General features: G+C 56.7%; 1 protein-coding gene and 1 long non-coding RNA gene across 8 annotated transcripts in view; both read left to right on the forward strand.

The window, feature by feature from the left end:
- The first annotated feature begins 6,825 nt into the window (after positions 1-6,825).
- On the forward strand, positions 6,826-40,085 carry CXXC5 (CXXC finger protein 5). Of its 6 annotated transcripts, none has more exons than XM_036014471.1 (4): positions 6,826-7,351; positions 12,585-12,814; positions 36,488-37,565; positions 39,052-40,085. In XM_036014471.1, the coding sequence occupies exons 3-4, from the start codon at positions 36,648-36,650 to the stop codon at positions 39,094-39,096; spliced, it is 963 nt and encodes a 320-aa protein (XP_035870364.1). In that variant the 5' UTR covers positions 6,826-7,351; positions 12,585-12,814; positions 36,488-36,647; the 3' UTR covers positions 39,097-40,085. The 6 variants fall into 6 exon arrangements, with proteins under 6 accessions (XP_035870364.1, XP_035870362.1, XP_028384875.1 ...); XM_036014469.1 differs by lacking the exon at positions 12,585-12,814 and adding an exon at positions 35,875-36,090; XM_036014470.1 differs by lacking the exons at positions 6,826-7,351; positions 12,585-12,814 and adding exons at positions 7,437-7,514; positions 35,875-36,090.
- Positions 40,086-64,152: 24,067 nt separating this feature from the next.
- LOC118497928 overlaps positions 64,153-69,307 on the forward strand; it is a 9,398-nt gene continuing 4,243 nt past the window's right edge. For both annotated transcript variants that reach the window (XR_004900444.1, XR_004900443.1), the window contains exon 1: positions 64,153-64,221. This is a non-coding gene — a long non-coding RNA (uncharacterized LOC118497928). The remainder of the gene's footprint in view (positions 64,222-69,307) is intronic.

Genomic DNA, 69,307 nt, shown 5'->3' on the forward strand with positions numbered 1-69,307 from the left:
AAAAGTTCTGCCTAGCCCTGGCTGGCGTAGCTCAGTGGATTGAGGGCAGGCTTCAAACCAAAGTGTCGCAGGTTCGATTCCCAGTCAGGGTACATGGTACATGCCTGGGTTGCAGGCCATGACCCCCAGCAAATGCACATTGATGTTTATCTATCTATCTATCTATCTATCTATCTATCTCCCTACCTTCCCTCTCTAAAAGTAAATAAAATCTTTAAAAAAGAAGAAGATACCTTTATTTTTAAAAAAAGTTCTACCTAAACCTTCTATCCCACTCTCCCATGCTGGAGAGTCTCTGGGCCCTTGGAGGCAGTGGCAACTCTGGGCAGTGGCCCCTGGGGCCTGGCAGGCAGGGTTCCTCCCCACTTTCCTTCCCCAGCCGTGGATCTACATGGGAAGAGGTGACACTGGAGGCTGGGCCAGCTCAGGGTCCCGATCTCTAACTGGAACAGTGGCCAGCCCTCCTGACAGAGCTCACATATATCTTAAAAAGCGTCTTGTATATCTTAATGATTTTTCAACGGCCCCTGATTGAAGCATGCCCAATTTAGCCGTGCCGTAAGTAACTTTTTATATTTCCTCAGGGAATCATTTCACTTATGAATCTTTCTGAATCTGCAATCTTGATTAAAAGTTGATTTTTTTTGTCTCTGTCTCCTCCCTTCTGAGATGCCTCCCTAGTGAAAAGGGTGGTAGTACCACCATCAATCCTCCCTCATTAGCTTGTCTGGGACAGGAAAATTCTTCCTGGGGTCTGGGAAGCAGCCGCCAAGCCTTCCCCATGGTAGCCCCTGGGGGTATGTGACCTGAGTGGGAGATGGCCTAGAGGAGGGGCTCACAGAGGTAATGGGGGACATTGCCAGTCTCCTGCCCACATCCACTCCCCTATCTGCCCCATATCAGCCCCCGCCCCCCCCACACACATATCCTACTGGGGGGATTATACAGCCCATTTTGCCTTTAAGGTGTCTGTTCACCAGTAGCTTAGGAATTGGAGGAGAGAGAACCCTTCAAGGATTCTCCTTGAGAGCACAAAGCTGGTTCAGATCCTGGCCGTGTCCCTGTACGGCTGCCACAGCCTGGGCCTGAGTAAGTCATCTCTCAGAGCCTCAGTTACCTGATTTGCAAAATGTGAATGTGATTGCTAAACAGATTACCAAGCAGGTAAAAGGTTCACTTAGCTAGTACGATACCTCCAGAAAGGCAGCCTTTATTATTTCCCTAGGAGGCCCCTCCACCAGGAAGCGGGACTGGAGCAGTGCTGATGGTCCTATCCCAGTTCTGACCAGTATCTAGTTCTTAACCCATTCATTATCTAGTCCTGGTGATACTCCCTGAGGCAGAGTGGGTGGGACTGGCATAATTATTTCCCTGAGGAGCGGAGAGGTCCGTCGTGGTTGGGACTTGCCTAGGGGCTGCCCCACAAGCACCCCCCACCCCAGACCTGCAGACCCTCTCCCCAAAGAAGCAAAGGTTAGGGCTGCAGCAGGAAGGCTGGAGGGCAATTAGGGTGAGAAACCTGAACTCAGAAGTGCCTTCCCCATAGATACCCTCCCTGGAACTGCCCCTTACACACACACCTCCTTCCTCATCGTTAGGGGAGAGACTTGCCCAGGTGCTGGGACCTCTGGCTCTGACCTCTAACCTCTGACTTCTGGCCTGGGGGTGGGCTCTGTGAGGGCCAGAGTCATGACTGGGGGGGTGGGGCCCTTGGGGACCGGCAGTGGTGGCGGTGGAGGTGGCAGCTGTGGGAGTTAACGATTTACGAGGGGCCCCTTCCTGAGGCCTCCCTCCTCCCAGGCCTGGCAGGCAACCCGTGACTTCCCAGGCGGCTAGACACAGAACCAGTCCCGCCAGTTCAAAGAGCAGTTCTTCCCGGCCCACCCCCAGGCACTGTCTGAACACCCCTTTCTCAGGAATCTGAAGGGGAAGGCAAAGTAGGGGCTGGTGGGTGGGGTCCTCTGGTCTGAGGAGAGAAGCTGCGTCCTGTTTTCAAAAGTTCCAGTGTGAGGGGCATTTAACACCCTCCCCTGCCTTATCTGGCCCAGTCTGTGAGGGGAGGCTGAGTCACCCCACCCTTCCAACTTCAGCAAGCCTTCCCCCGTACCACCCCACCTTAGCCTGCAGGTCTAGGGCAGGGCACTTTCAGGCCAGGCTGGCTTCTGGACGCCCAAGGCACCCCTCCCTGTGGGCCTGGTCTGGGGCCTCCAGGTTGGGGACAGGGTGTCCTCCCCCTCTCCCAGACCCCATTCTTTTACTCCCAGGCCCCTCCCTCTTCCTGACAGGGAGGGGCAGGGCCCTGGAGCTACAGCTTTGGCCTCTGGAACAGCGCACTCCCACTGCCACAGGAGAGGCCCCTGAACCAGGACTGTCTAGAACAGTTAAGGGTTACTGTCAGGGGCGAAACGCACCCCCGCCAAACTGTCCTCACTCCGCATACAGGCGGAGTTCCCTGTGCCTGGCAGAGAATGGTGCCGTGTCTGGATGTCTGTGGTCTGTGTGTAACTGTGCCTGGGCGAGGGGAACTAGGGAGTGTGAGTGTGTGTGTTGGCCTGGTCTAGGTTCCCTCCCAGCCTCACTCACTCACTTGGTTCTAGAACTGGAGTCCCCCTCAGCCCTCCCCACTTCCCTCGTTTACACAGCTCAGGGCCAGGCTTGGGCCACCAAACCAACTTGTCATAGATGGACAAGCCTTGCTCTCCTAAGAGACAGGCCTGGCTTTTCTGATTTTCCCTTCTAGTTTCACAGCTCTCTTGTCCCTTCAAAGGTCATGGGGGCAGGGGTGGGGAGATCTAAAGACCAATGGCCTGTGTGTGAAGACTGAGACCTCAAAGGCCTGGGCCTGTGTCTCTTCCCCTGCCCATGTTTGCACCCCAGGCCTGCCCCGGGATTTTGGTTGAGGTCACACAGTCAAGTGTGACCCCACTGAAAACTGACCCGAGTCAAGGCTCCAAATGACCCTGCTCCCATCCTCTGTGATACAGTGGGAGGGGTGGGGGGATCATGGCCCAACAGGGGTAGACTTTGGGCCAGGTTCTGGGTTGGCCATCTTTACTGAAGACCATAACTCCTACACTCCTAACTCTCTCCATGCAGCTATTTCCCAGTCATTGGATGTTTAATCAATGACCGACATTAGCTGATAAATGGCAGTCGTGGAAAAGGCAGATCCCTCAGACAAGACATGGATTTAAAAATCCTGGTTTTGCTATTTGTAACCATGAGCAGGTGTCTGAGCCTGATGCTTAAATAAGAATAGGCACACAGAGCAATTAATGTGGTGCCTGACATATAGTAAGTGCTCAGGAAGATGTTGGCCAGCGTTGATATCACTGGTACCCACTTAGCGCCAGGCTTCAGGCCCAGAGAGCAGATAGATTTTCCCTTACCCTCAAAGAATTTTCATGGGTGGTGGTAGTGAGGGGACGGGGAGACAAAAGAACAAATAAAAGCTATTTTTGTGCAGTGTGGTCACTGTGGCCATAGGAGGGAACAGATGAGGGGCCTCGAAGCCTGGCCACAGAGTACAGTTATTTGGTGCATGCACTGCAAAAAGGCCCCCTGGCAAAGGAAGCTAGGGAGACTGAAAGACAGTTCATGACCTGCAGCCAAAAGGGGTACCTGTATCTGCCCAAAGGGGTAATTTATTGTAATTTGCACAAATGCTAATGGTGGTTCTGGAGACATGGGCCAAACTGAGGCTGGGAGCCAGCCATTCCCAGTGGAGGTGGCGTGTTGTCAGTCTTCGGTGAGGAGTGCATGAGGTGAGCTTGATGAAGGCCCTTCTAGGCAAAGGGAACATGTGGAGCCATGGAAACTGGAAGGGGGGGAGTTTGGGAGTGTCTGAGGGATCCACTAGTGTTAGTGGTGTTGGTCAACCGTGCCCATGGATTGCAGGGAGGTATAGGGTTGTTAGGGAAGCCAGGCGGGGGGTGGGGGTGCTGGGCTGAGCCCTCTGGGCCCTTAGGAATCACTACAGGATGCACAACAGGTGGGCCCCAGGGCAGATCTGTACGTGAGAAGCCTCACTAGGACAGCAAATCTCAGGGGTGAAGAGAACAATTTTGGTGCTGGTCTCACTTCAGTTTGCTCATCTGAAAAATGGGGATGATGCTACTGTTGGGGCTGATGTAAGGATTAAATGAGATGATACACCTTAGCTGTTTAGCACAATGCTCTGTCCAGGGTATTGGCTTAATAAATGCCAGCCATGGACATTGTCACCGGGGTACAGGAGAGCTGGATGCAGCGGGCTGGAATGACATACTCCTACCTAGAAAACAGGCCCTTCTTTCCCTCAAAGATCCTGGACACTTAAAGGAACTTGCTTCCTGAATCTAAACTGATTGACTGAATAACAATATGAAGACTTATTCGTCTTTGGAGGCAGGGAGAAAGGAGGAAAATAGTGAACCAGGGTGGCTACACTTATGGAAGGGGACTAGGCTGGGGATGGTCTCCCCCAAGGCCAGACCTCATACCCACTCATCTCATTTATTATGGTAGAGAGTCTTGTGTGGATGGTTTGCTCGTGACATTTACTGTTCATGTTGCATTTTCCATGTGGATAATTCTGCCCCTTCCCCTGCTAGTTCCTACCTGGGTTGGATAGGGGAGGGTCCAGTTCTTAATTTCCAGGAGAAGGGGCAGACTCCTAGATCCATCCTCTGAACTGGGCCAGGCGTACACCAAAACCCCTTCTCTAGGAAAGTCACCACTGGGATCCTGACTCATCTCTAGTACAGCCTGCAGCCCCTTGGCTTTGCTCTTCTCTGTTGGGGGCAGAAGTCTTCCCCCACAAAAGTAGATAATTAATAGTGATTCCGTAAGGTGGAAGCTACTGTTCACCCTCCCCCTGGAATACCAGCATGTGAGCTTCTTTCAGGTGTGCAGGCCTGATTCTGCACTGACCCTCAGCTTCAAGAGCTCTGCAGGACTGAGCTTCATTTCTTGGGTCCTAGCCCTCTGAGGCCTCGCTGCTAACTCTTGGGGAACAGGTGCCTCCTCACAGTCTGTGCTTCAGACTTCCCAGAAAAGGTAGATGGAGGTGGGTTAAGTGTTTGGAGATCCTGGAGTATCTAGAACTGGGACCTTCCCTCCTTTTTCTTTATACAGTCAGTGCCAACAGGGTACCTGGCACTTAGTGTGGAGCGTAGAATGCCTGTCTTTAAGCAGTTCAGGGTGAAAACGGTTCCCAGGGCACGTAGCTTGCTTTCATTCACATGGTATGTTTGCTTAGGTTGACTTTGAGGAAGGGTACTGGAGAGGAGAGGAAAGGCTAAACACCTCCCCTCGGGAGTCATTCCTTGAAAATGGTTAAGGGAGGACACTTCTCCAAATTTGTGGAAAGAAGGGAGGAGGTGTCCACGATGTCTGGGGAGGGGCCAATCCCTATCGCCTGGGTCTGGAGCGGGTAGAGAGGCAACAAACATTCTAGGTGAGCTCTGCCCTTTACACTTCCTTCACTCCCCTACCCCCTGGCTAGGTCACAGTCCCACAGCCAAATTTAGAAGACTTGCCGGGTGGACAGGCGTCTGCTCCCCCAGAAACCCGCATGTCAAGGCCCTCCGCTGTCTCCTTCTCAGAGATAGGCAGACTGCACAGAGGAGAGGAAGCAAGGAGGTGGGAGCTGGTTTCGCTTCTCCCATGGAGGCCAGGCCGGCCTGTGGCTGGAGGCAGCCCAGTGGCCACAGTTAACTCCCTGTTATCTGGGCCCCAATTGATCTAGGGCTGCAACTGTTTAACTCTAGGCAGGCTTCCCCAACTGCTGTCCTCCCCCTCCCCCAGCCAGGGTCTGGGGCCTGTGGTTTCTTCACCTGGCAGAAGGAACCCTAACCCACCCCCACGAATTCCACAGAATTGCAGAAGCTTTCCACTTTGGGATTATCTGCAGTTTTGGGATTATAGGAGCCTGGGGCTTACTCTGTGGGTCCCTGAGATGGCAGAAAAGTACTTCTGCCATATCATTAGCCCAGGCTGGGCAGATGGAGGGGGCACCGAGAACAAGAATATGATGGTCGGCCTAAAATCTGTACCCACTGGGCTTTTGTTATCTCTTTGAACCAGTGTCTGCTGAGTGCTGCTTTAAGTCAGGCACCATTTCAGGCTGGGAGTTCGTGGGAGTTCGTGGGCCTTGGTCCCAGAGCACCACAATTGAGTGCCAGAGCCCCAGGACTCAGAGCTTGGGCTGGCGCCGGTGTAGGACGCAAAATGTCCTTTCTTGGATCAGTCTCTTCATCTGTGAAATGGGGACAGGAATCTCCGCCCCCTTTCTCCGGGAGAACCAGAGCCCACCCAGTCCGGGAAAGCTCTCTGGGTGGCGCGCTGTTTGAGCCGTGTCCAGCTCCAAGAGCCCTCCGCGAGGAGGTTCGGGACCTACAAACACCTGAGCTGCGGGGCGCAGGCGAACCCTCCCTATTGGTCCTGGCAGCTCCGCGGCCGGCGGGAGAGAGGGGGCAGAGGGACGGCAGATTTCAACGTACGGTGGGTGTCCAAGCGTATTCACCCCTCACAAAACGGGGGAGGTCCTTTTATTTTTTGTAAAGTTGTGGAAAAAGAGATGAAGACGGGACGCGCCGGGGCTCTGAGCCTGGGTCGACGTCGTCAGAGCGTGGGGAGCTCCAGGCGCAGTGGCTGCGGCTCCGGCCTCAGAGCCTGCGGCGTCAAAGTGGCCAGAGCTGCGCTGGGAGGAAGGCGGAGGGAGGAGGGAGGGAAGCCGAGCGGGGCGGGGGCGGGGGGGGGGTGAGGAGGGAGCGGCGAGTCCGGTCCGGGTTTTGCTGGCAGCCCCCGGGCAGCGTTCTGAGCTTCTGCCCGGGCGGGCGCGCGGCGGCGGCGGCGGCGGCTGAGGCGGCGGAGCCTGAGCGGGGATGTAGAGGCGGCGGCGGCACTGGCGGCAGCAGAGGCGGCGGCGGCAGCGAGAGCAGGCGCCCGAGCTTAGCGAGAAGAGCGGCCGAACCTTGCCCCCCGAAGCCGGGCCCCGCGTCCCAGCCCTGCCCAGCCCGCGCCCAGCCATGCGCGCCGCCTGCTGAGTCCGGGCGCCTCACCCTGCGCCCTCCGCCCGTCGCGCCGCGCAGCGCTCCGCTCTGGGGTGATTAGTTGCTTTTTGTTGTTTTTTAATTTGGGCCGCGGGGAGGGGGAGGAGGGGCAGGTGCTGCAGGCTCCCCCCCCCTCCCCGCCTCGGGCCAGCCAAGGCAGCTTGACTCCGGCTCGGGACCCGGGCTCGGCGGTCGGCGGAGCTGGAGCGGAGCGCAGAGCGGCGGCGGTGCCTAGAGCGGAGCGCAGCTCCCCGCCCCGCCCCTCCCCCTCGTCCTCGCGGCGGCGGCGGTGGCGGCTTGGACGACTCAGAGAGCCGGTAGGTGTCGGGCCACGGCCCTCCCCCGACCCCCCCGGAGGCCGGCCCCCTCCCCTTCCCCGCCTACCTCCCTCTCCTCCCCCGGGGCCCGGTGCGCGGCCGGGGCCGGAGTTCGCTGCAAGTCGGCGGAAAGTTTGGCGGCGCGGGCTCCCCCGAAGTTCAGGTGCGGAGAGCCAGGGACAGGGAAGGAAGGGTCCGCGTTTGGGAGGGGCGGGGGACGCCCGCAGCCTGAATCCCGGAGGCCGGGAGGCTGAGAGCCCTAGCGCCTGTGATCGTTTGGTGGCCGCCGCTGTACCCAAGCCTCCCCAAGCCGCAGTCGGCGCGGTCGCAGATCACTGAGTTCAGACAAAAAGAGAGGTTTTAGGGTCGGGGACTGCGGGTTGGGCGTCGTGGATTGGGGCTGGGGCTCTCCCTGCGGGGTACTGTCCTCTCCCTAAATACTCGAGCTGGAGGGCGTTGGGGTGGCGGGAGCCCAGGTCCCCACCTCGCCGGGTGGAGCAGGCGCTCCGCCTGCGGGGGCGGCTGATTGGAGATCCCCCGCGCGCACTCCCCCCATCAGACCCCACTCGCAGCCCTGTGTTTTGAGGGCGACGGTAACTGCTCAGAGTGCCCTGGACCACGCGTGGCTGAGTCGACCCCTCCACTTGGAGCGGGCGGCGGCCACATTTTCCCCTCCGGCTCCTCTCCCCGATTGCCTGCAGGGTGCCTGGCGGGCTGATCAAGTTTGACCTTTTTTTCCGTCAAAGTATCACGCCCCCCCCCCCACCGCCGCCGCGCCCCGCGGCCTCTCCTTCCCTCCCTCTTCAGCCTAGGGGGGTCTTGCAGGCTGTCTCCTGAGCCCCGCGTGGCCAAGCAGCTCGCAAAGCCAGGGAGGGAGAATGGGGGTGCTCCTCTCGCTGCGGAGCTCTGGGAGGCCGGTGTCCCAAGCACCCTCCTCGCGTTTCTGGCCCCACATTTACCCGTGAAGTTCGGCCCCGGAGCCCCCTCCCCTTGTGTTCCCTAGAGCGAGGGGCTGAACCGCCGCGGGAAGAATGTGTTAATTTTCTTGCTGGGGGAAGTTGTCCTCTCCCGGAATGAGCTGCTTTCCGGCGGGGAGCGCGGGGTGCGCCTGGCTTTGTTTATTTGTAGGATCGACAGCAAGTGAGTGACCCCAGCTTTTAAATGGGGGGTCGCCTCCGGGACCTGTCAGAAGAGGTGAAGCGCCCAGTGAGAGAGCAAGATTGCATTTTGGTTTTTCCTCTCAGGAATCGGAAGGGGTGCGCGGAGTTGGGTTGGTGCCATGGTCTTCAAGGAGGCACCGCCAGATTTGGGGGGGGCGGTTCGGTAGACACTCATCCGGAAAGACCCACTCTGTCTTGTGTCCTGTGACGGGGGTCTGTAGGGTTGGCAGCCGCGCCCTACTTTGCCCCCGGACCCTGGGTGGTCTGAGAGTCGCGTTTTCAGATGGGGGGGGGCGCTGCAGGGGACTCCGGAGAGCCAGCCTCTTGACCTCCGTCTTTCTCTGCACCGCGCGGGTTCTGTTCGGTTTTGTGGCCGGCCCACCCCCACCCCCACCCCCACCCCGGGCTTTGGCGCAGGAAGCGCTAGGGAGGGGGGCATGTGTGATGGTTCAGCCCTCGCCCCCGCCCGAGCTGCCCCAGGGCGGCCGGCGGAGTCCCTTTCAAGTTTTCCGCTGGGGCCGCCTGGCGGGGGCTGCGTGCGCGGTCGCTGCGGGCTTGTTTGGAGCGCTATTTGAACGCCCGGCGCCACCTCAGCTGCCCCGGCCCGCGGAGGAGGGGGGTGTCCTCCGTGCAATTGAGAGCATTCAAATAAGACGTTTTTAGGGATGTATTGGCCTCAGCTTGCTTTGGTCCCCCTTTCGAAAGACCCCGTACCCTAGGTTTCAGCCGCCGTGGGAAACCCAGAAACTGGGACCCGAACGAAACCTTCCAAACCCCCTTTTGAGAGCGCTGCGGAGAGACTGAGGCCGGCGTTACCTACTACTGCGTAGTGTTGATTTAGCAGTTTCCCTGGATGAGAACAAGAGCTGGGGGGGGGGGCAGTGGCTCGCTCTGCAGCTGTCACCCCCCCTCCCAGAACGGAAATTGTTCTCTCTCCTTGGGGAGGAGGGAGAGGGGGTGATTTTTGCTCTGGGAAGGGGTGGGAACTGCTGAGGGAGGTTGGTCTCTGGAGATCTTTGTGGAAGCCCCCCCAACCCCCCATTCTGGCAGAAGCTGAAGCTCTCCCAGGGAAGCCCCCTAGCCAGCCTTGCACCTCCCTCCCCCTGCCACCTCCTTTTCGAAGGTTCTTCTGCAGAAGACAGACCCTTGGCTGGCTGGCTGGCTGGCTGGCTGTCCGTTGGCGCCTTATTTATGTGTGTGTATTTGGGCCCGGCTGTTTTCTCGGCTCAGCAGGTGACCCTGGCCAGGGCCTCCTATCTCTCCCCCGACAGAGCCTGTTGACTTACCCGTGGGCCAGCGGCCTCGTCTTTATCACGTGAGGCCTGGAATGTCCACCCGGCTGGGCTGGGTTGGGTGGGGGAAGGGAAGGGGAGGGGAGGATTCTGCATCCAGGGCCCAGGCCAGTGCAAACCTATGTTCTCTGGGCTCCCACTGTGACCCCTAGCTCTTGGTGCCTCTACCCAACTTTTTGCTTGCCTCCTACCCATTTGGCAAGTGTGAAACTGAGGCTCATAGGAGTGTGGGTATGGGGTGGTCAGGGTTGCATCTGGATAAAGAACCAAATCTTTAGGAATTAAATATCCCACCTTCTTTAGCACCCACCTTATTATTTTGGGAGGGTGGAATGGAGATGGGGTTCTCCTTGGGGGAGAGGAGTATGGGCTGGGCTGAGGTCAGCTGACTTTCCAGAGCGCAGAGTAGGGTAGAAGAATGGAGGGACACTGATGAGCCAGACCCAGGCCTGCTTCCCTAGAGCCCCCCGTTTGGAGGCCTGATCATGAAGTCAGAACTTCCCAAGCATGGTGCTCTGGAGCATGCCTTAATTGGCCAAGGATGGGGTGGGGTTCACTTTTTATTACTGTTATTATTGCTGGTCTTTATATATAATTCACTTATTCATTGACCCAATGTGTGTTTATTGAGCACCTACTGTGTGTCACAGCCCCACCCTTCTGGGGGTGCAGAAATGAATCACTGACTCTGCCCTTACTCTGGAGGCAGGCCCAGGGTGGAAGCTCCACCCTCTTTCCCCACCTCCTGAGGTCCTGATTGGAGCTTTTCCTTTTTTTTTTTTTTCTGGGTTCTCCTTCTCTTATCCTCATCACCTGGTCTCATTTTAGCCCCCAGCTGTGTGTGTGTGTGTGTGTGTGTGTGTGTGTGTGTGACTTGATTAAGTGTATTAATAGTTAAACTCTCACTCATAGCTGGAACTCACCAGACCACAAAAAAACCTCCCCAGTTACTCACGCGCTACTGCCCAACAAGAATATCCCACTCAAGTTTTTTTTTTTTTTTTTTTGCTTTCTCTTGCTTCCCTCTTTATTCCCCCCAAACTCTGAGCCCACCTCCCAGGCTGCAGACAGTGAGAAAGGACTGGCCCCCATTCCACCTGCCCCCTAAAGCCAAAGCCAGTGTGAGCTGCTAGATGAGGCTGTGTGGATCTAGTCTGTTGGCCTGGGGTGTGGGAATCTGGGCGCCGTGCGTGCCGATGACTCAGGACATCTATATCTGTGAATCTCTCTGTTGAATATGTGTCTGTCTTGGGGTCTGGGCGTCTGAGCATAGAACTCTGTGGGCCTGGGAATTGTGTGTGCCCTGCATTTGTGCCTGTGAATTTGGGAATATGTAAATTCTGAGTTATGTATGCTGGGAATTTTGTAGAGTGTATGTTTGTGTTTTGTGTATATCTGTATGTTTGTATAATGCTTGTAAATCTGGGAGTGTCTCTGATGCTCCCAGAGTGGTGTGTCTGAATAGGGAAAGAGTGAACCTGGGTATATCTGAGCTGTGTGGGCATTGGTCTATGTATGTCTTTGGTGGCTGGTGGCTGGGTTCCTTTCTCTTTCTGTATCTCTGTCCAGACCCTGAGTATGATTGTGTATAGCATCGAACCTCTCTCACCCTGTCCTTTCCCTCCCTTGCCCTCCCTGGCAGTAACTGGGCAGCTTCTCCGTCTGCCTGCCTGCTGGGAGTTTTGGAAGCTGTGGAGGGAGACAGGCTGGGGCCGGGGTGACAGTGCGTATCCACGTTGATGGCAGCCTGTGATTACAGGAATAAAAGGATTTTAAGGTCATGGGTGTATTGTTTTTGAGCCCCCTGCCTTTGGTGGAGCCAGTGGTAACAAAGGGCCGGAGCTTGGTGTCTGCTGGTTGGGAGTCTGTCCCCATGCAAGGGAACATGGATATGGGGGGCTTCCTGGGAATTTGAACACATGTATGTACATGCATGAGCAGAGACTGTGAGAGCATGTGTTTCCTATCTGCCTGTTCCCTGGGGGAGAATTCCCAGGAAAACTTCTTGCTTCTGGGTGTTAAATGGAGCTGGAACCCTGCAGTTCTCTACCCATCTTCCCCAACCCTCCCAGTAGGGTGTCACCTGGACCAGGCCACATCTCGGGGTGTCAGTGCCCCTGGCCCTGCTCCAGCCCCTGTAATTGCATTCTGCCGACTAATCCCCCGCCAGCTCAATTAGATCGCAAATTCTTCTTCATTTCCTGCCTCTGATGCTGGCCTCCCTCTGGGCTTGAAGGGCCTAGAAGGGAGGGAGGGGATCCTGCCCTCCTTCCGCCAGCACTAGGGGCTCTTGGGGTGGTGGTGAGATTAGTTCCTGGCACAAGGACCCTGGGGTGTAGGCTGGAATCTTGGCAGTCAACAGGACAGGGCTCTGCTGGCCCTTTTTGGACTAGCCTCAGTATCCCCATGTTTGGGGAGGGGACTTTCATTTTCTGGTACACAGGCTCTGGGCAGACAAGGCAAATAACTCTGGCCAGGTCCCTAGGCAGTGCCCTCAACCCCCAGCCCCTGCAGGCCCTGCCCATCTGGTGCTCTCAGGGCAGTTGCTGGCCAGCACCCAGCACAGGGATTGTTACCTTGTTTTCGACCTTTTCATGGTGTCCATTATGGGGGCCAGTGAGACCACTGAGCTCCCCTCTGCTGAACCCTCCTAACCTCCTCCCTTGACCTCACCCAGACAAGTGTGTTGGAGCCCTGGCTCTGGAGTCAGACCTAGTCCCAAATCCTGATCGTGTCGCTGTCTCGATGGCTGTATGACCTTTTGTGTTCTGTGATCCTCAGATTCCTTATATCCCTGGAATGGGATGATAGGAGTACCCGGTCCACAAGACCATTTTCAGATGGACACGAGGACGGTTATGCAGTACCCAGCACCAGTGGCTAACTTACAGTCGGCATTCAGTTAAAGTTGGCTTTTATGGTGAAGAGGACTTCCTATCCCCCAGTGAAAAGGAGGAAAAGGACACATGGCTCCCTCTTAGTGTTTCGGTCTCCGTTCTGCTAACTATCAGGTGTGTGACCTTGGGCGCATCGCTCTCTGCCTTCTCTGAGTTTCTCTTCCCCAACTCTAAAATGGGACTGATAATAGGCCTGATTTCACAGAGGTTTGGGAGGGTTGTCTGCATGCAGGTGCTTGGCCCCAGCTGCCCCAGCAGGTTTTCAACGTATTACTTGCTTTCTTCTACCTTCTCTCACATCAAGCCTGGGTGGGTGGGGCAGGTGCAGACACAGGCTGAGGGACGAGGGCACTGACCAAGGTCATGAGGCTGGTAATGGGACCTGGGTGGGGTGGGAGGGCTAAGGGATGACCCGCTGGCTCACTAGCTGGTTTACTCGCTGGCTTGAAGCAGAGCTTTGAGGCATGGCCTTTCCTCCTTGCTGGTCTCTGTGGAAAGTGGTGGCTTGGTTGATTTTTTTTCCATAAAGGAGAAGCTGGAAGTCTACCCCCTCCTCCCCCAGGAGACACTGTGGCAGCGGCTGTGCTGACAGGTCTTTTGGCCTTCTTGCTAGCATGGCTGGCAGCTCTGGAAAGGCCGGCTGCGCACAGACCAGCTAGAGGGAAGAGGGAACCGCCGAGGTCCCCTGCCATCACTAATCCCCATGGCTCCTCCCACCCTCAGCCGGTCCTCTCTGTGGGCAGAAAGACTGAAAGGAGCCACAGCAGGACGAAAGCTGGGGAGACTGGCTCTGCTGGAGGTGGTGGAGAGGGACAGGCGGTGGGGGGGCCAGTGGGGGGGCGTATCTCGCTCACTAGTCCCCTTATTTCTATGACCTCTGTCACTCATTGGCCTAGGCTCTTTAATATTTCATGGCCCTTGGAGTCAGCCCCCTGCCCCAACTCACAGGCCCCCTTTGTCTGCCTGCCGCTGAATTGCTGAATTACTGACCCGAGGCTTCCTCTGCCTTCCCCCAGCTGGCCCTGACACCTTCCCTGTCCCTCCTGACCTGCCTCCCTGACACCTCTCCTTGTCACACCCTCCATCTCTCACACTCATCCTCTCCCCTTCTCTCACATCTCGGACCATTTCTTTGCCCATTTTCTCCATTTTCCTCTTTTGTTGGCCTCCTCCTCCTCAGCAGAACAGAAACCTCAGCAACTGGTCCGCTTGCCTGCCTCACCCCTCCTGGGTCCACCCCTTCCTGCCCCCTCCCCCCAGCCATGCTGGCCGTGAGAGCTGGTTTTATTTATTTTTCTGTTTGTTTGGGAAGAGGGCAGTGGCAGTTTTGGGCCCTGGCTGCTGCGTTCTGCCTAGAGCAGCGGGCAGGCCGGCTGTGCTGGCCTCCCAGGAATGTGGCCGGGACGCCCCGCGCTATATTTACTCCCCTCCAGCTGCCGGCCCCAGCAGGGCAAAGCCAGGCCTGCCTGGTGGCCCCAGGGGGAGCCTCGTACCCACCCTCCCCAGTCTAGCAGACCCCCCATGGCCCTTGGGCCCACTGTTCCTTCCCTTCTCTGTGACCTCCGCTGACCTCCTAGGACTTTCCTGGCCTGCCAGCAAGAACACTCATTGTTGGTGTCAGGATGGCCATAAAGTGGGGGCTCTAGGGCCCAGTTCATGTGGGCCAACACCTGGCGGCGCCCCCCACCCCACCCAGGGGCCTAGCCCAGGCCTGTAATCTGGTGGCCAGAACTATGTAAAGCATCTTTTTGGGCCTTTCCCTATTGGGCCTGGTCCTTGTTCTTGCCACATCCATGATCACTGGCAGGGGTGGGCGGAGTGGGGTGGGGTTTGGGTCACCCCTGACCTGGCGTGAGCAGCTGTGTTCCCTGTACTGCTGCTCCACTCCCAGATAATTTGCCCTCTGCTGGAACTCCTCATGGACATACGTGTGCATACCTACTAAGTGTTCACACATATGTGCAACATGCATGGACACATGCTGGATCGTACCTTCCTTAGAGGCAGGGCCATGCCTCCTGCACTGACTCGGTCATTCATCAGATGCTTCTGGGACTTTGAGCCTGCTCCTTGCCAGCCATGCAGTGGGTTGTGGCAGTGATTCCTTCCCGCTCCCCCAGTGCCTGGCACCAGCTAAGTGTTTGAAGAGCTCTAGCTGCTGCTCTAATCAACTGTTGTCCAATAATAATAATAATAATAATAATAATAATAATAATGTTGTAACAATGGTAATGGCAATGGCTAACTGGCACTGTTTCTAGCCTTCACTTTTTAAAATTTTCACAGCAGCCCATTGAGTTGGGTGCTGTTAGCATCTGCATATACTGAGGCTGGAGAGTTTGTGACTTGCCAGGACATGCCCCTGACAAGTAGAATTAGGACCGGGTAGAGCCCTTCCTTGTCTGTCTGTGAACACCATAAGGACAGCCAGGGTTGGTCTGCATGTGGTTTTTCCTGCACCTTCCACACTGCCTGGCACACAGCAGGGACTCCCTAAATGCTTGCTGACTACAGGCTTTACTCTCCTTCTTGAGATCCCCACATCCCTGTCAAGGATCCTGGCATGTAGTGGGGACAAGGGCTGATGGACCAGTTGGGTGAATGAAAGAATGAATTAATGACCAGATGATTACTTGTGGGAATGAGTGCTCGAAACAGACATTGGGATGGGAGGTGTGCTTGTGATCAGACTGATATGTAGAGATCACTGGCCCTACAGAGAATCATGGGAAGTGGGGTGGGGGGTTGGGCTAAGAGATGCGGACAGAGACCAGTAGGCTACTGGGGCTGAGCCCTTTGGGCAGATCACATCTCCCTGGGCCTCAATTTTCCCATCTATTGAGTGGGCTTGGGAGCCTTTGTCTTTGCTGGCTGCCTGCTGGCCTGAGCTGGGGCTAGCCTGGGCGCCTGAGAGGTGAGGGGAGTGGTGGGAGGAGGAAGTAGTGGGTGGTGAAGACAGGAAGGTGAAGCGTGGAGCTTGGCTTGGAACCTGAGAAGCACGGAGACCAACTCTGACCTGACGCTCGTCCTCCCTCCGAGCTGCAGGGTGGGGGTGCAGGCTCACAAACCTCTAGCTACCCACTCTTGCTACCTAGTCTTGCTGCCCGGACTAGACCAGCCATATCTGCAGGCCCACAGCTCCCTACCCACCTCACGTCCACTTCTGTTGACCCTGTTAGGAGAGACCCAGCCTCTCAGATCCCCCCAAAGCTAGATGGCAAATTGGCTAGCTGGACCCCCTGAATGTCAGATCTTGGTGGCCTAGAATTTTTAGTCACAGGAGTCTAGAATCAGAATGCTTGGAGCAGAGGAATTCTCCAGTCAGCATTCCTATCCTGTTGAGATTCTAGAATCACAGAACCATGGGTTTTACTGCTAGAAGGAAGCGCGAATGGTCATGTTTCAATATTGTTTGATGCTAGGGGACATTAAGGATATGAAGGGAGGGGCTTCCCTGTGGTGCCCTCAGGTAACATGAGTATATACCTGAGGCAGAAACCCAGTTCTGTCACTGGCCTACTGCTCTTTGGAGATCTAGCCAGTGTGGAGAGTGGGTTGTGTGGCAGCAAGGGGATGTGGCTGGCCTGCAGGCACAGGAGGGGTCCTCTTGGTGGTGCCCACCCGCCCGCTGCCCACGCTTCCCATGCTTCCCCAGGCACCAGTGTGAGGAGGAAATGCAGGCTGTTGCTTCCAGCGACAGCCGGCAGGGCCGGGCGGCTTCCCAGCTCCCCTGTGATTCATGGCTGCCTGCAGCTCCCCCCTCCCCTGGGGGCCTCAGCAGCCCCATCTGTGCAATGGGAGAGGAGGCTCTATCCCACTATCTACCGTCACAAAGACAATACAGTTGGGATTCTTTTCAGGACCACCCTCAGGCTGTGGGAGAGTCGTCCCAACTAGCCAGCTGGACATTTGGACCTAAGGCACTCAGAAATCCGTCTTGGAGTCACTCGAATGCTTCCAGTTGCTTGGAAGGGCTGAATTGGCTCCTGGGGCAGAAAGTGTTGGTGTAGGGTTAATGGATAGAGAAGGGTCCTGCAGCCAGAGTCTCTTTCCTTCGGGAAGACAGAGCGGTGAATGGGAGGGCTAGGTCACCAGGCTGTCTCCTGACCTTGTATACCTGTCTGTACAGCTGAGGGTGTTGTTCCGTGAGGTCATTCATTCAGGGTCTGCTCTGTGCGTGGATACGTGCTGTGGGTACTGGGGGTGTCAAGGCAAGTGGTGGGACCGGGAGGGGGGCTCCTTGGCTGCAGACATGGGGTGGGAGTGTGATTTGGCTGAAGGAGTGACTCGGGAAGAAGGAATGAGGTAGGAATGAGGTACGGGAGATAAGGAGCTGGTCAGTTAGGCAATGTCTAGCGGAAAATCCCAGCCGGTCTCAGGAAGTGTTTCCTCCACTGGTCTCCTGGGAGAGAGGCAAGGCAAGCAGGAAGGAGGGTAGCTGGGGGCAAATGAGGCCCCCCAGCCAGTCCAAGTGGAGACATCCTAGGTCTGGCAGCTGGGTGGGTGTGCCCCTTACGCTGTGGGGCTGGAACACATCTTCTTTCCCCAAGCTCTGAGGCTGGGCCTGTGGTGGGGGACTGGGGCTGCCAGGAGGGGCTGGGCCATTGTCCATATTTCAGAGCCTTCCCCAGGGGCTTCTTGGTAGCCCCCACCCTGTCCTGCCCTGTCCTGAGCTGCCATAGCGGGGGTGGCAGATGCTGTTTCATCGCTGAGGCAAGTGGGAGGCCTCCGGAAGGTCCTCCTGGGAGGTTCCGGGGGGCAGCGGGGGCGTTGGCAGCTGCCTCCCAGTGAGCTGGCTCAAGTGGCCTCCCAGGTCCCTTAGTCCCCCAGGCCTGGGGGTGGGTAGCGGTCCCTCCTGCCTTCGCTACCCCCACTGCCCACCAAGCTTTTTGGCTCTGGCCCCCTCGCATCCCTGGCTGTGTCTGCAGAGCCCCCCGGGGAAGGCAGGGGAGGAGGCGCAGCGGGCTCAGAACAGCGGGTGCCCGCGCAGCCAAGTATTTGCGCGAGCTGTCAGAGACAGACAGGCATGTGGGGAATTTGGTGCGTGTGGGGCTGGGGGAAGCAGCCGGGTGGGCAGGCAGGCAGGAGGTGGGAAGCTGGGGAGCTGGGACTGCCTCCCCTGCCTGTAACCCTGCAGAGACCACCATTCTTCCAGCCCAGATCAGAAGGTATATCCAGCCCCTTCTTTCTGACTGTACCAGTACAGTGAGGGGAGTGGGACTGTGACCCTGGCTGAGGTCTGATGACAGAGCTGACACTGGGGAAGGGAGTGCCCCGTTAAGGGCCTGATCTTGGGAGAGGCTGTCTGGTCGAGTATGGAGCCAGCCTGGAATCCGGGTTGTGCCCGACTGTGGCCTCCAGGAAATAGCAGCTGTCATGCTCCCAAGTCCCCCTCAATGCCCCCCCCCCCCCAAGCCTGGCACAACTTGTTTCCTGGCCAGGGTCCGGCTGGGGCAGATTGGAGGAGCCTGGTATTGCCCGGCCTGGGTAAGAACAGGCATGGTGGTGGCGGTCATGTTGATAAGCCCAAAGGTACTTGGGCTGCTGGGTAGGGGCTCCTCCAGTTATTTTGCTGAAGCAGGTTGGAGTCACTTTGAGGAAGAGACCAGAACCCTTATCTCCCTGGACAAAGACCCCAATTTAGTAACCTTTGTGGTCTCTCCAATAGTGCCTGTTAGGCAGGTCAGGGTCTAGAGCTGAGTAATACTTGGCGTTTCATAACTGAGAGCCCAGAGAGGCCAAACACTGGCCCAAGGTCACACAGCGGGCTCCCCAGCCTTCTTCCTACCCTCATGTGGGTGGAGTCAATGGGTAGAGGTGAACACTGGGGATGGGGGCTATATTTAGTCAATCTTGCAGAGCCAGAGGGCCCCTGGGAGCAGCTGTTGGTGGTGGTGGGGGTGCAGACAGAGGCCTGGAGCTGCATTTAGTCTGGACAGAAATATCCTCCCCCCACCCACCCACCCACTGGCTCAGTGGCCAGGCTGCGGGCTTGTCCCCTGAGGGGCAGCTTGCCTGGGCCTGGCGGCTGGCGGGACAGGCAAGATGACCCGATAGGCTTTTCCCAGCTCAGGTTTCGATGAAACAGGAACCGGAGCCGCAGCCTGGGCTGCGGGGGCCAGGGCAGCCGGAGCCTGGGGGCCAGGGCTGCCTCCCCCGCTCCTCCCCCTTCTCCCCATGATGCAGCCTCCCCTTCTCAGAGGCCTGGGGAAGCAGCAGGTTATTTATCAAGCCAGCCTCCCTGCCGCGTCTGGCAGCCATGAGCCCAGCAGAGCAGGGTGAGCTGGGCGGGCGGGCCTCGGGATGAGCTCAGGAGACGTGAGTCACCCCATCCCCAGCAGCCCCACGAGGCCCTGCGGCCTGGCAGGCAGAACAGACTCACGCAGGCCCCATGTGGCACACCCCGGGGCACACGCTTGGGACAGACACAGTCACTCAGCTCACGCAGTTCCACATGACCTGCACACACAACTGACACACATGGCACGGGCTTGATTCCCTACGCTGTGGACACTGCAAAAGCACACTCGCTGTTAACACTCACGGCCCCAGCTTCTGATGCACACACACGTGGGCACATATATCAGCAAATGGACATGCACAGTCACGCATGTGCGTGACGTGCCCCTGGGGGATCCCACACACTGCTCCTGGAGGCGGTTGTGTGTGTGCCCCATCCTGTCAGGCTCGGGCAGCCCTCCTCAGGCCACAGCTCCCATACAGATGGTACCCCAGAGTTGGGTCAGGAGCACAGACACAATGGAGCCTGGGGCACGCACATGAACTGGTTGGGACTCCTGTCACCCAAATGCCCCTGGTTTTGGCTCGCCCAGAGGAGGCCCAGCCCTCAGCCACATACAGGCAGCTGCGTTCTGTATGGTGGGCATGGAAAGGGAGACATTTTCCCCCGGTCTTCCAGACCTGCTGGCCCTCGCAGAGGAGGATGCGCAGATATCAGGCGTGGCACTGTTGAGCCCACCCCGTCTCCAGGATGGCGTGCTCTGGCCATGGCAGAGCTTATTGTGGGAGGGTGGGGAGGGATGTAGAGGAGCTAGGAAGAGGACTGGCTGGAGAAGGAAAGCCATGGACAATTGATTTTTCCAGGAGAGCCAAGTAGTCAGCTGCTTGCCCAGCTTGGCATGGGGTCCTTGGGAGATTGGGGGGTGTCAGAGATTCGGGGAGGAATGAGACCCCCTTATCTAGTGAGTTGTGACCCAGGAGTATGTCTGCCTGTCCTCTCTGCTCGCCCCGACACCCACTTTCCTCTGCTCCCTTGGTTCCCAAGCCCCTCATTATTTCCTCCTAGTTCTTAGTCTGCTGGCCTGCAAATTGGGTGCAGAGCTGGCCTGAGTACAGGGAGGGCCCGGGCCACTGAGTTGGAGGGATGCCTCGAAGCTTCTGCTGCCCATGGCAGCCGGGACCTGCCTGGCCTGGATGAGGCAGAACTGGGGGCATACCCATTTTTCATGTACTGGAAAATACACCGTTTTTCAGATGAGAGAATTGAGTCCGATGGGGATGGCTTCATGGTCATCTAACATCCAGATTATAGATTATTCTGGGCCCATGGGATTGAGACAGCCCAACAGGGGTCAAGGGGCAGGTAGCTTAAGGCCTCAGCCCAGGCTGGCTTCCCCTTTCTGGCCACAGAGGTGTCTCCCATAAAGGCCTGGACAGTGGCCAGGGAGGGAAGAGGGGCCCAAGCATTCTTAGGGAAATAAAATGACCGTGGTCATGGTCCATGACCCTGAACCATGGATTCTGGAGTTGGACAGGCTTGGTCACTGCCTGCTATGTAATCATGAGCCAGCCTGCCAACCTCTCTGACCTCACTTTTGCCACCTGTAAAATGGATCTGAACCTTATCTGTGTGTCTCAAAGCTACAGGACTTGAAGTAGATGGTGGGGTGTGCTTCTCATCAGGTCACACCTGGATCTCCAGCCCTCGCCCCCACCCCCCAAGTGTCTGCTCCAGCGAAGCTGGCATTTTCCTGGGAGTGGTGTCCCCACAACGTGGACTCTTTAATTAGAATGTCTTGGATTTGGCCTTCTCTGAAGCTGGTCTCAGATGGGGATGCTGAGGTGTGGGAGTAAGGAGGCTGACCACAGGAAAGGGGAGGGATGGGAATGGATTGGACCCAGGGCAGAAGGGCCTGGGCTTCTTGAGTGTCTGGACATTCCTGGGGACTTCACAGCAGGACAAAACAGAAAGGGCCGAGGCTCTCTCTGGCTGCTACCCCCCAGCACACAGCCAGGCCATACATTAGTCTCAGATAGGGACTTCCAGGTGGCAAATGGGGCCTTTGGAGGGTGGTGAGGAGCGTGGCACGTGCCAGTGTGGAAGAGCTGCTGGGGCTGTGGGAGACTGAAGAAGTGCCGACACAGAGCAGGCAGGGATGGGGCACCAAGGAGGGAAAGGAAAGGTGGGCAGGAAGTAAGGTGTGTTCTTCCTGTGGCCAGAAAAGGAAGAGTAAGCCTGGACAGCTGAGTGCCGCCCTCTTTGTAGCCTTCAAACCTCTACTGTGTGCTCATCTCCCCATGTTCCTGCAGGTAAGCAGGGGAGGGGGATACTCTCTGTTTATTTGGGGTTGGGGAAACCGAGGCACAAGGGATTGTCAGACTCAAAGGCAAACGGTGGCCAGGCGGGGGCCACAACCTAGGTTCCCTGACACTCCTGGCTTGAGCTGTCCTTGACATTCACTCTTATGCTGGCTGATGATGACAGTAAAAATGATAACTGAACTACTGTTTATTGAATGTGTTTTGTATGCTGGCTCTCTCCAGGACCCTGATGAGAGTGGGGCTGTCACTGTGTGCATTTCACAAATCAGGGTATGGGCTCAGCAAGGTCGAGCAACTTGCCTGAGATCACCTAGGATGGAGCCAACAGAGTGGAAGAGAAGCGTTGCCTTGAAGCCCACGTGGACCGTTTCATGGCCTGCATCTCTGCCTCTGGAGGCTCCCACCCATCCCCCATGCTCACACACTATGAGTGATGTTCCTGGTTGGGCCAACCTCCCACCGCCCACCTGTGCCCAGGCCCATGACTCTCTTAGGGACCTCTGCGGTGGCACTCCCCAGGTTTGAATGAAAAGGCCTTGGGAGGGTGAGCCCTGTTGCCTTGGCTTCTGCAGCGGATGTGGCTCACTGAGAGTGGGGTAGGGGACGCTCCAGGGAGCAGCTTGCTGCCCTGCGGGATCTCCTCGCAGACAAATTCTGGGAAACTCCACTGTGACAGCCGCCTAGGGCCTGGTCAGGGTCACACACTGCCGCATCCCCTAACCTTCCACCTTCCTGGGGGCTCTTTTGCCCTCTGGGGAGCCCTGCAGGGAGTCTCAGAGAGTGTCCTTGAGCTGAAAATACCTTCCTTTCTATACACAGGGACAGTCATAGTGACCCCACCCTCACCCCCAGCAGCGAGCTGGTTAGCCAAAGACAACAGACACAATGTGGCCCTGGGTTGGGGCTCACTAAAGGTCACTGAGTGGAGCTTATGTTGCTGCTGAAAGTGGGGCTGGCCTCAAGTGGAGGAGCAGACTCTGGGTTTGGGGCTTTGTGCCCTGTGGCAAGTCACTTCGCCTTTCTGGTCTCAGTTTCTACATCTGAAATGACTGAGAGTCTGCTCTACGTACCCTGAGGCAGGGGTGAGTCACAGTCAGGCACACCCACATGTCCTTCACCTGGCGTCCCCAGACCTAGGTTTCTGCAGCCCCCTCACGCTAGCACAGGATCCAGGGGGAGCTGGGTAGGCTTTAGAGTTGGGCCAACCTGAGTTTTAGTGCCCACCCCATCCACAACTTGGCCGACTTTAACCAGTCACTGCCCTACACAGTGCTGAACCTCAGTGTCCTCATCTGTGAAATGGGTGGACCATGGGGCCTACCTCTCTAGGATGATGTGGACAGAGCTCCTGGCACCACAATGGTGGTGGCAGTATTGCCGTACCCCCAGCCTTGGTCACAGGGATTCTGGGAAGGAGACATTGCCAGTCTGCTGGCTCAGCTGGCTTGGCCACTGACCTTCAGAGCACCCAGGCTGTCAAGGCCACCTGACTGCCTGCTGGGCGGACAGGCGGGTGGCAGCGGGGAGCGTCAGCCAGCTCCTCGCCTGACGCTGCCCTCCCCTGCTCCCACTCTCCTTTCCCTCTCTGTGCCTGTGTGTGAGCTAATTAATCTCAGCCCCTTTGGGAAATTAGAACGCTGCAGCCTCGGCCTCCTCAGCCTCAGTGCCTGTGCTGCTCCTGGGCCCTGCCAAGACCCACTGTGGTTTAGGGGCATGGGGTCAGGGATGGCAGTGGCAGGACGAGCTGCCCAAGCATGGCTCTCCCCGAGCCCCCCACCTCCTGGCTGGTAGAAGGAGGGCTCTGGCTTCTAAGCCCCCTTCTCTCCCCTACCCCAGACAGCATCCACAAGGACCCAGGCAGTTGCCCTGCTAGGGTGAAACCAACTCCCAGTGCCTCTTTGACCTGGGGCTGGTATGGTCACCTCCTCACCCCACATTCTGTCTCATTGTGGGGTCTTCATTGCCTGTCCAGCTTGAACTGATGGGGACATGTAATTGTAGAATTTTGCTTGGGAAATTAATTCAAAAAAGTTAATTAATTGGCAGTTCTGGAGGTGGCAGACTCCACGCCCAGCTGGTCCTACTGACGTTAGTGCTGACCTGCCTGAGACATGCGGCCTGTGGGGCAGGCCCGAGAGAGGGACCCCAGTGACCTGGCTGGGCAGCCCTAGAACAGGCAGCAGATGTGCGGGAAGGTGGAAGGTTCAGGCCAGTGTTGTGACCCAGAGCAGGCGCCCTGAAAGGGTTTGTCAGCTGGACCTGCTGAGATACGCTTGGCACCCTGGGAACTCAGCCACTTGCTTGTATAGTCAACAAGCCGTATCGGGCTCCTCCTGTGCGCCGACCCCAGTGTCTCAAGTGCCCCAGTCGACATAGACCACTGAATGTTTTGTCCAATTCTTCTGAATCCCTTCTCTCAAGGAAATTTCTCTCGACCTATACCCAAAGGTTTTCCAGAGGGCTCGGGACATTATTGGGCCCATTGTGCAGATGAAACAACTGAGACTCAGAGAGGATATGACTTGGCCAAGTCATTCAGCTTTATCCTCCAGCAGGATAGAGTAGGGGTCGTATAAAGCCTAGTCTCCTTCCCAAGAGCAGAACACACCCATAGGCAGCCCCTCCCAAGTGTGGGTGACAGGAGCCTAGAAATTGATTCTTTCCCAAGCAGAAGGCCAGAGAACATGGCCAACCCTTTCACCCTGGCACCCCTGGAACCTTTGCGTCTCCTTCTCCCCACCCAACCCCACCCTCGGACACTTGTGTGTGCATATAGGGGCTTCCCCCACCACCCCACCCAATTCTTAGGATGACCCAGCTGGGCTGAGACAGGAGGATCCAAGCCCCAGGGCTCTAGGGCCCCTGATGACAGCAGCCCAGCCAAGTTCTAGTTTCTGGAGGAGTGGGGCTCGGTAGTCTTACCCCAGACACAAGAAGGATTAAGGCTAGGGCAAGAGGTAGCTAGGCTGGGGACAGTTAAGGCATACTGACCGCAGGAGGCCAGCAAGGTGAGGAACGTGGGCTTTTAAGAACTTGTGTGGCCTTGGGCAGGTCCCTTAGATTCTCTGAACCGCATTTTCCTCGTCTGGGAAACAGAGACGGTCATGTCTCTGGTCAGAGGGCTGTGGTGGAGTGCAGGGGGGTATAACTGCTTGACATGTCTGACCTTGGCCCCAGGCTGGGTGGGAGAACAGGAAGCCGATGCGACTGGGCTGGCTGCAGGGCCTGAGATGCCAGCGGTGCATGTGGTTGGGACAGGAGCGGGAGGACACAAGAGGAGGTGATATTTGCGAGGCACCCAAGAGCCACAGCTGGGAACCCAGAGTCCTGGGGCCTCTAGGGGGAGTCAGTCCATACAGCATCCGCTCCTGGATTTGTTCGGAGCACTGCCTCACCTCCAGGCTCCAGGCGGGCCCTGCAGTTAATTATGTAGGCCTTACCTTTTATAGTGGTTCAGATGAAAGTGACCGTCATGGGCAGGCTGAGCTGAGCACTTTGTGTTCCATATCACCCTGATGTGGTCATCAGTTCTGGGTTTCTTCAAGGACTGACCCCTAGTCTTGGATTGAAGTGGGCCACACCCACTCCTTGAGCATCCTTATGTGGGCTAGGTTATGGAGTCAGAAGAAGCTTCCTCTGCTCACCTCACCTCCTTCAAAAAGCCCTCCGTGGTGCCACCTCCTTTCACTGCCCTCCTCCCCCAATCCCAACCCATTAGGCCATTGGCTGAATGCTTGGGGTTCTCTGCATTGACTCTTAAACCCTTCTCTGTGAGTGTCTGTCCATTCCCCCACCCCAGCACTGGAAGCTCCCTGAGGGTGGGGGTCCATGGCATCTCTGTATCCCATGCTCAGCACAGAGTTAGTGCTGGACTTGGATTATAGGGCTCCTCTTTTCCTGCTTTACATAAGGCCCTGTGAGGATGTTGCTCAGCCAAGGTCACAGCTTTTTGAGGGGCAGGGCTAACTTGGCCCGGGTGGGTGTGAGGCTGCTGGTGCCCTCTGGGGTCTCCCTACAGACCTCAGAGTCTTCCCAGACTTCTTTGGGCTCTGCAGCTCCTGATCCACCTGGCAGGCAGTGTTCTGGGTGTCCAGCCTTGAGCCCTGTGCCCCTGAGAAGTTAGGGAGTGAGGAGTTCTGGCCTCTCCCAGCCTCAGTTTCTTTATCTGTAAAATTGGGAACCCTGGTACCTCTTCCTACTTGTGCTTGGTGGGGAGGTGATTAAAACAAATAATGGATGCCTGGAACTTAGTAAGAACTGGAGTGTTCCCTGTCGTTATTATTACTAACACTTATTTTTTTACCACCACATTATTATTCATGCTCTCCGGGCCCCAGCAGCTGCAGTGGCTCTGGGCCTGGGCAGAGCTCTGGTCTGCAAGAAGTTGCAGTTTCTAATTAGTGCGTGGCCCAAGGAGAGGGTCTGGGTTCTCTATTTTTGCTAGAGGATCCCACCTGCCCAAGGCTTCCCCAGCCCATCATCCACTGGGCTAGGGTTGCGACCCCTCTCCAGCCTCAGGTAGGGGGCCTGGCTCCAGGCAAAAGCCTCCCCAAATTTCCCCTGCCACTCCCTCCGCCTCGCAGACCTCCAGGGCCATGAATCATTTATGAGGCAAAAATGAAACCAATTAAGGACAAACTTTGAAAGCCTCTAATTGCTGTGCCTGGTGGCACGGAGGAATGAGGGGAGGCAGGCCAGCCCGGTGTGGAATCTCCTTGGCCCGGGCCTTCCCAGGCCTCCTGTCCCACCGCGTCGCAGGGCGCCACGGCTCCCCGCCGCCTCCCGGCCGGCCGCGGATGTGCCTGCGCAGCTCCGGCTCCGGCGGCGGCTGCTGCGTCTGCCGCCCCGGCGCCCGCCCGGGTCCCAGGCCGACTAATTAGGGCCGGCTCCCCTCCCCGCGCCGCCCGCTCCAGGCCCGAGGTGATGGCGGCTGTTCCTGCCGTTCTGGGGCCCGTGACCCAGAGCTGGCCGCGTTTCTCCAGGCGGGAGCCAGCTCTGCTCGCCTGGCTTAACCCAGACAAGCCCAGGACGCCCTGTCCTTGAACTGGGAGGCTGGGGTTCCCTGCGCCCCCACCACGGGGTACAGGCTTGTGTAAGCTCTGGGCAGCGCTGGGGTACATGACTTGGACAATCCCATTCAGTCTTAGGGAGAGAGACGCTCATCGCAGGCAGCGGCTGGGAGAATGACTGATGAGATGGAAGCTGGGGGACACGGGAAGGAGTAGGATGGGGTGGGCCAAGCTCCTGAGGGTTGCCTTTGTGCACAGGATCCAGTTCTTTCTCAGTTTTGCCACAAACACAGTGATCTTATGCAGATTCCTTAGCCTCAGTTTCCCCCCCTTGTAAACTATTAGGACTGACTAGTTTTCTTCTGGATTTGGGAGCTAGGTTTATATTTGCCCTCTGTTCCCCTCTCTTGGGGGCTGCTGAAGGGATTCAGGCCTAGGGCTGGTGTATGGACCCAGCAGGGCCCACCCCACTGCCAGGAGCCCTGGGCACCAATGACCAGCCTGCTCACTGTGCTGAAGGCCAGGCAGGCCCTGGGCACTCAGGCACGTTGTTTGCTGAAACCGAATTTCTGTGCTTGTGTTTTTCCGTAATTATATTAGCAGGTGGGATTTTTCCTCGGGGAAGCAGTGGGAGGGGGAGCACCATGGCAGTGTCCCCCGCCCGCTCTGAGCGTGAGCTCACACGGCTCTGCCCGCCCGCCCGTAATGATTTTTTAATTATGCAGCCAGTGCTCGGAATTGCTAATCCACCTCCAGCCCAGCATCCCCTCCTGCAGCTCACACCCCAACCCCTCGCTGGTGTCCCCAGAGTGGTGGTGCCCCACCCCATGCCCATCGTTGATGCCCGTGCCCGGACCACAGCACAGCGGGAGAGAGGGTAGGCCAGGAAGGGCTGAAGGGCCACTTCTTCAGCTGCAAGTGAAAGAACTTTGTTGGTGGGGAGGCCTGTGGCTCTCTTTGTCGTCCCCAAGCCTGGCCGCAGCATGGCTTGCACCAGCTAGGACAGCCATGGCTGTGGAAGTGGTCAGGGGAGTTATTGGTGCCCGCCCCGAGGTGACGTGGCCACACCCACATCAGGGACATCAGCCCATCTCTCCAGCCTTGTGTGGCCCGAAGAGAGACACACAAAAGTATGATCTTTGTCTCTGTCACACTCACACATTTTGCTTCCCTTTTCCCCACACACTCGGTCTCACAGTTACACAGCACAACATCACCCTCGTCATTTCTCATACATACGGCCACACCTGGGGGCCAGGGCACCCTCCGGAGACCCGTGCTGTCTTCCCTGCCCTGCAGTGGCCCTGCCCCCACTCCCCTGTCTCCATACCCTCCCACCCCCACCTCTGACTAGGAACACTCAGGTCTCCCTGCTCCCACCTGGTGGGGTGGCTTCCTGTGGCTGGGGCCTGCTTGAACCTCCATCAACCTGGCCTGGGGGAGGTAGCAGGGGGTTGGGGGGGGGTGCTGCAGCACTGTGGCGGCGGCTCCTCTCCAGGCGCCCAGCTGTGGCATCTGTCAAGGTCAGATAGCAACTCCGGAACCAGCCGGCTGGGCCCCATGGCCCCTCTCGCCTCATTATTTTTGTGTTCCGGGGCTGCGGCGACACCTCCCTCCCTCCCTCCCTCCCTCCCTCCCTCCTCAGTCTCCCGCCTCTTGCCTGCCTCCCCCACGCCTCTGCAGGGAGGGCCTGCGGTCTGGGGGCTTTTGTTTTCCAGTTTTTTCCACGCTCAGGCCAGGCGGTCTGGTAGACACTGGCCAGGGCTGTTGGGTTTTGAGCACAGACAAGGCAGGTGCCACCCTCATGACTAGGACAGGCTAGTGAAACACTGGGTTGGTTTCTCAGGGGCACAAACTGAACCTGGGCGGAGCCCAGCCCCACCACAGCCCCAGCGCACCTGTGGGCAGCTTCCTGTTTCCACAGGGGCCCCAGCACCTGGCATCAGTTCCTGTGTACATCAGCCCCATCCCAGCTGGGCCTCAGACTCCCGTCCCAGACCCCTCAGAGGCCCTGATACTACTCAGTCTGCACACACGCATATAACACACACACACACACACATTGGTGTACACATTGCGGAGATGTGTTGACACTCACAAGCTGGAAGAACCCACAAATATATAGCCTGCTTGTCCAGCCGTAAACCGTGTATACTATGTGCTGGTACACACTCACTGTGGGGCACACAGACACATCACTGATGTAGGTAGCACACATTTCACTTGTACACAGGGGTCACACAAAGATCTCTGCCTACACTGGTATATAAGCCCCATGTCTACATCAGTGCTCAAACCCATAGAGAGTGACATCTGAGACTGTACCATGCACCTGGGCACACCTACAGCCCCCAGACACACTTATGCATGCAGCATTCACCTGGGAGGTCTGACACACTTCCCAGACTCGGCGTACACTCAGATATCCTTGTCCACAGTGCTGCTCCTCACGATGCACACTCCAGCCTGAGCTCGCATCCCTGGGGCTTAGTGTTCCTGGAGCACAGTCACACCACCTAAGGGGCTTTTGTCCCCTGAAATGCTGAAGTGAGCTCAATGCCTCCACCTTGATGTTCTCTGTGTTTCCAGAGAGCCCCTGGACAGGGAAAAATGGCAGCTGACAGATGGCTGCCCTGCCCACCTGGCCAGCCTCTTTCTGTGCACCACCCTGAGCCCAAGAGCACCGAGATGGAGTGGGGCGGGGTGGGGGTTCCAGGTGGGTCACGATGGACTTGGTGACTGCTGGCAGAGAGGGCAGGCTTGGGGTTGGCCTCCAGGCACTGTCTCTGGGTCCTTCTGCCTGCCCCCAGCTCCAAATTAGGGTGTGTGAGTGTTCGGGAGATGAGATGTGGGCAGACTCCAGGTCCCCCAGGGTCTCCGGGGTAGCCCTGGCCATCTTCTCACTTCCTCCTCCAGCTGTGGCCTGCTGTGACCGCCCCTGAGAGGGGGAGGTAACTGGAGGTTTAGCAGGGGCAGGGCCCCCACCCCCCCAGGAAACTCAAAACCCTGGGCCAGCCGCGGGTGGCGGGTTGGGGCAGGCACAAAGAGGGCCTCTGTGCGGCCCGGCTGGGCTGCCCACAGGATTCTGGGGGAGGAGGCAGGAGCCAGTTTCCGTCCCATTCTGCTTCCTGCGGAGGCCGCCGGAATGCCCGGAGCTCTGGCCCAGCCTGGCCCGTCCGGCCCACCCGCAGCCCCTTCCCCTGTCTTTTCCTGGGCCTTAGGGTACAGCTGCAGACTTTTCTGCACCAGTGCCCTAACATGTTTTGACCAGAGCCTGAGAGTCAGGACCCATGGGAAACTTAGGGGGTTCCCCTAGACTGAGGGCTGAGTAGCCAAAACCCCTCCCTCCGTGTGCCTCAGAGCCTTTGGCCAGTGTTGGAGAGCCAGGCCCTGGAGTTACACAGACCTCGTTTCAAGTCCTGACTCTGCCACCAGTTGACCTCGTGACCTTAGGCAGACCTTGTGACCTTAGGCAGGTGACTTGACTTCCCTAAACCTCAGTTGCTTCATCTGTAAATGGGGGTAATACTAGAATTACAGAGAATTCGGTGAAAAAAAAAGCATGCAAAATGCTTAGCACCTGGCAGAGAGTAAACACTCATTATTAGGGCCCGCCATCATCAGGACATCTGGGAAGATGGAGGCAGGTGGGGGCCGGATGCTCCTCGCCCCAGTAGACCTCATGTCAGCTGGGGCTTGGTCCCCACCCTGTGACCTGCCCCAAACCCTCTCTAGCCTTAGTTTCCCTAGCTGCAAATCACAGCAAGGGCCAATTTAGGCCCTGTGGGGCCCTCCCAGAATTTGGAGAGTGGGAGGGGTTACTCTCTGGAGTCTTTTTTCAGTATCTCTACCTCTTTCTGCATGGGCCCCTCTGAGATAGCGACTCCTGCAGTTTGGGGTGAGGAACAAGAACCATTTTACGATGGGAAACAGGTTCAGCATGGGACGGGGTGGGGTGAGTCTTGGTCAGTCATCAGGAAGGGAATGGATGGTGACACAAACCTAGACCTCAGGACTCCAGTCCCCTAGCCAGTCGTGACACTCACCCCCAAGCCCCAGAAGGACAGACACCCCTGCCCCCCGATTCCTTGTCCCAAGCATCTCTGGCTAGCCTCCCCCATCTCGCCCAGTGGTGAGGCCCACCAGGAGGGAGGGCCTAAGTAAGTGTGTGGGCCCCGATCCCATGTTGGTGCCAGCTCAGGCATCACCACTTTGAGGCACGTTAGCTAAGATCCAGGGGCTTTTGAATGGGGAGGGCATCATTTTCTCTGTATCACAACTGCCTCTCAAATTGCCTGCCCTAAAGGGGGCAATAATAGTACTTCGGAAAGTGCAAATGAGGATTCCGTGAGACAAGGCGCGAACAGCGTTTGGCACACAGTGGGGCCTCCGTGCATGTTAGCTCTTATCCTCGTGCTCCCAGGTTACAGGTCGGGAAACTGGCTCAGTGGCCATATGCCAAGGTCACCCAGCAAGGAAGGGCCCTTCTTGTTCTTTGGCTCTTCCAGAGAAGAAACCAGGCTGTTGAGGAAGGCCTTGCTCTATCAGAGGTGCCCCAGGCTCTGCATCTCACTCTCTAGAGCCCCAGGTCAGGGCACACCGCCCACCTGCCACAGCGTTCCTGCACATCAAATGGGCTGACCCCCTCTTCCAGCTGTTTTGGGAGTTTTCTGAGGGAGAACAGAGCCCCGTGTACTCTTGAGGTTTTCCCAGCGGCAAGTTTCAGTCCCAGGCAAGGGGGTTGTGCCTGCCCTGGGCGGAGTGGTGTAAGAGTGTCACGGGGTATGGAGTCCAGGAAACATGATGCAGGCCCCCTGCAGGCCCCAGGTTCCGTCCTTGGCTGTCAATTTCAGGGTAGTAGTCTTGGGGAGACCCACTAGGTATTGAGGGCACGTCCCACCCCAGGCCACCTTCTGGGTGCTTAGCACTGGTCAGTGTGTGCGTGTATGTGTGTCCGTCTATAGCTGGATATGTGCTCTGCTCTCCGGCGAGGTTTGCGATTCCCCCAGCCTCCAAGGCCAGTGTCCCATGTGCATCTCCTTGGGCCTGAGTGGGGCTTTTGTTCCCTCTGGAAACTCCCCAGGCTGAATCATGGAAATCAGAGATGGAAACACCCCCCCCCACACACACACACACACACATCCAATTGCTCAGCTTGGTTCAACCGCTATAGCCTGTGGTCTGCCCTCCCTGCCACCACTGGCCAGCCTGCCATTAGTCTGTCCATCTCGCCTCCCTTAGAAGCCAAGGAGACCAGCCCACCAAAGTGGGTGGAGGAGTATAAGGGGGTGGGTCACGGGTGTCAGGAGTGGACATGGAGCTGTGGAAGAAGGGTGCAATGAGCCAGGGTGTACAGGTCTGCAAAGTTGGCCTGCCCAGGCTACGGCAGCTCAGGCTCCCCTGCAGTAGTGCCTCAGGGTCCGGAAGGCCCCACCGAATCGCAGCTTCCTCCAGGAAGCCTTCCTGCAGCAGGAGGGACAGCTGGGAGGTTGCTCCAGCCCGAAAAAGAAGTAGGGGGTGGGGGTCGGCCCCTTGCTCACACTCTGCCCTTGGTAGTGGTAATGGTTGCACAACTCTGTAAATTTACTAAAAATGATTGAATTATTCGGCCACTTATAAATGGCTGAATTTTATAGTAGGTGAACTATATCTCAGTAAAGCTGTTTAAAAATTGCTGTCCTTGATCTCAAAGCCCTGCTCTGTTAAGACCCTGGCAGTCTTGCAGGCACACCTCACACCTACTTCTCCATTTCTTAGGGACCCTCTCAGGCTGGTGTCCCCTCTGGGAACCTTTCCTCATCCTTAACTCTCAGGCTGGTGGTCCCTTCCTTCAAGACGGTCCTTCACCCCATGCCCTACTCTGTTCCCTTCCTGCTCTCAATGCACATCGGGTGGCCCAGCTCCTGTGCACCCCTCTAGGAGGGCCTGTGTCCGACACGGTCTCCCAGTAGCCCAGGGCATGGGGCTGCTGTTGGGTGGCTCTGGGACTGTATGCAACCCAACATCTGGAACATCTCTCTTCGGGCCACAGTCTGTATGTCTATGAGCTCATGGCACCATCCCCCCCCCCCCCACAGTGCCCCACCCCCTGCTGTCTGGCTCCAGGGGCTCAAGACAGAGCCTTACTAGGGGGGTGAATCCTGTCTCCTCTGGAGCTGAGGGTGGAGTGGAGGTAAGTGAAGGCTGCCACCTCTGGTGACCTCACTGTCATTATGATGTCACTGGTCTAGCATTCTGGGTTCCTACCTGGATATTTCCAAGTCCCCCAGGTGGGGGTACTCCCCTGGGGTCTGTGACAGCTCGCCCCCTGACCATGTAAAGGTGACAGGCACGGTAACAACTCTAGGGGGTGGGGGCAGTCTCAGGGTGGCTGGGACACCTTGCCCTGGGCTAGTCAGTTGCCAACATGAGCAGAGGTGGTCACCAGGGCAGGGTGGCAGCTAATACTTGAGCTCTGGGTTCAAGTTCTACCTCAAAGAGCACTAGCTATTTGACCTTTTCCTGGCAGCATGAACCTCTCTGAGCCGCCATTTTGTCATCTCTAAAATTGGTTAATGGTTCCTATTTCCCAGGTTCTGGGGAGCAGTTCAGGAAAGAGAGGAGATGAGCAGAGCACAGGCGCACAGCAAATGCTAGCCGGTGTAGCGTCCGTCAGTCGGTTAAGGGAACCTGAGTGTCACTCGGTGGTGGGAGCTGGTTAGAGAAGGGCAGGGTCTGCGTCATCTGTGGCTGACCAGGGCTGGAGCTAGAGGCAGAGCGTGACCCCACCGTCAGGAAAGTGGCCCCAGCTTTGACTCTCCCTCTGTGCCTAGCTCAGCCAGTGAGCCTGAGCCCCCAGGAAGTTGGGCCCCATGACCAGGCCCTGGAGCCTCAGGCCAGAATGGGGCCCAAAGGAGGTGGGTCTCATCTGGTCTCCCCCAAACCTCCCCCTCTGCCTCCCTCACCTGTGGGCATGTCCAGCTGCTTTCTCTTGGTCCCCAGGTCCCGGAGTCTGGGATTCTCCCCCCAGGGCTCCGTCTCCATGTCCCTTGGACTGAGGTTGGTGCCCTGAGTCTCTGTGAACCCGGCTCCCCAGTGTCTGCTTCCCATGATGTTGTGTCCTCTATCCTTGACCCTTGCCCTGTTCTGTCCGCATCCTCTTCTCTGACCCACCCCTCTGGTTCTGCCTCGTGATCCTGTCCCCCACCACCTGTCTCTCTCCTTCTGCCCCCATGTCCCTCTGACCCCCAACTCTCCACGACTGGTTCCCCCCTCACCCCCGCCCCCAGGCTCTGTCCCGCCCGTCAGCCCCTGGTCCCAGCTCCCGGCCGCCCGGCTCCTGCACGGACAAAGGGGTCCTTTGTGGCCTGACCGCGCCTGGCGGGGCGGCGGGGCGCTGGCTCCACATTGCTGATGAAACGGAGCCCTTTGTTGTCCCTCCTCAGGCGCAGTATTTCTTTTTGGGGGCTGGATGCGTTCCTGGCAGGGCCGATGATGGATGCGCCCGCCGCCGCCCGCCTGCCCGCCAGCTTTCCCTCCCGCTCATTCCCGCTCCGCTTCAACGCAGCCCCGGCTCCTCCCCTGCTGCCTTGGCACTGCCAGGCCCTTCCTGGCCTGGGAAGGGTTGCTGTGTGCCCTGCAGTGGAAGGCTGAGGCCTGGGAGATGGTCTTCTTTTTATGTCTTCCTGTTCCATGACTCAGGCAAATGGGTCCTGTGGTCAGGGGTCCACTGGGACCAGGGCATCAGCTTTTCCCAGGGTCTGAGGGAGAAGATGATCCAGGTACAGGGGCAGATTTGGAACATCCTAGGGACAGGGCCTTGGGGACTAAGATGTTGGTTTGAGGACAGTTACCCTGCATGCCAGTCCCCCTCGTGTATACCCCCCACCTTCAGTGTCTGTGGCTGACAGACCGCAGTGTTCTGTCTGCAGCACCTGTTCAGTGACATATCACGTCCTCTGGTCCTGAGCTCAGCATGTCCCAGGACCTGGCGGGCTGGGAGAGGGTCGTTCCTGAGGAAGGACAGAAAAATGGAAGATCAGAGAGATTCAAAGAGAGGGCCTGAGCTGAACAGAACATGAGGTTTGGTCCCCACCATGAGAGACTCGGGATGGAGACAAAAGCAGGGAGGTTCAGCCAGAGCGCCAGCCCTGAACGTAGGCCGGGCTGTGTCGGAGGGAGCTGACTTCTAATTGACCTGCCAGCCCCGCACACAGAGCCAGATCCTGGAGCTGGGAAGAGGGAGGGGGAGTTGAGCAAGAGCAGAGTTAATGCCGCTATCGATTTCTGCCACCAGCCAGCAGGCCGCAGAGGCGGGGGACACGCACAGGGGCTAGGGCGCAGACCGCCCCCCTCCCCAGCTCTCCAACCCGAGGGCGCCTGCCTTCTCCTGTCTGGGGCTGCTAGGAATGTAGCCCGGGGCTGGGTTGTTGAGCTCACGTAGGCAGGGGCTGGGCGAGTTGACCTGGAGTGATGGTCTCTGGGCTTGATGTCAGCGGTCCTAGTCCCGAGAACCTAACCAGGGTCACCGATGCCTGGAGGGAAATTCTGATCTCTGAGGAGAAAAGCCACAGAGCTAACCTGGTCTTGGCCCTTAGGAGGTAGGGTGGAGCACAGCTGTCCTTGGGGATGCATGACCTGCTTCCTCTTACTACAACCCTGACGTCCATGACATCCGAAGCCCAGCCGGAGAGGCCTTCCTTGGTTTGTCCCGGTGGAATCTGCCAGCGTGCCCAGTTCTTCCTCACCATTCATCTGCCTTCACTAGGGCAGGGCAAGGAGTGTCTGGTTTTCTGCTGACGCCTGCCATTTGCCTCATCCTGGAGATAGAGTGTTTCCCTTTCCTTTACTCGCTCCTCCTTGTTCCCACTCCTTAGCGGTCTTGGGGCAGGGGCTCTGCCTGCCTGGGGCCTCGGTTCCTCCCTCTGTAAGTGCAGAGGGTTGGACTAGATGACCTTCCAGGACAGGCTGAGTCCTGTGACTGGGGGATGGTGGGGTTGCCTGGGGACAAAGATGCAGTGTGTGCTGCCCCCAAGCCCAGGGCGGGACAGGCCCAGCCAGATGTGTGCCTCCTCCTTGAGCGGCCAGCTGCTTGGGCTGGGCCCTGTCCTCCTGCCTCTCTCCTGGGGGTTGCTGGGCCAAGGCAAGCAGACAGGGAAGGAGTGCTAGAGAGCCAGGGCTGATGAGGAAACTGCCGCTCCGCTGCATCTGGAAGTTCCTCCGAGAGCTCCTGGCCAAGGAGCCTGGCTGCTCACGTGCCTTAGTTTTGGGGCCTGAGCAGAACAGGCTCTGTCCTGGGAAGGGTCACATCTACCTTCACTTCCAACCTGCACCAGCCAGAGGTTTCCCCTGCCCACACCCAGGTCCATCTGGGAGCCACGCTGGAGCACAGCGGTGAGGCCTGAGTAGAGGCGAGAGTGGCGTCCGAGGTCTGGGAGTGAGAAGGAAGTGTGTGCCAGTGTGTGTACAAGTGTGTCCCCCATTCTTGCAGGCGAAGGCTTGTCCTCTGGCACCATATCCCACTGCCCTCTAGCAGCAGGGTTCATGCTCCTTGAAATAAGATTTCTGAGCTCTGTTTGGCAAACTCTTAAACAAAAGCAAATCTAAAATTTCCTTTACCTGCAGGACTTCCCAGAGCCTTGAGACCATTGATGTGTGATAGGAATAGCCGATGAGGATCCAGGGGCAGCTTTCCATACTTCAAGGTCTACACCTTCTGTCGATCTACCCTCCAGAGGCTTTTCCAACTCCTCTTCTCCATAGTTGGGTCAGGGAAGGAAGATTAGGAAACATCTCCAGCTCTTTCCTCTTAGCCCAGGAAGAACTGCCTGCCTCCATCAGGTCAGTGGGCATAACCTAGCAGCTGCCATGGCTGTGGACAAAAGCAAACCTATCTCAAAGGCAGTTCTGGCTGTGGAGAGCAAGCTGAGCTATGTGGTGTGCCCATGGGCTAGTCATTTCTCCCTCATCTATAAAATAGGGTGTTACTAGCCACTACCTCACAGGGTTATTGTGAGTCTCAACTGAGATAGTACAAATGAAGAATTCCTGATGAGGGGTGGCGGGTAGGGGCTCGCACGTACTAAGCAACTGGTTGGGCTTGTGGTTGTTATAATGGCAGTATGGTTATTGGTGGTGGTGGTGGTGGTGGTGGTGGTGGTGGTGGTGGTGGTAGAGGTAGAGGTAGAGGTGGTGGTGTTCACCATGGCCCTGACCCTGTGTCCTCTTGTCCTGACAGAGTGAAGACACTTCCACGTGGACGCCCGACCATGTGCCTGCCCTGAGCATCAAGACCCACCGGGCATCTCTGTTGTGGGCAGCAGGGCCCAGTGCTTGTCTGAGGACCCTCGGTAGTTGGCAGGCTCCCCCAGCAGCGGGGTCTGGGCCTCGGCCCCACCATGTCGAGCCTTAGCAGTGGCTCCCAGGACACCAGCAGCAGCAGCAGTAGCAACAATGCCAATGGCAGCAGTGGCAGTGGCCCCAAGGCAGGAGTGGCTGACAAGAGTGCAGCGGTGGCCACTGCTGCACCAGCCTCGGTGGCAGATGATGCACCACCCCCCGAACGTCGGAACAAAAGCGGCATCATCAGTGAACCCCTCAACAAGAGCCTGCGTCGCTCCCGCCCTCTGTCCCACTACTCTTCCTTTGGGGGCAGTGGGGGCAGTGGTGGTGGCAGCATGATGGGCGGGGAGTCTGCCGAAAAGGCTGCTGCAGCTGCAGCCGCTGCCTCCCTGTTGGCCAATGGGCACGACCTGGCGGCAGCCATGGCTGTGGACAAAAGCAACCCTACCTCAAAGCACAAAAGTGGTGCTGTGGCCAGCCTGCTGAGCAAGGCTGAGCGGGCCACGGAGCTGGCAGCCGAGGGACAGCTGACGCTGCAGCAGTTCGCACAGTCCACGGAGATGCTGAAACGCGTGGTGCAGGAGCACCTACCGCTGATGAGCGAGGCTGGCGCGGGCCTGCCCGACATGGAGGCTGTGGCAGGTGCTGAAGCCCTCAATGGCCAGTCCGACTTCCCCTACCTGGGCGCCTTCCCCATCAACCCAGGCCTCTTCATCATGACCCCGGCGGGTGTGTTCCTGGCCGAGAGCGCGCTGCACATGGCGGGCCTGGCCGAGTACCCCATGCAGGGTGAGCTGGCCTCAGCTATCAGTTCGGGCAAGAAGAAGCGGAAACGCTGCGGCATGTGCCCGCCCTGCCGGCGGCGCATCAACTGCGAGCAGTGCAGCAGTTGTAGGAACCGAAAGACTGGCCATCAGATTTGCAAATTCAGAAAATGTGAGGAACTCAAAAAGAAGCCTTCCGCTGCTCTGGAGGTAACGGCGCCTTAGAGGGAGGTGTGTGGGCTCTTGTGTCTGTCTGGCAGTCCAAACCCACCCCCAGCCCCACCTTTCCTGCCTGCGTGTGGGTCTGGGGGAAACCCAGCCAATCCCTGGGCTCTGGGGTTCTAGGCCAGCCTTTGAGACACCAGCTCACTGCCCCCAAAATCAGAGCCACATCCTGACATCCTATTAGGCTGTAGTTTGCAAGGCAAGCATAAAACTCCAGGCAGGGGCCTAGCATTCCCAGCCAGGACCCCAGCATTCTGAACACCCTTCTGGAGTTCTGGGTCCGGTATTGAGATTCCCATACACATCCTAAGTCTCCAACTTTCACATATGTCCTAAAGCTTCCTGTCTGTGACCTAAGGTTCTGGGACTCTCCCCCGTCCCGTTTGACAGGGATCTTCCTGTGGGCCCTGCGGCTTTGAGAGGTCACCCTTCGACTTGTCGCTCCAGAGCCCCGCCTTTTTCCCAAGGCCACCTAAGGCGAGAGCAGCTCCAGTGCTCACAGCCCTGCTCTGAGGCCTGGAAAACCCTGGGTCTAGGCACCTAGCTAACAAATTTGGGGTGTCTTGGGGCCCCAAGATAAGTCTGGTCGAACAGCTAATGGCTCCGGATCCTATGGGCCTGGAGTTAGGGGGTGAGCCGGGGATGTGGGCAAGGCCTGTCCACTATGGGATTGGCTTAAAGAAGGCCAACTGGTTCCCATGTTGCTTTCTCCCTGCCTCGTGGCTGGGCCTGTCCCGTGCCCCCAGCTGTGGCAGCCTAGTTGTGGTGCCAGGCCTGGGTACAAAAGCATCTTTTCAGCCTGCTCTCACTGCCCTGTCCCCACCCCTCTATGAGTGGGCTTGATGCAAATGTCCAGAATTGTTGGAAAACAATGGCATCGCAGCCGTGGCTACCCGCCCCCGAGTCCCAAACCTCACACATCTGCTCTCCTGCCCAGAGAACACACCTGTATGCGCACAAAGGCACCCACTCTGGTCTGGTGTAGACGCATACCGCCCAGTGCACGGAGACGTAGCCTCTTAATAAACACAGCAGGTATCCTTCCCTCCCACCACAGCTCCAAACACACCACACACTGTAGCGGAGCTCAAGGCGTACATCCAAAAACGTGTCCAGTGCACATGCTTACATGTTCATTCGACAGAAGCGTGCAGACAGCTCCCAGATGCCCCACAACCGCCTGGCGCTTGTGGCCTTTGGACCAAGGGAAGGGGTATGCCTGTCTGGAAGGAGGGCTCCTGGGCACAGTGGCTCAGGGGGCCTCCGGGAGCTCCAGGCCCTTCAGCGACCCAGTAGGTCAAGGCTCCTTCTCTGGCCTGGCCAGGATGGCGGAACTCCACAGGGTGGCTGGCTGCCTTTACTCCATGCCCATCCCTCCACCATGAGACCGGCCACGGGGAACGTCTTTGCACCAGGCTCAGCCGGACCCTGACTGAACTCTCTCCTTGTTTTTGTCTCCCGCCCCCGCCAGAAGGTAATGCTTCCGACAGGAGCCGCCTTCCGGTGGTTTCAGTGACGGCGGCGGGAACCCAAAGCTGCCCTCTCCGTGCAATGTCACTGCTCGCGTGGTCTCCGGCAAGGGATTCGGGCGAAGACAAACGGCTGCACCCGTCTTTAGAACCAAAAATATTCTCTCACAGATTTCATTCCTGTTTTTATATATATATTTTTTGTTGTCGTTTTAACATCTCCACGTCCCTAGTATAAAAAGAAAAAGAAAAAAAATTTAACTGCTTTTTTGGAAGAACAACAAAAAGAGAGGTAAAGACGAATCTATAAAGTACCGAGACTTCCTGGGCAAAGAATGGACAATCAGTTTCCTTCCTGTGTCGATGTCGATGTTGTCTGTGCAGGAGATGCAGTTTTGTGTAGAGAATGTAAATTTTCTGTAACCTTTTGAAATCTAGTTACTAATAAGCACTACTGTAATTTAGCACAGTTTAACTCCACCCTCATTTAAACTTCCTTTGATTCTTTCTGACCATGAAATAGTGCATAGTTTGCCTGGAGAACCCACTCACGTTTATAAAGAGAATGTTGATGGCGCCGTGTTGAAGCCCCTCTGTATCCATCCACGTGGGCAGAGCTGCCTTGAGGAGCTCACAGAAGGGGAGGGAGCAGACCCCCCTACCCCCAGGCCCAGGCCAGGTGTGCTACACCCACGGTCCCCACAGTGGGATCCCCCCACCCCAACAACGATTCTGCAGAAATGAAAGTTTTGTTTGTTTATCCACTGAGATCTGGGGAGCCCATGTCTCGACAGCTCTGATCCTGGCTACTTCCCTTAGAGAAAACAAGTCCCTTCTTTCCCGCCTGGCCGATGGCGACAGAAGAAAGGGCTTCTTTGGGTGGTCCCCTGCCAGTGGGGGTGGGTGCCCAGGGGGTCCCCCTTGGCCTGGGCCTCCCTGCCCGTGGCCAGCTTCCTGCTGATGAACATGCTGTTTGTATTGTTTTAGGAAACCAGGCTGTTTTGTGAATAAAACGAATGCATGTTTGTGTCACGAAGCACTGCTCGCTTCTTGCTCTCTGGTTTTGGGGGCTGTTACTGGGCAGGGGTTGTCTGGGACCACCTTGGGAAGGAGGAAGAGTCACCCAGGGACATTTAGAGGGGGGATCTCTTGAGAAGTTATAACCCTCTGGATCCACAAGGGGGGCAAGCAGGAGCAGCCTACCCAGATGGCTGTTAATCTGGCAGTGGCTGGTACTAGGGCACCTCACCTGCCTGTCTGTGCCCCCACCTCAGAACCTGGGGGACCTTCGTTCACCTGGGGCCACCTTCTCCACCTGAAGTCAACAACACCCGGTCAGTGCAAAGCAGCCAGGGGGTGGGGCCTGAGCTGCCTGTTCAGGTTCTTACCTCTCCTTACTTGCAGGGATCTAGAGCTCCCCCAGCCACAGATGTGAGTCCCTAGGGAACAGTTTTAGCCCAGGTTCACAGGGACCTGGCTGTACCCAGCGTATACACAGAGACCCCCACACACCCCTCTCTAGGCCTGAGGGCTCTTGGACTGGGTCCCAGGGTGTCCCTGGCTTTAAGAAAGTTTGTTGGCACAAGGTTGTCTGGGACCTCAGAGGACTGGGGAAGTCACCCGCAGAGCCATGTGGTCTGGGCCAGGGTAGCCCCCTGCACGGCAGAGGCTGGCCTGCAGGATAAAGCCTATCATCTACTTGACAGGGAGGCCTTCCTCCCACCCAGCTGCTTTGAGCCTGGCTAAGACAGAGGCTAGACTTGAGGAAGTACTTCCTGAAGATGTTGGGCCTGGCTTCAGGTGGGTGAGGGCTTTCGGGATAAGAGAAGGGGCAACTTGTGAAGCTGAGTGGGCAGAGAGGTGGGGCAGTCGGGATGTCTTTGTCATTGTTTCTGGGAGGAGGAAAAACAGCCATGTTGGGTGGGGGTTCTGACCCTCAACCCCTTCCCCCCGTGTCACAAGCTCCTTTCCAGCACCAGGAGCTCAGCAGCTTGGCCTGACACAGCGGGGGCAGGAGGGGGCGGTGGGAGGCAGCTTTCAACTCCATCTCTGCCTGGGAAAAATTCCCTTTCATGTGGCTGCCTGTGATCTCTCCAGGCGGCTCTGCCGAATGGGGCGTCCAGCGGGAAGTAGGGGGAGGTGTTGCAGCCGGGGGCACCCTCACCGCCTGCACAAGGCAAACTTGCAACACCTCAGAACCTCCAGGGGGCAGAGAGGGTCCTTCTTGGGGGTATGGGGGTGGAAGCCTGGCCAGCTGGGAGCACCCAGGTAGGAGGCCCCTGCCTGCCCCCACCTGGTTGCTGGCAACACACAGGCCGCAGATGGCCTCGGCCAGCCCTCGTTGGCATGCCTACAGGTGTGGGGTGGACGGCTCCGGTGCCAACCCCAAGGCGGGGTGTGCCGTGACTCAGCCAGTCTGTACCTTGTAGTGTGCCAACTTGCAGCCCAGCCGTAGCAGCTCTTGGGCTCACCCCACACCCCAATACAGAGAAGCTCTGAGCTTGAAGCCCCTCACCTCTTCCAACTTCAGCCTCTTGCGCTCTGCATTGTGCAAGAGTTAGACCAATCCCTCCGTCTGGAGGAGGCCCAGGCAAAGGTGGGGATAGCTGTGAGGCTGAACGAAACACATGATGAGACCTCAGTTACCTCATCTGGGAAACGGGGACGCTAATAGTCTTTCTCCCATGAAGTTGCCTGAGGATGAAATGAGATCACTCGAGGGAAGGGCCTGGCTCATCTTAAGCGCTTGGTCAATGGCAGCTGGTGTTGCTATTTTAAAACAGTTCACCTGAGTCTTACCGAGATGTCCCTCACCCTCTGCCCAGGGTGTGTGTCTTCCCTATAAACCCAGCCACCCTAACTCCCATCCTCCGCCTCTCTCCTCAGCAAGCCCCAGCCCTGTCTGCCTCTGCCTGTTTCTCTGGCTCGCTGTGTTTAAAGCTGTCTCTTGATGGTCTCTGACTCTTCCGTGTCTCTGAGTTTCCACGCCCCTCACATCTCTTCATCTCCGTATCCTGCACCTCTGCACCTTCCTGTTGCAGACTCACCCCTGCGGCTCTCCTGACTGACAGAGAAGTACTGAGAGGCGGGCTCCCCTGTGGGGAAGCACGCCCAATTCCCTTCCTTGGGAGGTGCCCTCAGCTCCACTCTGCTGCAGTTGGGAGCCTGACCTAGTGACCCAGGAGCCTTCACCTGGGTGTCAGGGAGCGGTGCGATAGGTCGGAAGCACACATGTGACTGGAGACAAACCCAGTCTCCATGCAGCTTCGTGTGTGAGTGTGTCAGAGAGATGCTTCAAGGCCCTGACAACCGTGTGAGGCCTCATGCATAATGTGGCTATGTGTGACAGTGTGACATGAAAATGGGTCTGTGACAATGTGTGGTAGACTGTGATGTGAGACCTCCTGGAATCGTGGGTTAGTATATGATGTCAGTGGCCACACTGGGATGTTCTGTGACATTGCACGTGTAATCCTGTGACACTGCACACTTATGTAGCAGACTCAGTGTGATACAACAGAATGTGTGACACAGTGATTCCACATGTGACATCAGATATGCAGCATTGATAATGTATGATGTGCATGACCTATCCCTACGACAGACACTGGATGATTCTATGTGGTTTGTGACACTGTCTGGGACTGACATCAAGGATTCTGTGTGATTGTGTGATGCTGGCTTGTGACCCTGTGACATTGCCCATCTAACCCTGGGTGTGTGCTCATGACATTGTGTGTTGGTGTGCACCTGGGACCCTCAGTGAAGCTGACACTATGTGCCTTTGTGTCTTTGTCTACAGCATTTCCTGGCTCTCGTCTCTTACAGCCATGCAACTCTGAGGACAGAGTGGGGGCCCTGACAGCCCCTGTTACCCCAGCCTCGCCCTGAGGCCCAGTCTGGGTGGGAGAGCTGGCGTGGGGGCAGCAGGCACAGTTCCCACAGCTACCACGGCCCCTCTTTCAGCCCCACCACAGGGCTTCAGCTCCACAGAATATCCTGGCAACCCCAGCCTCTTTGTTCTCTGTGGCCGCCAAAGGCCTCCCCCACCCCAGCCTGCCCAGTGTCTGCCAGGCGCCCCCCTCCTCCCCACAGCAGCCCGGCTCGGCCTGACCCAGTCCCTTGCTGCCCTTATCCCCCCCTGGACTGGGGCCCCTGTCTCGTGCCCTGAGCCTGACTCAACACACCGGACTGGGCCTTTGACCCTCTGCTGTGAGCTTGCTGAGGTCAGTGGTGTTGTGCAGGAAGAAGGAAGCAGACCGCTCCTGTAGTGTACTGGGTGATTACGGGGCGGAGCTAAGCTCTCTGTACGGGTACTTCCCTGTGGCCACAGGCTATTTGGAGGATGTCTTCAGCCTGGGATAGTTTTAATTTGTTGAGTAAGTTTGCTTGTTCGGCTCCAGAAAGTCATCAGGATAGGGATTATTACCTATTTTACAGATGAGAAACTGAAGCCCACAAAAAGCATGTGACATGTCTAAGCCACAGAGCAAGAGGGTAGCAGAGTCCCAATTAAAACTTGGCTCTTGTCTGTCCGACCCCTGCGTCAGGCTGCTTTGGGAGGGTCAGCGCCCTCAGGGGAAGGGAACAGTGGCCTGGGAATTAAGGCACATTGATCCTCCTCACTTCTCGGTCACCGTGTGCCAGAGTCACATTGTGTGTGTGCACATGCACATGGGCGTGCTGCTGCTCTCGATGCCCTTGCCTCTCTGTTCCCGAGAAGGGCAACAGAACCAGAGGCTGTGGGGTGGGGCGCTTGACAGGGTGCTTCGCAGGACAAGGTCACCTCACAGTGCCAAGACTTCACAGCATCTCCAATGGGGACATGGGGTTGGTGGCCCAAGTGCCAGCTCTGGCTTAGGGTCCCAGTCTTTATTCCCAGGCTAAGCCTAGCTCTGCTGTCACAAAGGAGGTGGTAATGGCCGCACGACTGCTGTAGTCAAGGCTGCTTCAGCCTGACCTGATTGCAACATCAGCTCCCACTCCCTCCCAGGTGCCAGAGATGGATGTGTGGATGGAGGTCACTGTGCAGCCGGCCACAGCCCCCCGCTGCCCACCCACAGCCCTTTGCCGACAGGCACTGCTGACGACAGCCAAGCTGGGGGAGGGACAGGCAGGCACCGGCATGTTAATAATACAGACCTTGGCCCAGGCACCCTGCAGGCAGGTAACAGGCATGGAGAGGCCCAGCTGCCCCTCCCCTAAAGGTCACACTGCCCTGCAGGGAGTCCTGTCCCAGAGGTCCACAACCCCCTGAGGGCCCTCTGAAGGCTCTTCCTACCACTGAAAGGAGATGGCTGGGGAGGACGGAGGGGGTGCAGGAGGGTCCCCTGAGGCCGCTGACCCAGCTGCCAGAGAGGACACTTTCATCTCTTCGCCTGTCGACCTGCCATCCCTCAGCGGCATTAAATTCCCCTCCTGCCAGAGAACAAGAGCTGCCTCAGATTCCAGGCAGCAGGGCGTGAAGATGGGACGGGTCCAGGGGAGGCGAGCTGGACCCTCTGGGTTCCATGCCTGGGTGCAGAGCTCCTGGGTTTGGGGGCAGGGGACCTGGTCTGTGGGTTCTGGTGGCGGGCTACCCGGTCAGAGGCGATCCAATGCGGGCTGTTTCCTGTCATCTTCTCCTGACTGATGCCTTCCTTCCCCTTCAGGTGCTATCGCCTCGAGAGACTTCTTAACCCTTGCGGGCCAGGTCTAGTGTCCCTGTGCCACCCCCATTACTATGCTGATCACTCTGGGTGACATCACCTGGCTTCTGGGGTGCGGTCTGCACCACTGGCACCAGAGAACCGCTGTGGGCTGAGTGAACGCCTTATCTCCTCTTTCTCAGCAATTTTTCCGATGCGTTTCCAACCCCACTTGGAGTGCTGTCTGCTGGTGAGGGAAGGCTCACTAGAAAGAGCCCCTTTCCTCAGCCCCGGAGTGTTCATACTCCGCATCTCTGCCTTTGGTCAGAGTACTAACAATATCCCCCTGCCTCACAAGGCGTGCGGCCTCGTGCACAGGCCAGTCCACTGCACATACTCGCTCACTTAACCCTCACAGTCCCACAAGGAGGACATTCATCAGTCACCCCATTTTATAGGTGAGAAAGTTGAGGTTCAGAGAGATAGAAGTAGATATACACAGGGTCACACAGCCGGGTTTCTCTAGTTTTAGGAGCTGGCCTTCACGCACTCGGTTTTGCTTCAGGCTTTTCCTGGAGGGAACGAGCCTCCACCCCCATCCCACAGGCTGCCTGTGAGCCTGCCCAGACATGGGATTAGGCTCAAGCAGGACTTCCTTAAACTTTTCTGCACTTTCTGATTTTTTGTGTTTTACATTTTCTTTCTCTTTCTTTCTCTCTCTCTCTCTCTCTCTCTCTTTCTTTTTTGTAGTAAACACATATTGCTTTTCAAATCAGAAAACCCAATATAGTTAACCAAATGTTCTTAAGTCCTCAAAGGTTTGGAAACAAAAAAGGCTGTATGGAGTGAAGGTGGGGGGATAAGAGGGTGGGGCCCATGATCACTGCCACTTCCCCTGAAATGACAGGGTTTGGGTATTTGGGGGCCCAAAGCGGGTGCAGCCTGACTCTACCAAGGCCTCCTCTCCTCCACCCCCTGGGGTATTCCCACCAGGCTCCCAGCCCCTCACCAGGCTCAAGCCTGCCCAGGAGGGGGCACCGCCTGTGGCTGAGTTTTGGCTCTGCCACAGTGGGATCCACAGGCAGCTGCGGGGGGTCTGGGGGGGAGTGGCTTTGAGAGTGAGGGCAAGGGCAGTGCCCGCTGTTGATAAGGCGACGGAGCCTTCGGGAGCCAGGACGCAGTGAAGCCATGGAAACGCGGCCAAGGTGTGAGGCTGGCTCAGCTGCTTCCCCCAGGTGGCTGCCTCCCAGGCCTGGCGGGGACCCAGCAAGACAGGTCCACCCACTCCCTGACCTCCTGCCAGGCTTGGGCAGGCACTGGGCAGGCTTGATGTCACCCTAGCTCACTTTCCCCAGGGCCAGACTTGGGTCACGCCTTGGGTCTGAGAGGGGAGGGATGAGGACGCAGGCCAGGGTGCTCGGAGTCCTTGGCCCCAAAGCTCCCTGACCCCATCAGTCCCTCCCACTTTCTACCACCCCCCTTTTTGTATAAATATGTGTGCATTATTTACCTTAAGCATTTTGATAAATCATAATAGCAGAGACATCTGCTGTCAAAACTGCAAACTGCATTTGGGGCTCAGCTGGCGGCCAGGGCTAGAGGCGGGGGGTGCAAGAGCTCCAATGGCCTGAGGGGGATAATAAGGACAACCCCGAAAGGGTACCCAGGCCCCACCCTTTGGGACCCCTCCTCACCAGCTGCTGACCAGGAAACCTTCCTGAGGAGGCTACCCCTCACCCCCATCTGTTTCCTCCTTCCTGCCTCCCTCTGCCTCAGAATTAATGCAGCCGTGACGGCGGCTGTGAGAAGTCCCCGAGCGGAGATTAACTCCCAGGGCAGCGGGCGGGGCTGGCCAAGGGAGGACGAGGGGTTGGGGGCTGACGCACAGTCCTCACAAGATTAATCACCCTGCCGCCGGCTCCATCACGAGGGTGCCCAGTGCTGCCATCCCCCCACCCCCAGGAGGAGCGCTGGGTCCCATGTCAGAAGCCTGCCCTGCCTCCTGCAGCCCCTGTGGCCCCCAGTCCAACTAGTGGGAAGATTCTGGGAACCAAGACTGAGTTACTTTCTTATTCTCTCTCCTGACCCTGGGCTCTCAGGGACCCTGAGGACCAAGCAGCAATTCTGCGGTCTCTTTCTCCCCCCTGATCTCAGGTTGACTCAGCACCTGCGGGAGAGGGAGGCTTTTACCCTTCCCTGCCCCCCTCCTTCCTGCTGGTCCCACTGGTATCACTGGTCCCACTGGCCTGCCAGTTCTCTAAAGCAGAGCTGGGGTTTGGGAGGCTCAAAGAGGTGTGCAGTGGATCTGTCGGCTCCAGGCCTGGTGGGCCTACTGTCCAGCCAGCCCCATCTAACCGTCTTGGGGGGCCCGTGGAGATGGCAGAGTGAAGGGATCCTGGGTAGATATAGAAGAAAGGTGCTGGTTGATAAAGCACTGGGCTCAAGGTCCTGTGTATTGACTGCCTCAGTGAGTTACCTGCTTACAAAGTCTTTTGGGGGTTGTAGATTGAGGTTAGACATGGGAGAGAAGTCTCCCTGGGAGGCAGGACCTAAGAGAGGCTGAGTTTGTGGTTGGAGTCCGCCTTGACTCTGCAGGTCTGGCTGGAGGCCCCTCTCCTGGGCACCCTTGGCCTCAGGTGCCCCCATTACGGCCCTGCTGGGGTCACAGCAGATGAAGCTTCCTGTTCACTCGCTGGTCCTCCCAGCTAGAAGGTGAGCTCCAAGGAGGAGATAGTCTACCTGGCATGTTAGGTGCTCAATAATGTTCAATAAATGGATGAATTAAAGGCAGAGGACATGGGTTGGCCCTCCATGTATCAGGAGCTGGAGAAAGAAACCGCTGGGTGTGAGCCTGAGGATCCTAACTGTAGCGCCACAGGCCGGTGACTACCAGCAGCGGGGCCCCAGGAGAAAATGGGACCTGTAGCTGGGCGCCAAGTTGACACTCGCAAGTTGTGTGACTTTCAACCAGGGGTTTTCCTCTCTGGTCCTTGGTTTACTTACCAGCAAGAAACATTACTTCCCAGAGATACTATGAGGGTAGCACTGGAAGGCCTGTGTGAAAGGTCCTTGTGAGCTCTCAAGCCTCATACTCCCTGGTGAGCAAGAGATCTGAGTGGATGGGAAGAGCCAAGACGGCCTCTGGAAGGAGATATGAGTGGAGCTAAGCCTCAAAAGACTATGCTGCTTACCTAGGAGATCCGGAGACTGGTACTTCCGGGACAGTGAGGAGGCCGTACTGGAGGGAGCTCAGAGGATTGTGGAGGCAACCTCAAGTTCCAAGATAAGGGATATATTTTGTCTTGGGGACAGTGGGAACCAGTGATGGCTCTGGAAACTGGGCAGCTTTGGGAGGGATTCGAGTCTGGAATGAAGCTTCCAATCAACCTGGGTGTGTGGGGCAAATCCCCAACCCCACCCTGGCCCCTGGGGCAGGGGTGGGGAGTCAGCAGGAGCCATGTCCCATTCCAGAAGAGCCACAACGTATTCTGTGTCAGAAAGTGCAGGACTAGGCTTGACAAGAAGTGACCTGTCCATTTGGGGGACTTGACCACTCATTACAGGACACGGAGTCGAAGTTACAAAAAGGCCAGGCTGGTTTGGAGGGCTTCTGGACCTGTTCACTTCCTAGAGGTAGGGATAAGGAGACATGTGGGCTCCACCTCTTGCCCCCCAAGATCCCAACCTAGAGGCTACAGAGTCCTGGACTGGGAAGCAAAGGTCCAGGACTTCCATCCAAGCCCTATACCCTAGCTGACTTCATGATGTCACCACCAAAGGCATAGCCAGCCCTTCCTGCGCTAGCTTTCCCAATCAGTGTAATGGGGTCCCTTCCAACATCAATCAGCCAAAGTTCCAGGCCTGTCCTGGGCATTCTGCCCCCAGGAGGAAGCTGTAATTTCGGGGTCCTTGACTCCAGCCCCTCCCACCACCCTCGTGCTGGGCCTCCTCCGTTCTTCTGCTTCGCCACCCACACCCCCCTCACCCCTGACCCTGTGGCCAGCAGCCTCTGCTGCTGTCATCCGTTGTCATGGGAACCTCACAGCTCTGACCTGGTGGTGCAGGCAGAGAGCTGGCCTGGAGCTTGTAGCAGGGGAAGCCGAGGGTTAGCAGCGGGTGAGACGGGGGTGCCTGTCCCTGCCGGCTTGGCTGAGTACTGATGCAACGCATGGAAAGGACATTGGAAAGATGACCTGGATGGGGGTGGGCTGGGGTGCAGGGTCTCAGGGCCTGACTGCTCCCAGTCCCTGAGGTCTCTACCCTTTTTCAGGCTGGGCCCCCCTCACCTATCCAAAATCAGCTCCAGGCTGGCTGGCAATGGTAGGGAGGGGTGGTAGGGACCTTCCCGTTTCCCTCACTGACTATGGTTGCTCAGAGCCCTGAGCTCAGCTCATTCTTAAGGCTAAAAATACCAGGGAGGCGGCAGCGGCAGCTCCCCTGACACCCTGCCCGCCACACCGCCCCCCACCAGCGACACATACACACACACACTGCCAGTCTGGGCCAGGCGCTGAGGTGCCGCTTATTCCACACAGTGCTGCGGTCCACGGGGCCTCCCGAAGTCCCACCCACATGTGAAACCCAGACCTGGGTGCCACTTCCACCTCTGACCCCAATTTGCTGTATGATCTTGGAGTAGTCCTGTGCCCTCTGTGGGCCTTGGTTTCCCTTCCTTTATAATGAGGGAGCAACAAGAAGAGGAGAAGCTCGGCAATGGAGTAGATGGTCGGTCACGCCCTGGCCACTCCATCTCCATGAACCCCCACAGATATCCCAGCCGCACCCTGCAGAGAGCTCTGGGTGCAATCCCCCTTTTCTATTTGAGGGCACTGAGGTTGGTGAGGTAAGGGTGGCTTGAGGGAGGCTAACCAGGCCTTTGGTTCGTGGGTGGCCCTCTCTTGTCCTGCAGTGGTGAGCTGAGTTCCTGGGACCCACAGGCACTTGTTGAAAACTAAGTCTGAGTCCTGGCCGGGGAGTTCAGTTGGTTGGAGCGTCACCCTGATAGGCTAAGGGTGCTTTTGTGTGTGCCCTGGTTGGGGTGCCAGCAAATGCATAAACAAGTGGGATGGCAAACTGGCATTCCTCTCTCTAAATAAATAAACAAATAGAAATTGATTGATAAACATTTTATCAATAAGTAACATTTAAAAAGAAATAAAAATAAGTCTGTGCCCCACAGTAGTACAGGGGTCAGCACCCTTACATCTCAAAGGAGTTTCTGGTTCTGAGGGTATGCCAAGGACCAGGGAGCAGTCCAGATTGCCTCCACCTGGCTGCAGCTTGAGGAGAGGGTCCACCCTGCCCACCCAGGATGAGGCTGAAGTTCAGGTGAGTGTTCACATTGTCTGTCTGCCCAAGGCCTGGCCAAAGTACGGAGTCACTGTCTGTTCCACTCTTCTCCGTGGGCCTGACCAAGGCCAGGGCGGCCTGCCTGCCCAGTCCTGGCTGAGGCTGAGTTGAGGTCCACACTGCCCATTTGCCCTGGCCCCATGTCTTAGCAGCAGCCCTGAGCTCAGACTTTACTTGGGGTTTCCTAGTCTCCCTTCCTTCCTGGAAGCCAGAGTGTTTGCTCATTTGCTCTGCTTTAGAGGAGGCCCAGTTTCATTTGGAGACCAGTGGGAGAAGGAAAGATGGGCGACCCTGCTATTTCCAGGACCCTCCTGGGGCCCATGGAATCCACCATGGAAGTCACATCCCTTGGGCACTAAGAGGCCTGGAAAACCAGACCCGGATCTCAGGGACTCCTAGGGGGTCAAATGCTATGAGGCCAAAGTCAGGGAGTCCCACTCCTCCCCGCTGGCCCTGTCACCCAATTCGGCTGACATCCTGAGAACCACAGGACACACACTTTCACACTGATCTAAGGTCTCAGAGTTTAGAACTGTGTCTGCAGAACCAGGGCATAGATTTTCCGAGGGGGCCTCCAATCCCACAGTACAAAGAATGGGCTTTGAGTCATGTACCCTAAGTTTGCAATGCCAGCTCTTCTTTTCAGTCACTGTATAACCCTGGACAAACACTTTATCTTTCTATGTTTGTTTGTCCATCTGCGGAACAGGTATTTAGTAGTATCTGTCCATAAGGATTGGTGCAAGAATTAAATGAGATTCTCCCATAGAGTGTCTGGCCATGCAAGCACTCAATAATCATTCTTTATGGAGTCATCGGGGAAGGAGCATGCTCTGAAAGGGTCCTGGGACATTTGTTCATTAATTATTCCAGTGTCCTGAACTATGCGGGTTGCTGGGTCTCAGGGCCTAAGGCCCCAGCTGGGGTCCCACACTCTGAAGCAGGGGCCTCCAAAAGACAAGCATTGCCCATTAGTTTTGTGGATGTATTTTCAGGCCATAAATGGATGCTCTTAGGTAAAACATTAATACACTGCCTCACATTGGTGGGGAAAATTAAATGTAAATTAGATAATTAAAAATGAAGCTGATGCCCGCTGCTTGGTGCTATTACCTCTTATTAAAAGTTATGAGAGGTGAACCTGGGTGACGTGGGAGGCTGGCAGTGGGGTTCCAATGGAGGTGTGGGCTGCAAGAGATCACCAGCTGGTGCCCACTTTGGTTTTTGGAGGACTCAGTTGAAGAGGATGTTCCTGCATGGGCTCTGGAGAGCTCGAGGGTGCTGGGCCCCCGGCCCAGGTGTGGGCTGAGGCTTTGCCGCTTGTGGGTCCCCAGGTCAGTGCTTTCCCTTCACCAAGCCTCAGTGTTCCCTCATCTGTGAAAGGATTATAACAGAACTTACTTCACAGGACTGAGGCAGGGATGATATAATGTCTAGAATGTAGCCAGCCTGAGGCCTGGTATGTAGTAGGTGTTCATTAAATGGTTGTCCTTACTAGTAGTATCATCGCCACCATTGCCGTGATCGAGTCCCTCTCAGTGACAGGCCCTGCCTGAGCTGAGGATTTTACAGACAAAACCTTCTGCATAAGCCACTCTTGATAGCATATGGGGCAGGTACTGTTATTCCCACTGTATCAGATGAGGGAAGCAAGGCTCAGACAAGGGGACTAAGGAATCCAAAGTCACCCATCCTATGAAGTAGGTGGCGTTGTTTATTATTCCCAGATCACACAGGAGGAGCACCAGGAACAGTACCCCCTACAGCTTCCCAAACCCAACAGGTTATATTGAGTTGGTTCTTTTTCTGCACCTGCTCTGTGCTGGGTGTGGAGACCCAGAGGTGAGTCACTCTGGAGTGAGGGAGACAGTCAGAGGAGCTAAGTCCCAAAAGAGCGTTCTAACCAGAGCATGAGACCAGAGAATAGACAGGCCTAGGGAGGGGCCTCTCAGGACTCAGGAGGTGCGATGTGGTTCAGTATCGCGGGAGGTTGGTGGGGACTGGAGGATGGGAAAGGCAGGTAGCAGGACCAGCCGGAGCAAAGGCAGCGAGGCTGGGAAGCAGTGGCCAGGCCTGTGGTGGGCTGTGGAGGGTGCACGATGAGGGGGTGGGAACACGGAGCGGGTGAGTCACCGTTTCTGGGCCAGGCAGGCGGCGGCTGCGGAGCGGGGGGCGCATTCCTGGCTGGCAGGGCGGCCGGCACTAATGTCTTTCCCACATGGCCCCGAATTCCCGACTCGGCACGATCACACGGGCAAGACGCTCCCGCGGCCACCCCCGCCCCAGCTGCCTCCTTCCCACAGAGAGGGGAAGGGGGGAGGGAGTGTGGTGGAGGCAGCGGAACTGGCCTCTCCTGGGGCGCAGTGGGGGCCTGCGGCGTGGCCTCCCGGGGGCCTGCGCCTAGGGCGCCCTGTGCACCGTGAGCGATTACGAACACGACAGTTTTAGTGAAAATAAGAGCAGTGTCGTCCTCTGGAGCAGGGAAAGGCAGAAAGCCAGAACGGCCATGGGTCCTTGGCCACATCCCTGCTTCTCTGGCCCCCATTCATCCGCCCCCGCCCTGCGTAAGGCCGCGGGGGGGAGTGCGGTTGGAGGGCTCTGCGGCCCGATTGGAGGCGGGTCATCCACAACTTCGGCAGCCTCACATCCAACGCTATTTATCTGCCGCCGCCCCTCCTTCCTGACCCTTGGGCACTGGTTGGGGTGGGGGACTATCTGAGGCTGCGGGGCATCCGGTGGGGGACTGGGGCGGGGGTTCCTGGAAGAGGCCACACCCAGCCCCTCATTCCGTGGGGCGGAGGACAGCCCTAGCTCAGACGAAGGGACTGTGAGCCACTGCTCTCCCACGCAGCCCCTGTCGCGGCGCCAGGCCCCGGGGGGGAAACTGAGGCTGTGAGGGCGGCCCACCCAGAGCTCCCTGTCTGCTGGGGGAAGTTGGCGGTTGTCCTACCAGCTGGTCTCAGAGGCGCTAATGAGAGTTAAATGTGGGGCGTGAGTCACCTCAGAGGGGGGGCTGGAACCACCCCCAGATGTGGATCCTGGGTGGAAGGGAGGTCTGTCTAGACCGCTCAGCCTTCTTCTCCCGCTCCCCTGTGCCTCAGCCCCTGCCCCTGGGCAGAGTGGCGCATGGGTTCCTCACCTAGCAGACCAGGCCCATCACCTGAGCCAACCTCCCTCAAAGGGGCTGCCTGGGGGTGGGGCAGGTGGGCCTTGGAACCACGGGGGGGGGGGCGGGGGGTTATTCCAGATCTCAGGATGGAACCCAGTAGCCCAGGACCAGGGGGGTGGACTCACACCTGTCATTGTCTTGTGGCTGTGAGCCTCGGGGTATGGTTGTGTGTCTTGGGATGGGGTGGGGTGGGGTGGACTGGGGGTGGGCAAAGAGCCCAGGCCACCCGGAAGGATCCCCTCACCCCCTACCGCCCATCTGGCCTCCCTCAGACCACCAGGCTCTGACCACACAGGGTGTCTGTCCCTACTACCTCCCAGCCCTGACCTCAGGCCGGCACAGGGGCTTCAGTCTGCAGTCATCACGGTGGGGCAGACTGTGTGTGCGCATGCGTGTGTACACGTGTGCCCCTGTAACTAGGTCAGTTTTCCTCAGTGTGACTGAATGCACGGTTGGGCATATTTACGTGTCATGGGCTGTCTGTGTGGGTCTCGGGGGAGTGGGGAGCTTGAGAGGGGATGTGGGCCTCTGCGTGTGCCTACCCGTGTGTCTCCTCTATGTAGCCGAGTGGGCCTTTCTGTGTGACCATGAGCGATTGTGTCAACCTAGCCTCACCCACAGGCTCCCTGGCTCCTCTTTGAGCACCCTATCACCACCCCACCAGGAGCCACAGGGTTAGGGAAGCAGATCTGGAAGGGAGCTGTAGGGGGATGAGGTGCCTGCTGTTCCAGAATGTAATGGACTGGCTGGGTGGGCAGCACCAGGGGGTGGGCGTGGGCAGCCACAGGGGAGAGAGAAAAGGGGACAGGGGAGGGCCCCTGCTCAGCAGTCCCCTCCCTGCTCCCTCTGCTCCTAGCCCAGCGCCTCCTGGCAAGAGCTTATTTGCATGGTATTTACATTTCATTTGCATCGCGTTCAATTAAAAACCTGACCAGCTCCCGCCTGCCTGGCGCTGCCTGCCCAGCCTGGTGAAAACATTGGTTGGGCATTGCCTGCTGCCTTTGCTCCCCCCCCACGGATTGACTGATATGGGAGGGGTCCTCCCCTCAGTGAGATCATCCAAGTCACCCACCCTAGAAGTGAGAGGGCTTGGAGGTACAAATGGAGAAACTGAGGTAGGTCCAGAAAGCTTCAGGGGACTCCAGGCTAAGGGCCAGGCTTGGGCAGAGAATGTTAGTGCGAGCTGCCCCTTTGTGGAAGAGTCACAGTGCGGGGCGTGGTACCAGCACCGGACACAGTACCTTGTGTGCACTTTGCTGTACCTTGAGGTCAGGCCTTGTCCTATCCCCATTTCACAGATGAGAATACCAAGGTTGGAGAGGGCAAGCCCAAGGTCACTCAGCTGACTCAAAATTCAAATCTCTGTCAGTGTGACTTTGAAGTCCGTGCTCCAAACTTGGCACGTGACTGTCAGAAGTACAGTGCTTCTCTCCTCCCCTTAGTGACGTGGGCTCATTACCTCCAGAGTCATTAGCTCTGGGACAAGCTATCATAGCAGCAGCGTTCACCCTCATCTGGGGGCTGGCCTGGGCGTTCTTTGCCTCCTAACACTGACAGCCAGGCCCATCCCTAGCTACAGGGTGGAACACTCTCTCTGTAGAAGTTCTCCCTGGCACCTGGCCACAGTCTTTTCTATTGCAAGACTGCCCTTCTTGGCAGTCAGAGCTGGTGACTTTGTAAAAGGCAATTAAGGACCCCGATAATGAAACAACCTCTGGGGAAAACTTACAGCTGGTCTAAGGATGAAGAATGGGTGAAGAGATCAGGTAGGCCCGGCAAGCAAGCTAGGGCAAAGGGAACCCTCAAGGCCCTCCTGTCCTGGGTCAGGAGGCTCCCTGTAGTCTGTTCTGCCCTGGCCAGAGCCAGGCCGGTGGGTGTCACCTACACAGGTGGGAACTCTTGGAATTGGGGACAAACAGGGCCCTCTGGCTGCTCATGGAAGAGTCATCCGGGCGCACAACACCTCACTATAACTGGGGGACCATGGTGCTGACCAGCTCCTGCCCCCCTTCCCCTCTCCCACCACTCTTAGGGCTCTAGAGGGATTCTACCTCCTGCTGATATTGAGGGACCTGGCTAATCAACAGACTCCTCCTCCCTGACCAAGTCATTAATTCAGAGATGGACATGTGACCTGGCCCTAGCCAATCAGGTTGAATCCCAGGGCTTTGGTTGAAATTATTGGGAGGGTGGTTGTCTGATGTGGTAGTTTGGAAATTGGAAGCTGCCACCACTTGGGGAGAGCTATCCATGAATGAGGCCAGCAAAGGGAAACTGATCCTTGTACTTGAAGCCAAATGCTCTTCCCTTTGAGCCTCAGAATGAACCAATAGTTTCCAGTTTTGCTTAAGCCAGTGTGTGTTGGGTTTCTATTACTTGCCCATTTTTGCCTTCAAATCTTTGCCCATGCAATTCTGTGCCTGGAACACCCTCCTCTCCCCCTCTCCAGACTAGTCATACCTGTGTTTAGAGGTCCAACTCACTTCTTCTCTAGGAAACTCACTTCCATTCTGTCTCCATGTCTCCTGGCACCACTTACCTGAGAGTGTTACCTGGAACTTCTGACCCCCAGTCTGGCATTCAGTGTCTATGTCCAGAACTATGATAATTCCCTTTTCTAGAGCTGGTGTCTCATTGCTCCAAAGTGGATTGAAAATATCTAAACAGCATGAGCTGGAGAGAGAGGAGTGGTTAGACACCTGGCTTTGGCATCAGGCAGCCTCAGTTCAAATTTTGACCCATCTGTGTGATCTTTAAACTAGTCTCTCCACCTCTGTGCCTTAGTTTCCTGTTCTTTAAAATAGGATTGTTGTGCCCTGGCTGGTGTGGCTCAGTGGTTGAGTGCTGGCCTTTGAACCAAAGGGTTGCTGGTTCGATTCCCAGTCAGGGCACATGCCTGGGTTGTAGGCCAGGTCCCCAGTGGGGGGCACATGAGAGACAACCACACATTGATGCTTCCCTCCCTCTCTTTCTCTCTCCTTCCCCCTGTCTCTATAAATAAATTAAAATAAAATAAAATAAGGTTCTTGTGAGGATTGAGTCTGCTGCCTGAAAAAAAGTGCTTCGCATAGTAGTCCACAAATGTTTAACACTAGTCCACAAATGTTTATTGGGCACCCCACTCTGTGCCCGGAACTGAGGGTTCCGCTGTGAAGCGCCACAGGCACGGCACAGTCCCTGCCCTCGGAGCTGCTGAGGGTGGACGTCAGGGCAGTGCCCCAGCTAGGGCGGCCGATCAGGAGAGTGGGGGCTGTCTTCCCCAGCCTGCTAGTGCTCCTTTCTGAGACTAAGGACCCTTTCCTGCCCCTCTTCCTTCCAAGGCACTGGGGCCCTTGGTGGAGGGAGGCCTGGCCATCCCCTCCCCCTTCCTCTCCCCTCCCTGCAGTCCCTTGGAGCCTGTGCCGCTCAGAGTTAATCTCCTCGCCCGTCAGGGGGTGACAGGAGGTGTCTGTCATTTGGAGCCCAGGCCGTCAGCCTCGCTGGCTAATTGGGACGCAGGCGCCGGGAGCACGGGAAATGGCCGGAGGGAAGGAGTGCGGGAATGAGGGAAGGGAGGCTGCCCTCACCTCCTTCCCGCCAGGCTGGGGCTGATCCACAGGGCTTCTTAGGGGAGGGGGCGGCCAATCAAAGGAGGAAGGGACGTGGGATGGGGACTCTGTGACCTTGGGCATACTGCTGTTCCTCTCTGGGCGTCGTACTATTATTATTCATACTAAGGACAACAGCAAACCTTTATTGAACAATTACTGTGTAAATCAGTTCCCAGCATTCCTGCTGAAAACTTTTGGTGGGTTTCCTATAGTCCTTGGAATTAAAACCAAACTCCTTCCAAGGTCCTTGAAGACCCCCCAATACCCATGCCTCTGCCCTCCCAGTTCCCCCTGCTCTAGCCACCCCACCCTCCCCACAAGGCAAGCTCTTTCTGCCTCAGGTCCTTTGCACTTGCTGTTTCTGCTCCTTGGAACACCCTTCCTCTGCCTCTTACTATGACTGACTCCTCCTCCTCATTATTCAGATCTCAGCTCAAATGACACCTCAGAGACAAGGTCCCTAACCACCTTATCCAAAACCTCTGTCCCTTACCTCCACTTCTGCTGTTATGTCACCCTATTATGTTGTTTATTTATATTTTCACAGCATTGTCATAATGTGAAATTCTCTTATTTACATATTTGTGGGGTTAATATTCATTCTCTCTCTCTAGAATGGAAACCCCTGAGAACGGGAGTTTACTGCTTGTCGCTGTGATTTACTGCTGAAACCTCAGTGCTTAAAATAATACCTGGTGCATGGAAAGCACTCAATAAATAGAGATTAAATAAATGAAATTCAGCCATTCTGGTAACGAATTCATCCAGCTTAGTTCTCACGAGAATCTCAGAAAGCTGGTGTTACCTGCATCTGAGGTGAGGAAACAGAGGCTCGGGAGACTGTGCAACTGTAAGTCATGGTACCTGGAATTCCCTCAGGACTCTGTGCCCCTCGAGGTGCAAGGGCTGAGATGATTGTGAAGGCCTCTGCCAACCTGGCCACTCTGCTGAGCACTGGCTGGCGATCAGGGACATACGCAAGGAGAGGAGGCAAGGGGCCAGGAGTGGCTGCACCAGGGTGGAAGTTTCCTCTGGGAGCTCAGCTGAGGGCACCTTAGGGAGCCTCCCCTGGGGACGGTGGCTTACTCCATTCTGGCTGCTATAACAAAAGTGCTATAGACGGGGTGGCTCAAACAACAAACATCTATTTCTCACAGAGCTGGACCCTGGGAAGTCCAAGATCAAGGTGCTGGCACATTCCGTGTCTGGTGAAGACCCATTTTCCAGTTCACAGATGGTCATCTTCTCACTGTGTCCTCTCATGGTGAAAGGGATGAGGGAGCTCTCTGGGGCCCCTGTCACAAGGATGGGATCACGAATCTCATTCTTGAAGGCTTTGCCTTCATGACAGAGACACCTCCCAAAGCCCCCACCTCTTAACACCATCACATTAGGGGTGAGGTTTCAACATGCACATTTGGGGAGACACAGACATTCTGTCCACTGCAGAGGTAGTACTCAACCTCCAGTATATGGTAGTGGGCACGTAGAGTTGAGGGCCCACTGGGGACCTGCACACAGGCCTGACACTTCCCTGCTTCAGGGCAGGAGGCAGGTGTGAGCTGGGAGCGAGGGTGGCAGGCCAGAGTCCCAAAGCCTCTTCCTTCAGCCTGCATCTACCCTGCTCCTGCCTGTCAAATTGCTGACTCCTAGGCCTGGCATTCGAGGCCTGGCAAAACCCATCTCCTAACTTTCCCTTCTCTTATTTCCTGCTGTACGAAGACACCCTGAAGCAGTCCCTCCCTCCTGTGCTTTCAATGACATGTCTTGTCACTTTCTCTATCCATCCTTTGGAGCCCCGCCCTTGTGATGCCCCCTCCAGGAGGGCCTCCTAGGGCAGTGTTTGTGCAGCAGTTGTCTGTAGGCCTGAGGATCTGTGCCAGGCTGTCAGCGCCCTGTGTTACCCTCCCTGTGTTACCCTCAGTGCCCATCCATGGCCAGCATGAAGCCATTCGGTAAGCATCCTGTTTTCTCCCATCCATCCAAGGACCCCAGGTGAGACCACTATTTTGGGTTCCTGGATCTCCTGTTTCTGTTAAGCTTCTGGGTGCTTCTGAGCCTGAAATCTCAACCTCAAGTGGAGGAAGGGGTATATGTGGGCTGCAAGATGCCTCTATAAATCAGTCCTCAACTGCTGATACCTCATGGCCAATAAGACCCCAAGACACTCGTTACAATGGTGTCTTAGTCCAATCAGGATATGTTATCAGCCTCTGCTAATGTATGTGGGTCACACCTCATCAGCCAATCACAAAATCTCCTCCTCCTACATCCCCATGTGAGGGTCCTAGGAGGTCCCTGACCTGGTTAAAGGTCCGGGTTGAGTCTGGGCTGTGCAAACTCTACCCCTCTTCTTCCAGGATCACAGAGTCAGTTTTCTTCTTTCCAGTTCTTGCTACCCATCCCATTACTGACATCTGTATTTCTTCCTGTCCATCCCTTCCCCTCCTTCCAGCCCAAGCAGCCATGTTAGAATGGTGTGTAGGAGTGAAGAGTGAGGCTGTGGGAGAGACAGACTGGGCTGGTGGGAGGAGAGGCAGGGGCATGAGTCTGTGACCATGGACAGCCCAGCCGTCAGCTACTGGCACCAGCAGCAGCAGTGCTCCAGCAACGCCTCCTCCTTTCCCTTCTGCTCATCCTCTGTCATGGGATGGCAGGCCACTCAGCTCCCAGATGTTTCCTGCTGCACTGCTGTGTGCGTGTACCTGCACACACAGGAGCCTATTGGCCTGCTACTGGCTTCCCCGCCCTGACCCACCCCCTTCCTCCTGATAAGGGATGGAGAGGAGAGAGGTACAAGGGTAGGCAGGAAACTTCCCATCTCTGTCCCCACAACACTGGAAGTAGACAAGCTTAGGGGAACCCTAAATGGGTACTCCTCAAAATCCCAATCCCTGTTTTGGGTCATCAGGTTGCCGGGGGGGATACTGAGAGAGGGAGGAGGGCACCAGGGCTTAGCCTTTGTGCATTTTGATGTTATGTGAACAGCATGCAAAGCAGATGCAAATATTATGCAAACTAGAACTTTTCTTTTTTCTAGTCAACAGCTCTGACAGGCTCTGACATGGGCTATAGGGGGCCCAGAACCCAAGGGGAGATGTGGAGGTGAGGGTAAGCATCACCACTGCTTGCCAAGAGGATTGTACCTTGTTTAAGCAGTCATTGAGCACCTGTTGTATACCTGGCACCAAGCTGGGCTCCTCAGGATTCAGAAGAAGCCTCAGGCACAGGGAAGTTGAGGGAATTAAGGGCAAAATCCATCTCCACAGGACTTTGGGTGAAGGCCTTTTGGAGACATCCTTGCATTTAATAGCATATGAGACCACACAGCAGAATGGCCTCAGCCGGACTTCGGTTTGATTCCCAGCTCCACCACGTAATCCTGTATGATCTTGGGCAAGGCACTTCACCTCAGGAAGCTTCTGTTTATTAGCCTGGAGATCCTAGAGAACCAACAGCAATTGTGTTGTCCCAGCATCTGCCTGAGGGCAGGACCTAGGTGTCCCTTCCCCTCTGTGTCCCCTCCATAGCCAGTTCCTGGAAGGTCACTCAGCTGATTGAATGAATGACATTGAATGCTGGCTACTGCTCTGGCAGGCAGGAGGGCAGGTCCATCTTGAGACCACTGAGGGGGGCTGGGAGGGTTACTCCAGGATGGTAAGTCGAATTTCTGGGATGAGGAGGGATCCCATTAGTCAGTTAAGGGAACCATGACTGGGTGGGTCTCTCTCCAGTGACTCCACCCCCTCAACTGCCCTCCAAACAAAGGTGTTAGGGGGAGATGGGAGGAGGCGCTTCTGCCCTCTGCATCTGCAAAAGCGACTAGAGAGGGTGGCCTTGGAAGGCCAGGAGACGCTTCTAGTAGGAAGTGGCAGTTGTGTGTGTGAGGGCGTGGGGGGAATAGCAACAACACCCATAATAATAGCCAACATTTTTTGAGCACCCACCCTTTACCAGGCTCTGTGACAAACACTTTCCACATGTCTTATCATGTTCAAACCTTAAAATGACCAATTCTCCTTTTCTTTTTTTTTTATAAAGGCCAGCCTTACTTTTTTTTAAGATGTTTTATTTATTTAGAGAGAGAGGAAGGGAGGGAGAAAGAGAGGGAGAGAAACATCAGTGTGTGGTTGCCTCTCACATGGCCCGAGCTGGGGACCTGGCCTGCAACCCAGACATGTACCCTGACTGGGAATCGAACTGGCGACGCTTTGGTTCACAGCCCGAGCTCAATCCACTGAGCTACACCAGCCAGGGCTCTCCTTTTCTTTTTAAATGCTTGAAGAAATTGATAGAGATGCTTGCCCAAGATCACTCAGCTAGTGAATATCAATCAGTACCAAGATTTCAGCCCTGACATTCTTGTTCTATAGGTTTACCCTTGACCTCTAAGCAGCGCCTTCGTGTTCCCAAAGGCCAACCTGGGTTCAAATTCTGCTTCTTTCATCAGGCTTCTATTGCTCCACCTCACCTCTACATCCATGTCATCTGCCACAATATATCAATAATCCAGCAACCTTTCCTTTACCTCTTTCTCCCCACCAGCCTGTCCTCTCCCCCTCCTCCCTGGTCTCCCTGCTTGCACCTTTGCCTTCCTCTGATCTATACAGTAGCCAGAAGGATCTTTTAAAAATTTAAGTCGGACCATGTCACTCCCAGCTTAGAACCCACTTTGCATAAACACTCACACCTCCCCTGCTTTGCAAAGCCCTGCTGCATCTGCTTCCCCTTTGGGCCAGGTCCACAGTGGCGTGCTCCACACCCTCTCCTTTACTTGGCTGGCTCCTTTTAGCTTTTCAGGCCTCAGTTCAGATGTCACCTCCTCAGAGAGGTCCTCCCTGACTACCATAGCTAATAGAGTCTCCTCTCTGAAGTCAGTCTCACATGACCTATTTTAATATCTTCATAGCTCTCCAGACTCTGAAATGCTCTTGTTCAACTATTTGTTTACTTGATTATATAGTCTGTCTCCCTCTAAGTCCTATGAGATTGGGGAGTAGACTATTTTTGTTTTCCGGTGTCTCCATAGTTTAAACAGTGCCAGACACATTCTAGGTACTCAGTGCACATCTGAAAGAATGTGGCTGGTGTGACCTAGCCCCTCTCTACCTCAGTTTCCTTTTTCTGTTGGGTTTTGCCTCCTTCTCTCAGCCTCTCAAGGAACACTCTAGATGAGATCAGAGATGGCAAAAGCCGCCCCCTGGGAGAGGGAGGCCACGATGCCCGCCTGGGGATGAAGCCAGCGCCGTACACACCTCTCCGGAGTGCAGGAGGCAAGCCGAGCCACAAAGATCATCTTGGCTAGACCCCTGCCCCGACAGGAGATCCTAGACGGGCAGGGGAGGGCGCGCAACCCCTTCCTCCGGTGGGAAGCTGCTCCCGGCGGGGCCTCTTCTCTCCCCCCCTCCTCCCCAGGGAGGCAGGTGGAGCTGCGTCCTCATCTTTGTTCCCATCTGGAGCGCGTTTGGCGCGGCGTGGCGGGGGCGGGGCTGCGCCCCCGCGGTGCCCGGAGAGACGGGCCCGCCCGCTTATCTGATCTGCGGCTAATTGAAACTCCCTGCTCGCGAAGGTCAGCTCGGTCCCCTGACAGCTGCCGAGCCGAGCCGGGCCGGATGGAAAACCCGGGCTGTGCAGGGCCCGGCGGGGCGCGGGGGGGAGGGGTTGTGGGGGCTGCCTCTGCGGCAAAGTAGACAAAGGCGGCCCCTCCCTCCCCGTGCACGTAGCTGGGGGTCTCCTGAGGTACCGGCCTTCGCCCTCACTCGGCAGGGCCCTCCGGCCGGGGTCACTCGGCCTACAGCCACGGGCGGGGGCACCCTTAATCCCTACGCGTCCGCCTACCCCGCTCCCACGCCGAGGCCCCGTCTGGGGTCTCTGGGAGAGTCACCCCCAACTTCCTGCCCCTACCCCGCCTCCACGCCCCGGCTCTGAGACTTCCTGCCTCCCCGGCTCCGGGCAGCTCGGGCTGTGGGAAGCTGGCGGGGCGGGGGCGGCCAGGTCCCCTCCCCCTACGCTCCCGGCTGGGCTCTGGGGTCCGAGAGGAAGTGTGCGCGGTGGGGGGCACGGCCTGGTCCCTGGGCGGCCATCCGGTGGGGCAGGTGCGGCCTCAGCCCTGGGAGGGAGGGCTGGCAGGCCTGTTGCTAATGATGCTGGGACGCGGGAGGGGGGCGCCGCGAGCAACCCCGTTTCCAGGGTTCCAGGTGCAGATGTGGCCCAGGCCCTGAGCCGCGGGCACGCGTCCCCCCTCTCCCACCTGTGAGTCTAGGCTGAGTTGCTGGTGAGCTCCCAAGGTGTAACTCCCAGCGCTCAGGCTGACCGCGCCCTTTAGCAACACCTTTTGGGCCTCGGCTTTCCCAGTTTGGAGAAAAATAACCCTAACCACAGCTGCCATTTTTCGGAGCCACGTGACTAAGGTAGTGTTAAGTGTTTAATGTATTTCGTCCCAAGTCTCCCAACAATTCCATTTTGCTGACGAGCAAGCTGAGACGCAGAGCGGTTGTGACTCCTGAAGTCACAGAGCTAGTAAGTTACTTAGGTGGGACTTGGCTGACTCCCTAGCCCGCATTCTTAACCGCCAGTGGTCTCATTTTAGCCAGAACTCTGGAGTTCTGCACCTATATAGGTCGATCCCCCAGGGCATTCTCTAGTGCCGTGAGGCCCTCGGCTGCGTCTCGCTGCACGTGTTCTAGTATTGGCGCTGCGCACGTGTTTCTTGGCGCATGCACGCGTGCCAGTGCTCGGGGACAGAGGCACAGCCTGGCGCCCGGGTGCCCAGGTGCGCCATTCCCGGTTGGGACCTGACAAAGTCATATGGCTGGAGCTGCGGGCGGAGTGGAGCGGGGGCGGGGAACTGAGAGTCGAGTCCACGCGGGCCGCCGCGCCTGGGAGGCCGCAATCCGGGCGTCTGCAGCCGGCGAGGCGCGGGGTGACGCGCGGGGGCCCAGCTACCGTGACCTCCTCCGCGGTTTCCATGGAGACGGTGCACTATAAATAAAAAAAAAAAAGAGGAGGAATTTCAAACCCGTTTTCTACGGCGCTTGGCGGGTGGGGGGAGGAAAGCTCTCTTTGAATCGAGTTTCCCATTTCACCTTCCCAGGCGGTGGGAGCGCTTCCCCCGCAGCCCAGCCGGGAAATTGCCGCCCCTCACGCCGCGTGGCGCCCCCGGAGGAAGCTAATTAGCGCAGCCCAGGAAGCTGGGGACTGGGGACCTGGCCCCGGGGGGGCCTCTTGGGTGGGGGGAGCGCCGACAAATTGCAACCTCCCCCAGTCTCTCCAGGCGCGCACGTAGCCCGGCGCAGGCCAGGGCACAGGGCGCAGGCGGGAGGTCGCATCTGCAGCTTTGGCGCAATGAATCAGGCGCGGCCGCCGTCGCCGCCGCGGAGCGCGTCTGGCATCCGGAGTCTCCCGGGATCGAAAATAATTTGGGCAAAGCGGTGGGAGGTGTGTGTGCTCGCGCTCCGAGGGGAGGGCGGGGGAGCAGGCCGGGCGGGGTGCGCTGGGCGGGGGGAGGTGCCATCCGACAGCCCCGCTGTGGTGAGAACAGAGTTGACACTTCTTTCCTTTCCACTTACTGCGGCAAGTACCGCGAGGAAGCTTAACCCTCTCGCTGCTCGGAAGGGAGAGGCACCTGGAGCGCCCTCATAAGGGGGCCCCCGGGTTGGGAGCCCGCGTGTGCTTTTGAGACTGCTCATTGTGGCCTGGCTGGCTCAGCTCTGGCTCCCCAGTTGTCGCTCCCACCAAAACATTCCTCACGGCATTCTCCCCAGGGCTTTTCTTGATTCCCTCGTTTGACTATCTCCAGGTCTGGCAGTGTCAGCACTATGGTCTCAGTTTCCCCATCTAAACAAGACGGGGGGGGGTGTTCGGTGGGGGAAGGGGGAGGCCTTACTGCCCAGGGACCCTAGTTTTGGCTTGGGCACTGGGCAGAGGCCGGAGTAGCGGTTAGGGAGGCGGGTGTAGGAGTCGGAACCCCACCCTGCTTCATCTCCCACCGCACTCTGGCGCCCTTCATCAAATGGCCGGGTTCCTGTTTTTGCCTCTGACGGCAGAAATGTCACCGCCGCTGCATTAAGCACGCTCGGTGGGAACTCGGTTTGGATCTAGAAGCTGGCGTTCAGCCCTACCAAGCTGCCTGCTGCAGGGGAGTGGGGGTGGTCTGGCTGGCCAGTGGGCCTGACTGGGGTCAGCCTTTGTCTTTAAGGGTTTCCACCTTCCTGCCTCTCTAAGCCTCACCCCCCCCCCCCATCCCTCAGGCGCCCCCTCCCTCAGCTGTACTGGTTGTCCCCACTCCACTTAAGGATTTTTGGAGGGTTCTCTGTCTAAACCCTGCGCCTGCCTGGCTCAGAGATGGGGGGTGGGGACACTGGAGATGACGGGGGTCAGAACTGACTTCTTTCTCCTCCTTACCATCATGATGGGGAGCACCTCTGGAATTCAGGAATCTTCTCCCCATTAGATGAGGAACTGCCTGTTGGATGAGAAAAGAGTAGTAGCCAAGCCTCGGAGCACCCCCAACCTTGTGAGGTGAAGTTCCCCAGCAGGGCTTGAGAGGGGGTGCTTTCCATTTTCCCTGCCTTCCTTTCTGTCAGGGGCTCCCCCACCCCAGGAATTCTCAAACCTTGGTGACATGCAGAGCACTTGGCCTGTGAGCTCGCAGATGTGGGGAGGGAAGGGGGACAGTATGTGGGGAGGCTGATTCAGTGGGTCTGGGGTGGTCCTGTGTTCTGCATGCTTCCCAAGATCCCAGGGAAGGCCCTTGCTTTCACTTGGAGGCCTGGCCCCCTTACTCAGGAGTCAGAGATGGGATTAGCATGCACGGTGCACAGACTGGGGGATTGAGAGAGGGGAAGGGACTCTTTCGGGTCATTCTGTAAGGTCAGGGCTGCATGGTTAGGAGAAGTGGGCTCTCCTGGCCCTGTTGCCTGCTGAAGGGCAGGTGAACTAACTTGTCTGTGCCTTGGTTTCCTCAACTGTAAAGTGTGGATAACACTGATAGTCTCTAAACCTCCTGAAACTGTGGCTTCACTGCGTGGGAAGTATGGTGTGCAGGTCCAGGTACTTAGTAACTGCATGGTAAATGTGAACTTTACAACATCATTACCACTATTAGCACCAGCCTGGAACACTATGGTTCAGACACTAGTTTGGGGGGCAGAGAGTCTAGCCCAACTGTCTCTGGTTCCCCAAGTCTGATCCTTTAGGGGTTCTACCAGGTCCTGGTCAGGGAATAGTGGGAGTGGTGTAGGAGTCAGCCCCCTAGAGGTGGTCTCTTCTGTGGATCTCCCCCACAAGCCCTAGAGCTTTGGGTCTTTATCACCCTCAGAAAGTATTGCCCCCTCACAGCTCCAGCAGTTACACATGCCCATTGGGCACTGGCCTAGTTAATGCTTTTCCCTCCTAGTACCATGTCCAGACACACTTCTTTGTCAAGCATCAGATCCTGTGATGGTGGGGAAGAGGCCAGGTAACTTGCACCCACCCCCCCCCAAGGAGATGGTGGTGGGACAGGGAGTGCTGATGTTGGGCATTCTAGGGGCAGGAATAGGAAGGAGTAGGACACCCAAATTGGAGATAACTTTGGGAATGTGGGATCCCACCTCTCACCTTTGGAGGGGCGGGTTGGGGAAAGCTGAGTGAGGATGTAGGACCAACATGGCCTGGTACATGGGGCTGATAGCTTTCATTCGGGGGCTCTGGGACTACTGGTTTCTGAAGTGTCACCCAGGGATTGTGGACAGAATGCTGGAAGAACTTCCTGAAAACGGAGGCTATGCGCTGGGAGGGTCCTGGGGTGGTCTCTGGGCACAAGAGCATTCAAGCCTGACTTGGGGAAGGGGTGTGTATCTCCCTGAGGCTGGCGGATGGCTGAGATGACCTCTCAGAGCTGCTTCTTGGGCTGCAGGCCGCAGAGGGCAGCAGCCTGGGGCCCAGTTGTTCTTACACACACATCCACCTTCACTCAGCCACACTTACCCAGGCTCACACTGGCCCGTATGTTCTGATGCCCTTACACGCACATCCACGAACCCATGAACACTTGTGCACATACATGCTAAAATACCATGTGTGTGACATGCTGTGCATGGACAAACAAAAGCATGCACTTGGGTGCCTAGATGCACAGACCCTAACATGCATGTGCACATGGGTATCCTGATGTACTTGTGTACACATTAACACCTACATACACACACATGGGCAAACCCCTAGGTATTTTCACTCCCATCAGCTAATTTGTGTGTATGTGGACTGTATGTTTCCCATGAGGATAGAGCTATCTTTGTTCATTGTCAAGTACCCCAGAGAACAGAAATTTGTTCAACCGCAGTACCCATATGCCTGGCGCTTAGAATGTACATAATTCAGTATTGTCTGGAATAGATGACTAAATGTATAAATGTGAGTGAGTAACAACCATAATAGTAAAAGCAACTACCATTTATTGAGTGCCTGTATGTACCTGATCCTGTGGTAGATGCTGTCTTTATAGGTACCACCTCATCTAAGCCTCATGGCAACCTAGGAGGCCAGGACTGTTACATAACAGTAACTCCTGTTCAGGCCTATGGAACTGAGGTGCCGAAAAACAGTCACCACCTGCACTGGTTTCCTAGGGCTGCCCTCCCAGTGCCACAGATGGTGTGGCTTAAGCAACAGAATTTTATTGTCTCTCAGCTCTGGAGACTGGAAGTCCAAAATCAAGGTATTGGCAGCCTCCTTTTGAGGGTTGAGGGAAGGATCCCTTCCTGTCCTCTCTCCTTGACTTGTACATGGCCATCTTCTCTGTGCCTCTTTACAAATTGTATTCCCCTTATGCGTATCTGTGTCCAAACTTCCCCTTCTTGTAAGGACACCAGCGATATTGGATTTGGTCTACCCTAATGACCTTGTTTTAACTTGATTATCTCTGTAAAGGCGTTCTCTCTGAAAAAGATCGCATTCTGAGATACTGGCAGTCAGGGACATCAACATGAGTTTTGGGGGGAATGCAGTTCAACCCCTAACGCTACCCAAGGTCACACATCTAGAAGGAGGGTAAGCAGGCTTTGATCCCAGGCATGGAATGCCAGAGCCCACAGCATCACCCTATCACCCCGCCGCATGGTACAGAGAGAGCGTGGTCCAGTGGTCACTCTCTGTGGCTCCCCATCTCCCACCAGCACGCGAGCGTCTAGTGCCTGCTTGCCTGAAGGAGTCGGTCCTTCGAGGGTCAGCCTCCCTGGCATACTGATAGCTTTAGTGTCCCTTCGGCCATCATATGGGCACCCAAAGCCATCCCCTAGGACCTTCCCTGCTGACCACTGCTGCCCGACAAGTCAACATTGACAGGAGCGCCTGGAGATACACACAGGGGGCCCGGGGCTGCCTGACTCCCCCCACCAGCTGCCATCTCCGATGCTGCGGCCTCATTTCAGAGGCTGCTGGCTTTGAAGTGCTCAGCCCAGTCAGGCGGGAAGCTGGAGCCAGTGTGGGAGCAGGAGGGGCAGTCACAAGGCCTCTTGCATCAGCTGGGGCGGCCTGAACCAGGCAGGCCCTGTGCCGACCTCTCCTGCTCCTTTGGACTTGGCTGGGGGAGGATAAAAAGCCTCCCTGGGCCAATGAGGGAGACAAAATTCCCAGTCTGACCGGAAAGGCACAGTCTCAATCCTATCGGGACCCCAGACTTGGGAGACAGGGACTCTGCCTTCAGGGAGTTTTCCAGTCCGAAACGTCCTAGCTTTTCTGAGCCTTACTTTACCCATCCAGGAAATGGGGATGACAACCTAGTTTGCTCTGAAGTTACCAGGAGTAACTATGGTAGAGAAGGACCAGGATTAACAAGGGCATTTTACTCCATGCATAGCTGCAGCATTTAGGGAGATGATGATGGTGATGATAATGGATAACATTTGCTGAGCACTTACTGGGCCTCAGGCTGAATGCTGAGTACATTCTTTACCCAGTTACCTTGAATCTTTTCTTTTCTTCTTTAAATTGATTTAGAGAGAAGGAAAGGAGAGATAGAGAAAAACATCGATTTGTTGTTCCACTTATTTACGCATTCGTTGGTTGACTCTTGTATGTGCCCTGATGGGGGATTGAACCCACAACTTTGGTGCATTGGGATGACCCTCTAACCAATTGAGCTGCCTGGCCAGGCCCAATTACCTCAATCTTTCTACAAAGTCTAGGAGGCAGTTACCATTATCATTGCCATTTTGTAAGTGAAGAGGTGAGGTTCAGTGAGGTGGACTCGCCCTAAGTCACACGGCCAGAGATTGAGGGAGTGGGTGTATGACCCAGCTCTGAAGGTTTCACAGCCGACTCTGCGGCTCTGTGAGGGTAGGGGTCTCAAGGTGGGGGCTGAAGTGAGACTCTGCCATGACTGGGAATGGCCCTGGCTCTGGGGTCCCCAGCCTCTGAACTCTACCCTGCCTGGCCTTGGTGGCAGTGGCTGAGGTGTGTCCATGGCGATGAAGATGTGAACATAGAACCTGCCTCCGCACTTGAATTTGGTCCTCACAGCTGCCCTGCGGGGGCAGCAGGG

The sequence above is a fragment of the Phyllostomus discolor genome, chromosome 13, assembly GCF_004126475.2.
Source record: "Phyllostomus discolor isolate MPI-MPIP mPhyDis1 chromosome 13, mPhyDis1.pri.v3, whole genome shotgun sequence".
Classification (NCBI taxonomy): Eukaryota; Metazoa; Chordata; class Mammalia; order Chiroptera; family Phyllostomidae; genus Phyllostomus; species Phyllostomus discolor.

Excerpts from the sequence above, each read along its gene's own strand:
- CXXC5 (XM_036014471.1), top strand. The coding sequence starts at position 36,648 with ATGTCGAGCCTTAGCAGTGGCTCCCAGGACACCAGCAGCAGCAGCAGT. Across the intron at positions 37,566-39,051 it reads AGCCTTCCGCTGCTCTGGAG|AAGGTAATGCTTCCGACAGG; the intron begins GTAACGGCGCCT and ends CGCCCCCGCCAG.